The sequence below is a fragment of the Hoplias malabaricus genome, chromosome 15 (assembly GCF_029633855.1).
Source record: "Hoplias malabaricus isolate fHopMal1 chromosome 15, fHopMal1.hap1, whole genome shotgun sequence".
Lineage (NCBI taxonomy): Eukaryota > Metazoa > Chordata > Actinopteri > Characiformes > Erythrinidae > Hoplias > Hoplias malabaricus.
The window spans coordinates 28145928-28218016 of record NC_089814.1 but is presented as its reverse complement, the minus strand read 5'-3'; the positions used below and the strand labels follow the sequence as shown (position 1 = coordinate 28218016).

General features: G+C 37.3%; 2 protein-coding genes and 1 long non-coding RNA gene across 5 annotated transcripts in view; 1 reads left to right on the top strand and 2 right to left on the bottom strand.

Annotated features, from left to right (window-relative positions):
- LOC136668772 (uncharacterized) overlaps positions 1-2979 on the bottom strand; it is a 4495-nt gene extending 1516 nt beyond the window's left edge. The window contains exons 1-3 of one of the 2 annotated variants that reach the window (XR_010795527.1): positions 2889-2979; positions 1485-1553; positions 393-495 (exon numbers count right to left, since the gene is read on the bottom strand). This is a non-coding gene — a long non-coding RNA (uncharacterized lncRNA). The remainder of the gene's footprint in view (positions 1-392; positions 496-1484; positions 1554-2888) is intronic. The other variant, XR_010795528.1, reaches the window with a different exon arrangement.
- A 34447-nt stretch (positions 2980-37426) lies between these two features.
- LOC136667975 (uncharacterized) lies at positions 37427-45620 on the top strand. 2 transcript variants are annotated; one of them, XM_066645166.1, is made up of 4 exons: positions 37427-38550; positions 38632-38667; positions 38754-39055; positions 39146-45620. In XM_066645166.1, exon 4 carries the CDS (start codon positions 40259-40261, stop codon positions 43241-43243), a length of 2985 nt encoding a protein of 994 aa, XP_066501263.1. In that variant the 5' UTR covers positions 37427-38550; positions 38632-38667; positions 38754-39055; positions 39146-40258; the 3' UTR covers positions 43244-45620. The 2 variants fall into 2 exon arrangements, with proteins under 2 accessions (XP_066501263.1, XP_066501264.1); XM_066645167.1 differs by having other exon boundaries at positions 37427-38667.
- Positions 45621-46391: 771 nt separating this feature from the next.
- On the bottom strand, positions 46392-47549 carry LOC136668061 (uncharacterized protein F54H12.2-like). The gene has a single exon (XM_066645306.1). It carries the CDS (start codon positions 47547-47549, stop codon positions 46392-46394), a length of 1158 nt encoding a protein of 385 aa, XP_066501403.1.
- Positions 47550-72089: the final 24540 nt, after the last annotated feature.

Below are 72089 nucleotides of genomic sequence, written 5' to 3'. Positions count from 1 at the left end.
TTTGTATATTAATTCTTACAAAAGTGTTTCAGAATGTACTCTAAATATTAACTTTTAATTAGTATGCTTGGATCTATGAATATGTGTTTGTTGAATGGCCAGGGTGGCACGGTGGCGCAGCAGGTAGTGTCGCAGTCACACAGCTCCAGGGGCCTGGAGGTTGTGGGTTCGATTCCCGCTCCAGGTGACTGTCTGTGAGGAGTTGGTGTGGTATCCGCGTGGGTTTCCTCCGGGTGCTCCGGTTTCCTCCAAAAAAACACACGTTGGTAGGTGGATTGGCAACTCAAAAGTGTCCGTAGGTATGAGTGAATGTGTGTGTGTGTCAGTATTGCCCTGGCGTTGTGGTCCTGGTGAAGGACTGGCGTCCCCTCCAGGGTGTATTCCCGCCTTGCCTTGCGCCCAATGATTCCAGGTAGGCTCTGGACCCACCGCGACCCTGAACTGGATAAGTGGTTACAGATAATGAATGGCCAGGAAAATCTGATTTGTTTCATTCTACAAACACAAAAACATAGACACATACAGAGATAGAGAAAGAAACTGCAAGGAGGGAGACTGCTCTGTTTTAAAAATGAGACAATGGGGAGAGGTGCTGTAAGTACAGTAAATATATCATCCAACATCTGAAACATATACAGCATCAGGTGTATTAAAAACTGGCGGAATATTTCAAAAACCTGGACCATATCAGGATTATGTGCCCAACATATGTATGTGGGTATGAATGCATCCAAACCTGTCAAGAGAAGCCTTCATCACAAGAAAAACTATGAGGTTTTGCAATATCTCAAGACATCATTGCAAAATGCCACCAGAGGAACATGCTTTTGAAAGTAGGTCTAGCCAATATGATACATCATCAATGTGAAAGAAAGGCACTGATCAATAAGTTAAAGATGTGTCTGCTAATCACATAAAACGTTGGAAACAAACCAATACATCTAAATTCAGAAAATTATTAAGTAACAAATTACAGAAGATTTCTGACAAATAATGGTAACTAAGCTATGCTTTCTGCATTTGACTGCAATTACATCACATCCTAAATGGTACGTAGACTCACTGAAGACCAGATGTTTGTTTTGACTGGATGTTTGGAAAAAGCGGAAAAAAACAAAAAGGACTTGTTAAGAAAAACTGGAGACTCCATCTAATCCGAGCAACAACTATGAGACTGACACAGTAGTGCTACACGCCATCTACCTCACTAAGACACATGCAAGCATATTCAGCAGGCATGAAAACACTGACATGCTTGTTCTGCTTTTGTAGTGTTCAAGTTGCAGCTTATTTGATTTCTCTTTGTCTTCAAGCACAAAGCCTGAGCTTGCCAAGGGATGTTTGTGCCAATCAGGACAGTATACAAACAGCTGGAGAAAAGAAATTATTTTGCCTGTGCTTTCCTACATGCCATGCCTTGACAGGTTATGACATAAAGAGGAGGGTGTTATCACAATGTTGAGAAGTATTTTGTTAGAGCTCACCAGCTTAAGTCACCTTGGTCTGAGTGGAAAACCTGGAAGAGTCATGGTGTCAGCCAGTAGATTCTAATCCTGAGTGGCCAAAAAAAGGCAAACTGTTTACCACTTAATATGAGTTGCAATATGTACTGGCATTACATCTCAGGTTTGTCTTCGCTTCAGCTATTCCTGACACATGCACGCATTATGTACTGCCAACAATATCACCAGTGCCAATGCTTTGGAGTTGTGTAGGGATGGGCTGGAAGTTGAGAGAAGGAAGATGAAGCCAGTGATGTAAAACAGCTTAGCAAACTATAGAAACTATTAGACCTGATTCACCTGTACTGCAGTGTATTAAGAGGAAGTATACAGAACAGTGTACTCAGAGAAAGGAGTGACCCATTGAACCAGTTTTATTTGAAATGAAACCAAAGTTACATCCTACAAAAAAGATGCATCTGCTGCGATAATTGACAAAAGCAATGCATCTCAAAGAAGAACATCATAAAACTAAATAGATATGGCTTTTTGTAATAAGTCAATTAGGTTTTCTCTTGTCTCATATTTACACCCATTATATATTTATTTTGCTGGTGGTGCTAGGCATCTCTTAGGGGCAGATGGTACCAGAGGAGTAAATGAATAGTCAGACAACTTGCTTTAGGAAAAGACTGCAGTTTCTAGTACTTGTTGAGATGGTTGCCCTTTTTTTATTATTATTAAAAGGCACATGCACAGATTTTCCTGCTTTTTTATTCTTTTCAATTTCCACCTATATTTAATGTTTTTTTTGTGTGTATTTCATACATATAGTCATATATAGTAGTGAAATATTTCACTGTTTGCAACAACTGCCTATATACATTCAGTCTAAAGTTGATGTTCTGATCATTATTGCCAGAAAAACGTGAAAAAGGGAACGACGCCCCGATTGTAGATTCCAAAAATGTCCCCATTTTTAATTTTGGGGAGAATACAACCACCATTAAAAGAGAGTACATTCACAATAAAATTGTTTTATTCAACAATCCAGTGCTTTTTCATCTATGAATTCGTTAGTGTTATAAAATCCCTGCTTCCACTAATCAATCAATATTGCCATCTGCCGGCGACACATTGCCATCGCAGATTTAAAGTGGAGCCACATATTGGGGACAAAAAAAAGTCTAAAAATGGAATAAAACTGAATATATAGACAGCTAGCAAACAGCTGTAGTGTAAGAGTCAAACAAGCGCAATGAAGTGCAACGTTTAACGTTAAAGTGAGCAAATAAGAACCAAAAGTAGGATAAACGACTGAATTTAATCCGACTTCGTTAAATAACGTTAATTTACCAACACTTAAGCAGCCAGCTACCATTTATTGTATATTCCGAAACGACGAAACTCTTGCTAAAATCTGTTGAAGACAGAGAACTAACTTACCATTATGAGTTCGCTTCTTCCACAGGTTTCATCGATACTCTCTCGATACCGATACCGTTTTTATAAGATGTCCGTTAAGAGTCGTTCATTCAAAAAACGCAAGCCGGTTAACGGCTCAGAACTCAGAGACAACTAGTGATGGGAATTTCGGTTCTTTTTGGGGAGCCGGCTCTTTTGGCTCGGCTCCTAAATGGCTCTGTTTTACCACTTATTTACAATGGTACAGAACAATATTACCTACATTCTACATGACTCTATGGACAAAATATTATTGTTCAAATTAAAAATAATAGTGTTGCAATGGCCAATTGTTTTATGGCTGTCTTGTAATAACTCACTGATTGCACTCACACATTCAATTGTATAAATAACCGGATTTTTATTTAAACACCTTAATAAAAAAAATTACTTGTAAACTCTGAAGTATAGCCAATGGAACCCAAAAGGTAGGTATTACAAAATAGCTTGTTAAATTAAATAATCATCCATTTCTGGGTAATAAAATAAACAAATACTCTGCAAAGTGCAAAACAGCAGCATTCAACGTTAGTGATTAAAACAACCACAATTGTCAACAAACATTTAACTGATTTAACATTTTCTTCAACTATTGTTTTTTGGAAAACAGATTGGCATTCGGGAAAACCAAGTGTCTCGGCTTGGAGGGTTGGAGCTTGCTTGTTGTTCTCTGATTGGTTGAATGACAAGCCTTAGAAAAAAATTGCTCGGTCTTAGACGGGAACCCGCTCTCATCGTTCACTTACAAGAGCCGGCTCTTTGAACCGGTTCGTTCGCGACCGACACATCACTAGAGACACCAGTCGGGCTTCATTCAAATTCACACATATTGGACTGTTGAGACCGTTGTTGATTGTGGGGAGCGGAGGTGAAAGGGTGAGCCTGGTGAACGGCCCTGGACTGTGATATTTTCCGGTGGGCAAAGGAGCGTCGAGCGTGGAGGAGTTCATCGGGTGCTGCTCAGAGTGGGACCTACGCAGGCTTTGTCTGGGGAAGAACGGATTGGAGCGACTGGTAGTAGGCGGATCTCCCAACCTGGGGACCTTCCAAATTGAGCCGGGTCAGTCCGTTCCTGGTCAGACTATTTTTATTGAGCTCATGTGTAACCCGCCCACTTTGTGTGTGTGTTACGCCTGATGAAACCTGCGTTGTGTTCTGGCGTGTAATTATGGGACATGAGACAGAACTGGATCTCTAGTTCCTTTAATGACAGCACACTCCATACCTGTAGTACAGGAAAACAATCATGAGTCGTGTGTCACGTATCTGCTAGGCTGGCTCTCCTCCGGCCATGCAAGAAAGCTCTGAGTGTATTCAGTAACACAGAATAACATAATATTTTGACAAATAAAAATCAACAAACTGGCCCTTTAAATCAGTTTGAGATTACCAGAAAGCATAAAAAATTATATATCAATGAAAATACAACTTAACAAAAATAATACACAAATTACATGAAAATAAATCAGGAAAAACAAATCCTCATTTCTAACCAGAATCATTTTGGTATTTTGAAGTATAATACAAAAGGAATTAACAGGAATTAACAACATATTAACTCTGTTGCACTGAAAACATTAACAGGCATCTAACAGTCTTCACTATACAAATTTATTTTGTTGCACATAAACAAACAAATATTTCCATACCTGTAGTACAGGAAAACAATCATGAGTCGTGTGTCACGTATCTGCTAGGCTGGCTCTCCTGAGGGCGGCACGGTGGCGCAGCAGGTAGTGTCGCAGTCACACAGCTCCAGGGGCCTGGAGATTGTGGGTTCGATTCCCGCTCTGTGAGGAGTTGGTGTGTTCTCCCCGTGTCCGCGTGGGTTTCCTCCGGGTACTCCGGTTTCCTCCCACAGTCCAAAAAAACACACGTTGCAGGTGGATTGGTGACTCGAAAGTGGCCGTAGGTGTGAGTGTGTGAGTGAATGTGTCTGTGTTGCCCTGTGAAGGACTGGCGTCCCCTCCAGGGTGTATTCCCGCCTTGCGCCCGATAGTAGGCTCAGGTAGGCTCTGGACCCCCCGCGACCCTAAATTGGATAAGCGGTTACAGATAATGGATGGATGGATGGCTCTCCTGACGAGAGAAAACGCGTGCCATTAAAACACATGTAAGAATGATGAAGAAAAGGGGTGGGGTTAGACACTTAAGCGGGGGAGCGACCTCTGAGAGGGGACTTCGGGTCGCGATTGCGTTTTGAGAGGCTTCCAGGTTGAGACAGGAGAGAGGAGGAGGTCGGGGCCTGGTGTGTGCGCGTCGGACTGGGGACCTGTTACGGCCGTTGTTGATTGTGGGGAGCGGCGGTGAAAGGGTGAACGGCCCATCGGGCGTGGAGCAGTTCATCGGGCGCTGCTCGGAGTGGATCCTACGCAGGCTTTGTCTTTTTTTTGTCCGTTCCTGGTCAGACTATTTTTATTGAGTCCATGCTGATGATGATAACCTGTGTGTTGCCCGTTTTGTGGTGTGTTTAGGGGACTAATTCATACTGACTCAGATTTTCACAGCTTCTTACGTACTTTTAATTATTACATAAGAGTGTAGTTTTATAGTGTTCTTTAATGTTTGGCGTGGGATTTCCCTTTTTATAACCTGAATACTCGTTACTTCCTTTATATAACTAGTAGTAATATTTTGACTTAACTCTTTAAAGCTGTTGAAGGGGAGGGAGTCAAGTGAAGTGGGCGGTCTAAACTATTTATCTTTGCTGTGTGTAGTTTTCTTTCATTGAAAAGAAGGATTTACAACGATGTGTGTGGATTGATATCACTTTTGGGGTGGATTACAGTTGTGGTGATCACTAGACGGAGTGTAGCTTTGGTCTTCTTTTGGCCTCCTCTACTTCCTGGAGTAGATGTATAGGAGGAGTAGGTCAAATATAGGGAGGTATTTTATGGTGTTGTGCAAAATAAAAGATTGTTTCATATTAATCTGACCTCGTCAGTCTGTGCATTATTGTTGGGGTTATAATCAAATTTTGTGTCCAGACCTTCCTGGCTTATCAAAGGTGGTGGCAGCGGCTACTCCTAACAAAGAGAGTCCTTACACACACGATCTCCCTTGCTCGTGGCCAAGCTAAATTAGCGCACTAGCATTAGCCATATATTCTCAAGATAAAACTTGCTAAAATAACAAGCTCAAACTTCTGCAAACTCACAGTACAAGTCAAACAACTAATTGGACAAAATACAGCAATGTAATCATATGCAAATTACAATTAATAGCTTTAGCAAACTTCGATCAGTCAGAGAGCAACATAGCAGCAACCTATCTCCGGCCATGCAAGAAAGCTCTGTGACTGGGCACACACGCACCTACGTCATGGTGCAGCGCATGCACACACACACAGACTCAAGACGCACAGGTAGGTTTTAACCCAAAATGAACATTACAAAAAAAAGAGTTGTTTTGGTGAAATTCACATTTCAATTGGTACATAATCCAATTGTTACACATGCTGATGATGATAAACTATGTTGCCCGTATTGTGGTGTGAAACTAGGGGACTAATTATTAATACTGACTCACTTAAACTGTAATTTAGCTAATGGTTCGGCTATGTTACAGTGCCAAGACAAACCCAAAAGTAGTGTTTTAGTCGAACATACCTCAATAAATGATAATTTATGATAGTTACTCAAAAGCACTCACCTTAAATTTGTAATACAGCCGCTCTGTCTGTTGTCCTCCGGTGCTCACAGTCAAAATGAGAAAAAGGGCGGAAATCACGAACCGACCCAGTGCTAGGTTGTAGTGATGGGAATTTGGGCTCTTTTTGGGGAGCCGGGTCTTTTGGCTCGGCTCTTCATAAAGAGCTGTTTCTTTCGGCTCCTAAATGGCTCTTTGTTTTACCATTTATTTCCACTGGTACAGAACAATATTACCTACATTTTACATGACTCTATGGACAAAATATTATTGTTCAATATTAAAAATTAATAAATAGTGTTGCAATGGCCAATTGTTTTATGTCTGTCTTGTAATAACTGACTGATTGCACTCACACATTCAATTGTATAAATAACTGGATTTTTATTTAAACACCTTAATAAAAATCACTTGTAAACTTGAAGTATAGCCAATGGAACCCAAAAAGTGGGTATTATAAAATAGCTTATTAAATTAAATAATCATCCATTTCTGGGTAATAAAACAAACAAACACTCTGCAAAGTGCAAAACAGCAGTATTCAACGGTAGTGATTAAAACAACCACAACTGTCAACGAACATTTAACTAATTTAACATTTTCTTCAACTATTTTTTGGAAGGTAGATTGGCATTCAGGAAAACCAGGTGTCTCAGCTTGGAGGGTTGTCTAAGGTGTTTACCAAATTCCAGTGAATGATTTGGTAGGTAATACTTAATTAGTTTTGGATTATTTAAGATGGAAAAGTCTTCAAATTCAGGATGGCATTACCAAAAATGCTACTAAACAACTTGAGTTACAAATGAAATTCTGTGGTAATTAAAACAGTACAGTAACTACAAACAACAGTGAACTTTTTTCCCCCTCAATCATACTGTTTCACCTTAAAAGATGCAGAGCATATAAACAAACCAAAGAGAACAGCATTTCCTCACTATCTTGGACATCTACTTAAATTTACTTAAGGTCCACACCCAAAACTTTGCTTTCACTCAGATTTGTTGTGTCTGTTCCTGCTACTCCTACAAGTTAAATCTCAGTCAGATATTCCTCCAGGCAATTCTTCTCCTGCCTACTCTACACTGGGTCCTAACACAGAAGGGACATCCTTAAAGTCTGACTCTACCATTCATTCATTCATTATCTGTAACCGCTTATCCAATTCAGGGTCGCGGTGCGTCCAGAGCCTACCTGGAATCATTGGGCGCAAGACGGGAATACACCTTGGAGGGGGCGCCCGTCCTTCACAGGGCAACACAGACATTCACTCACACACTCACACCTACGGACACTTTTGAGTCGCCAATCCACCTACCAACGTGTGCTTTTTGGACTGTGGGAGGAAACCGGAGCACCCGGAGGAAACCCACGCGGACACGGGGAGAACACACCTACTCCTCACAGACAGTCACCCGGAGCGGGAATCGAACCCACAACCTTCAGGCCTCTGGAGCTGTGTGACTGCGACCTGCTGCGCCACCGTGCCGCCCCTGACTCTACCAATGAAAACAAAATGTTAGTTTTCCTAGGCATACTACACTATCATCCACACTCCACTTCAACATCTCCATCAAGCCTAAGAGTGAAGAGTAAGATTACTGTCAAAAATAAACGTGTGCATGCTCATATACTTTCATACATAAATATTTAATTTGTACACAAAAGTCTGTTTTTTGTGTGTTTTGTATGAATACGACTTCAAACTTACGACTTTAATTATTAGGGGTACGACTTCTAGATTACAAACACTAATTGGAAAGTAAGAAAACACTGTCAAAAATACTTCACTGGACTCACAGGCAAGATGCATAGAACAGTAGGCCAATTGATTCGATATAGCACGCATGCGTGGTCTGCTGGGTCTTGTTTTGAACTGGGGGACGAAAAAATTTCAGAAACTGTAAAAGCTTTTCTTGTTGCAGATTTTAAATGATGATTTATCTGAAATTTTTGGCCTTTATGGAGAGGGAATGTACTTTGGAGAGGTAATGTTTAAATAATTTTTTCACACTTTAAGCAGACAAAATATATTTTAGGCTACATTCACACAGCAGGTTAAAGTGGCCCAAATCTTATTTCGTGACTAAATCAGATTTTTTATTACCCCCCCACCCCTTTTGAGGTGATTGGAGAGAGGTCCAGCTTGGTTTCCACGGTTCCTTCGTTGATGCTGGGTCAGCGTAGGCTTTGTCACTTGCGAGGCAGGCCGCTTGGGGCGCACTCAGAGCGTGGTGACATCGGTGGACGGATTTCCTCTGGCTCACTGTCCTGAGTGGGATGTTCCCTCCAAAGGGGGCATCAGAATAAAAGTTTGCTCTTTTCCTCGGATCTCCAGAACTAATCTTTGAATGAATTAGCTTATACTTATTTTACTGTTTTAGCGGTGTCTTTTATTCTGGCCACAAATAAGTTTCACCTGCTTTCAGTCGTAAAATTAAACTTGGATTGGGCTACAAACACGAACACAAATAAAACAAAGAAAAGATTACTGACAATTACTCGACCTTACTTTGTAGTTTCTGTATCGCACTGCTAACTGACAAAAGTTCAAGTTCTTCAAGTTGCGTGAAGTCCTTTTCTTAAAGAGTCTTTGGAAGAGTCGTCTTGTCGGCATAGAGAGAAGACACAAGAACGGAAAGAGCATACGAGAGCTGTACGAGAATATTAGAAGTTCAGAAACGAGAGAGAGCAGAGAGTTGGGTGACCCCTTTTCAGATGTGGCGCGGTTACGCCCATTTGGGAGGTCTCCTTTCTCTGATTGGATCCTGGGTCTGAGGTTCACGTGACTTGCTTCACGTTTCAGGGAGGGGAGAGAGAAATCACATTTTTTTTGGCTAATACAAAATACTGGATAAAATATACTTCATACATACTTGGACATAGCATAATGAGTGTACTGGATTATTTTTATCATATATATATATATATATATATATATATATATATATATATATATATATATATATATTAGCAGAGTCTTTCAACACACACATTCTGTGGAATGTGGGTTCTGTCCCAAAAATCATCATCAGAGTGGAGAGTCTTAAATTTTTCATTTCTTGATCTGGTCCATACTCCACTACACATACGTTTGATTTTGAATTGAAGGAATGGGACTGGACTGGTGACACCATGCTTTTCTTTATTCCAAATGAACTATTAATTAAAGTGTGTAAAGAATATTAAAACATGAATGGGTGTTTCTTTCACTCTAAGCACACATTTCCCAGGTCTCTCATGAACATGAGGCCTCCAAAGAGAACTAGACGAGTGCAGACACGAGTTTAATATTTTCATGATCCACATTTATACAGCTTCATAACAACATGAACAATATAAAACTGATATAGCACTACTAAAAAAGAAACACTTCTATTGTTTGTTTTATAAAAAACCTTTATACAAATTTCCACAATTTTTATTTTTCTCATAAATGAGAGACAGGAACCTGGATTAAGGAGTTTATCTCTTTTTAAACATTTCCCAGTATTTTTTTACAAAACAAAAATACATTTTCTCCTGGCCATTTCCACGTCCTAAAAACCTCAAATTAAAATGAAAAATGCTTTGGACTGTACGACTGGAGAACGAGCATTAATGACAGTACGAGCCAAGACCTACTGTGAAATCTTGGTCCTTGATTTTAAAAGTGTTAAACCCATTCTGAAGACTTATCCAGTCATAAAGAGGTAATCCACATCTTATCCACAGGGAAAGTTAGATTGGAACACAGATTAAAAAAAAAAAATAAAGTAACAGGGTTGTCATTCTTGTACGTTTTGTTCTTCTAGCCAAATTGAGGAACTTCAGAACAAAAAATATTACTTCAGTTTAGTAGAAAAGGTGAAAAACATAATGACGACAAAATGTAAGACACAAGAGGAACCAAATGTTTCTTCCAAAAAGTCCAAATGTTGTAAGTATTTTACAATACATTTCTAAGGCTAATTGTATATGGCATTGATATACAGTCCCACTGTATGACTGTGTAGACTGAAGTATTACAATCAATCCCACTGTACAAACCTGGTAGATATTGAAATTTTCCAATTTATGCTGGTGCAGAAGAAGAAACTATTCAAGAAAAACTACACAAAATGAACAAGACAAACTTTCTGCCTCAAAGACCAAGGTACCATTGGTTAAGTGTTTTTGCTTATGTTTATCATTTTGTTAAATCATGATTCAATGTTTCTAATTATAACTGATCTAACCCCTTAAATGAATAGCATACATGACGTTCTTATATAATCTACCTATATAACTCAAAGTTTTTGAGATTTTTTTTTCACCAAATATCTGCTATTGTAAATCTAAAATTCTGTGGACATTTTGATTCCATAAGCATGATTTATTATAATAATAACCATACGTTGCTATATTCGTAACCTAAGAAGGCTTATAACATCTATTTATAAGAATGAAGAAAAAGGTGTGATATATTTTTTTATTCTAATTTAAATGTAAATTTTTGTTTCCAAAATGTAATTTTTACACTAAAACTATTAAATATAAAACTATAAGTCATTTTCATATATAAAATGAAAGTTATTATACTGTCTTTATTGTATCAAGTAATTGCGCATTTTAAATGACAATGTAAACTCAAATATTTTTAGCATTTAGTACTTAACTTTAGTAATCTGTGCTGTAACATTTATGTGCATGCATATGTATTGTTCTCTTTTATAGAACTTTGAAAGAGCATCTTGAAAACTTTTTCTTTTCATCGTGCCTGTTGGTCATATTAATGCGGTAAGATACATTTGGTTGGTGTATAGAATGCATTATTCAAATAAAATTTTCTTCTTGATTTAAGCAAAGAGAAGTATGATATGTATAAAACGTTCCAGGAGTTATTTATTGAAGCCTTCTGTAAATAGATTGTATGTCTATGTCACATTTGGTGACAGCATTTATGCTTGATCAGTTAAATATGCTTTCATTCTAAAATATCTTCTTTTGTTCTCTTTCAGAAATGTCATTCTGCCCAGCAGTCGACTTTACCTGAAGTGGGAAATTTTTCGTGTAATTTTAGCTGTAACTGTCAGCATAATTTCTTCCCTACTTTTTGCGTTTTTACATTCCAAATTTGAGATTTGGATTGTTTCTTACATTCTCCTTGTTGCTTGCTGGGTAGACATATACATCCGCTTTCGTGTAGCATTTTATAAAGACAACTGTCTCACATTTGAGACACTAGAAACTTCAAGACATTATGTCACAACTGCATTTCTTTTGGATTTAATAAGTTGCTTTCCTTGGGAATTTTTTTATGATGTTCTCAGACATTGAAAATGGATTTTATGGCAACAATCAAATCAAATCAAATTTATTTGTATAGCGCCTTTTACAACTGACGTTGTCACAAAGCAGCTTCACAGTTTCAGAACAGAACATTTAAATCAAAGCCCAATTCGAGCAAGCCGAAGGTGAAAGTGGCAAGGAAAAACTCCCTCAAGGCTGGAGGAAGAAACCTTGGGAGGAACCAAGACTCACAAAGGGGACCCACTCTGATCAAACTATAGATTGAATTTCAAATGATCACCAAAGAAGTGTCATTATGCTACATAATAATAATAAGGTGAGCAGCTGGTCTGGTCTGGGCCACAGGAGAACCCAGCAAATAATCTTCCATCAGTGGCCAGGGGGAAGGGAAGCAGTTAGTTTAGTTGAGTGCAGCAGAGAATAAGAGCATGTGAATATTTTCATTAGTGTAGTGACAGATCTGACTGTAACAGACTGGGAGGAGGGAAACCAGAAGGAGCTCAGGCAAAGATATCCTTCCGCTCCAAACAAGAGAAATTGAGAGCACATCATCTGGGTTTACCCTGATTCCCCATGTCCATGAGTTCCTGAAACCACAACCTTAAACTAGACAGAGGTTAGTTGCCAAAGGGTAAACTGAACAAGTGTGTTTTGAGCCTAGACTTAAACATAGTGACTGTGTCTGCGTCCCGAACACTAGCTGGAAGATTGTTGCAGAGCTGAGGGGCTTTGTAGGAGAAAGCTTTCCCCCCCGCTGAAGTCTTATGAATTATGGGTACTAGTAAGAGGCCAGGGCCCTGAGATCTGAGTAATCTTGGTGGTTCATAGTGCGTGATGAGGTCTCGCAAGTATTCAGGGGCGAGACCGTGTAGGGATTTATACCTGAGTAAAATAATTTTGTAGTATTACAAAACAATGTAGAACAATGAAGTATTACATTTGTATGCCTACATGAGAGCTCCCCATATTTTGCAGGTGTGTTCCCATTGCATTTTCATTTTGGCAGTCAGGAAATGCAGCAGAAAAAAACATACTTACTTTTCTGCAGTTTTTTTTTGTATAGTATGCTTTGTCTGCACTTCAGTACCTGCATCATTTGTGAATCAGTGTGCCCTGCAGCAGACATTTATGGTGACACCATTAAGTACCTGTTTCCTGTTATTAAACACAACTGTACGCAGTTATCATAGGTGTCACACATGGACAACGTATTTGAAATTAATTATGGTATGTATAACAAAATTTAGACATTATGGTTAGATGTTAAGAGTGGCTTGAACCCTGACTGATGGCCACAAAATTATATTAAACATGTAATGTAGTAAAAACAATATAATCATGTTTATTGCATTTGTAAATATTGCAAATGTTTGTATTCAGGTTTTATATTGGAAATAGAAAAAAAAAACTCTTAATATTTAGTCATGTAATGTTGTTAGTGATGGATAATTATGAATTTCTGAAAATGGTCAGTACTGTTTTGTGTGTGTTTCTTATTATTAGAAAAAAAATCTCTTCAAAAGGTCTTGCAGAAATGTGGTCAGTGGCAACAGGCAATGGACAGTGTGTTTATGCCTTGAATGTGTTAAATGTGTTAATATACTAATAGGTATTTATTGTATTCTTTCAGCCACTAACACATTTTTTGAGCTGTATTATATAAGCTTATACTTTGCTAGAGCAACTGTGTGTGGTTTTGGATGTGGAGACCTTCATCCATACTTGTTTTATATGGTAAGGTCATGTTGTCAAATATGAAAAAAATATTATCTCAAATATAAAACAACATAATATTCAAACTTTTTTTTGTAGAATAAGTCATATTTTATGGAATATTGTTTTAATGCCATCATAATGAAATCACGGGCGGCACGGTGGCGCAGCAGGTAGTGTCGCAGTCACACAGCTCCAGGGGCCTGGAGGTTGTGGGTTCGATTCCCGCTCCGGGTGACTGTCTGTGAGGAGTTGGTGTGTTGTCCGCGTGGGTTTCCTCCGGGTGCTCCGGTTTCCTCCCACAGTCCAAAAACACACGTTGCAGGTGGATTGGCGACTCCAAAGTGTCCGTAGGTGTGAGTGAATGTGTCTGTGTTGCCCTGTGAAGGACTGGCGTCCCCTCCAGGGTGTATTCCCGCCTTGCGCCCAATGATTCCAGGTAGGCTCTGGACCCCCCGCGACCCTAAATTGGATAAGCGGTTACAGATAAAGGATGGATGGATGGATAATGAAATCACACCAGCATAGGCCACTTCATTCCTTCCTTGTGCCTGATTTCCCTTTCTCTAGACCTAGCGGGTGGTGGGTCCACATGGTCCTTTACATTGCCTTTTCGGGCTATGCCCAATTGGCTAACATGGGCTTTCTAGCCATCATGCACTCAATGTCGTACACTACCCCTAAGTCTGGTTCCAGGGATTGGTCAAGGTCAAGGCTGTAGGAATGAGCTTTGAAATTTGGGTGGGGGGCATATGCTGAGTCAAAGTACACAAAATATTAGCTAGCTATAAGCCGATTGATTCCAGATAAGGCAGTAATGGTGTGGAACAGCATATGATTAACATTAATATTAGACAGTGAGGTTGTGTCCCAAACAACATACTATGGAACTATACATACCACACTACAGAAAGCACTGCTATGGGTGTTTTATTTGTTTATTTTTAATATATACTATTTATTGCACCAGTATGCAGTTGGGGACACAACCCGAGACTAACGTTAACTTGCTACGTGTTTAGAGTGCTTTCTCACAACCTTTCATTACTGTAATTAGCTGTCATTGTTATTTGTTGTGCTCTCGTTTCTGGCCTCAAGCCCAGAGCTGGTAAAAAAATACTTTATAAACCAGACTCTCTGACAAGGTGAATTGGAAGCCAGTGAAGCTGATAATTGTAGCAGCTTTATATTTGAACAGGCACCTTAATGAAGGCTGAAAGAAGACCACCTTGTTTGACTTGTTGCCAAAATGCATTAACCTCGAAGATTAACCTCAAAATAAACACTTGCGGAAAAAAACATATTGTCTCTCAGTGCAGCTGTTTCCAATTTTTTTGCGGGGGACACATTCCCTATCCCCCGCACTTCCTACACCAGTGGTCAAGGTGACCCTCTTCTGGGCAGGTTAAATATTTTTCTTGTCAGAGTAGTCTTGTGTCTTGTTGGATCATGTTTGTCTGGGTCTTAACTGCAGACTTTGCGGTAGAGGACAGATGATGTGGTTTGGACATATTATAATGATGTTCCCCAGATACGGTAGAAGTGGAGGGTGACAAAGATTCTTGGTCTTCTTTTATTGTTCTTTTCCCATGGAGAATATTAGCAGAAAATTAGATGACATGAGATAATGAAATTTTTAATGCAATTTGTCTCAATCTTGTAAGCTGTTTATTAACACAAACACTTCTTGCATGTCAAGTACTTCTCTGATATTTATCTCACACTGTCTGATCAGTCATTGTATTTTCAGTAACTTTTCCGTTCATATAGGCATTTCCTCTTATCACTGTTTTTATAGAAAATTGTCATGATCTTCATCATGATAGTGGGAACACTGTATTGTGGCTTGTTATCGGGTGCTCTGGCAGCCATGTTGGCCAATGCTGATGCAACAAGAACTGCCTTTACAGAAAAAATGGAGAGCATTAAATTGTTCTTGAAGGTATAAATCTCGTAATATTTCACTAAGAGCTTTGCTTTACCATATATATAATATAAACTTTTTTCCATGTGTGAGACAGAGCAATAACATAACAGGGGACTTGTACAATAATACCTTGCAATTTTATGCATTCATATGGATACGTACTAAAGGAATTGATCAAGACACACTTTTTAAGTACTTACCATCATCTCTTCTTGGTGATATATCAACTATTATTTATGCTGAAATAATAGCAAAGGTAGGAAGGATTATCAATTTTTAAGCACAGCCAGAATCAATTGCAAGCACTGTCCATTTTTTCTAATGCTTTATCTTTCTTTTTCTTTTTTTTTTTTTTTTTTAACCCCAGGCATTTTGACTAAACATGAAAAGATTACAAACAGAAGAGTCAGTGGACCAAGAGTTGACATGCCTGGAGAGGAAATTATCAGGAAAGCTTGATGTAATACCAAAATTAACTATTAATTACCTGTAATTTTTGTGTGTGTGTGTGGGGAACTATATTCCAGATTTTATATATATTAGTGCTGGGTGATATGAGCGAAATTCAACATCACAATTAATTGTACATTTTACCATGATTATGATTAATGTATGATTTTGAGGAATGAGACTTGGTGGGTAGGTTTAATGTGGAGACATACTTGTGATTTAAAGCATGTAACATAAGCAAGCATGGACCTTATAACTGTACCTGACTAACTATATAAAGTTCTGTGGTGTGTGATTTCCATTTTGACACATTCTGTTGTGTTGTTAGCATCTTTGCAAGTGAAGTATACCTTGTAGAAGAGTTAGAAAGCAATTTGAACAGTTGGAAGAGTTAGACATAGGTCATATTGTAGGGCTATGTGAAGCTGTATGGTGTTAACAGTGTATTTTAAGGACCATACCACTTGTGCTGATATTATCATAGCACGCTGTTGGCAGCCGTGGATAGAAAAGGCTGGCATTAATGACATGAAGTACCAGCAACATGCACATAGTGTATGAATTTAACGTTTTATTTAATAAGACTGCAGTTTACCACAAGGTTTGAAAGAAACACATGGAGTGTTAAAATTAAATAATGTAAAAATGTATAACTGCTCTAACAATAATCTCACAAAAATCTTTTTTTAGGAGGAAAGTCATTTCCTCCTAAAAAAAAAAAAAAAAAAAAAAACCTAAAATGTGATTGAAAATTCAGATTTATATTTTCCTCACCAGCTTGAAAATACAGCAAAGAACAGTTTTCAACTCTTTTTTTTTCTTTACACTTTTCATTGTATGCCATTCTCAATATACTAAAGGGTTTCTGCAGCAGCCATTTTTTCAGAAAACCCTGAATAAAGAGAGTATGGATCATTTGGAAACTGATGGTGGCTTCATACGAATGTTAGCACAATATTTTCGAACACGTTTTTATAAAGCCAATGATCTGATTTGGGATAAGGATGAATTTGGCTCAGAGGTAATTATATATTTTCAAATTGTTTGTCAGAATTTCTCAGAAAACATAAAACTTTTTTTTCTTTTTTTTCCCCTGTTAGATGTATTTTATCCACAAGGGAGAAGCTGAAGTGTTATCATAGATGGAAAAAACTGTTATCATCAAACTGAGAGCTGGACAGTATTTTGGGGAAGATAGTTTATTATTGCCGAACTAAGATCTACTACAATAAAGTAGTTACAGTTGGTGTTTCCATATAATATTTACAACATAATTGTCTGTATAATATAGAAAATGTTATAAATGTATAATAGTATAGTATAATGTAGTATAGTATAATGTTCAAGGGGCCTGTTCAATATATTAATGAAAATATATATATATATATATATATTGAAGTAATGCTCATTTATTAAATTAACTAGTTACAGAAAAAAATGCAAGTTTCCAGAAAAGATCAGAATCTACAATAAATGCTAAAGAACACATTCACACAATTGCTTATATTATGAAAATATTTATTTAGCCAATTTCTCTTTAGTAAAAAAATATTTTGCTGAGAACGTCTGAGAGCTTACATGTAGTTAGACTCTTTTCTACTAATGGACTTGCATCACAATGTCAGCATTGTATTGAGAAGCAAATGAAAACAATGATGAAAATATATTTGCTTGTTGTAGTGTATTTATAAAATTTATTAATGATTTAATGCTTTGTTTTATAGGGCTGCAACAAATTGTGACTTGTATGTGCTATCAAAGAAAAGTCTTGATGAAAGTTATTTTCCTGACATTTGTAACCAAATTAAGGAGGCAGCAGCATTAATGAAAGATCAATCATCCATCCATCCATCCATTATCCACCGCTTATCCGGGTCCGGGTCGCGAGGGAAGCAGTCGGAGCAAAGAAACCCAGACCTCCCTCTCCCCAGCCACCGACTCCAGCTCCTCCGGGGGTATACCGAGGCGTTCCCAGGCCAGTCGAGACATGTAGTCTCTCCAGCGTATTCTTGGTCTGCCCCGGGGCCTCCTCCCCGTTGGACATGCCCGGAACACCTCTCCAGGAAGGCGTCCAGGAGGCATCCGAACCAGATGCCCGAACCACCTCAACTGGCTCCTCTCGACGTGGAGGAGCAGCTGCTCCACTCCTAGTCTCTCCCGGATGTCCGAGCTCCTAACCCTGTCTCTAAGGGAGAGTCCAGACATCCTGCGGAGAAAACTCATTTCAGCCGCTTGTACCCGCGATCTTGTTCTTTCGGTCACTACCCAAAGCTCATGACCATAGGTGAGGGTTGGGATGTAAATTGAAGGGTAAATCGAGAGCTTTGCTTTTCTGCTCAGCTCTCTCTTCACCACAACGGACCGGTACAGAGCCCGCATTACTGCTGATGCTGCACCGATCCGCCTGTCAATCTACGCTCCATCTTTCCCTCACTCGTGAACAAGACCCCAAGGTATTTAAAATCCTCCACTTGAGGCAGGATCTCACTTCCAACCTGGAGAGAGCACTCCACCCTTTTCCGACTGAGTACCATGGACTCGGACTTGGAGGTGCTGATCCTCATCCCTACCGCTTCACACTCGGCTGCAAACTGGTCCAGCAAGAGCTGGAGGTCCCAGCTCGATGAAGCCAACAAGACCACATCATCTGCAAAAAGCAGACATGGAATCCTGAGACCACCAAACCGGACACTCTCCGCCACTTGGCTACGGCGAGAAATTCTGTCCATAAAAATTGTGAACAGAACCGGTGACAACGGGCAGCCCTGACACATGCAGACTGGTTGAGCAAACTCCCATGCACCCTCCAGGATCCTAGCGAGGGTAAAGAGCTGGTCCTGTGTTCCACGACCGGGGCGGAATCCGCATTGTTCCTCCTGGATCCGAGGTTCAACTATCAGTCGATAGAACTCTCTTCTCCAGTACCCCCCGCATAGACCTTACCGGGGAGGCTGAGGAGTGTGATCCCCCTATAGTTGGAACAAACCCTCCGATTCCCCTTTTTAAAAAGGGGAACCACCACCCCAGTCTGCCAGTCCAGAGGCACTGCCCCCGATGTCCACGCGATGTTGCAAATACGTCTCAACCAGGACAGCCCCACAACATCCAGAGCCTTGAGGAACCCGGGGTGAACCTCATCCACCCCCGGGGCCCTACCGCCAAGGAGTTTCCCTACCACCTTGGCCACTTCAGCCCCAGTGATAGACGAGCCCCCCAGAAACCTCTCGGAGCCGACCGAAAGTCGTTTTCCATGTTCTCACCGAACTCCTCCCACACCCGAGTTTTTGCCTCAGCGACCGCAGAGGCTGCGAGCCGCTTGGCTCCTCGGTACCTGTTGGCTGCCTCCGGAGTCCCCCTGAGCCAACCAGGCTCGATAGGACTCTTTCTTCAGCTTGACAGCCCCCCTCACCCGGGGTGTCCACCACCGAGTGCGGGGATTGCTACCCCGACAGGCACCGACAACCTTGCAGCCACAGCTCCGTTCAGCCGCCTCAACAATGGAGGTCCGGAACATGGCCCACTCGGACTCAATGTCACCAGCCTCCCCCGGGATGCAGTCGAAGCTCTGCTGGATGTGGGAGTTGAAGATCTTTCTGACAGGTTCCTCTGCCAAACGTTCCCAGCAGACCCTCAGCACACGTTTGGGCCTGCCAGGTCTGTCCGGCATCCTCCCCCGCCATCTGATCCAACTCACCACAAGGTGGTGATCAGTTGACAGCTCAGTGCCTCCATTCACCCGAGTGTCCAGAACATATGGCCACAGGTCAGATTATACAACTATAAAGTCGATCATCGAAATGCGGCCTAGGGTATCCTGATGCCAGGTGTACTTGTGGACACCCTTATGCTAGAACATGGTGTTCGTAATGGAAAAACTTTGACGGGCACAGAAATCCAATAACTGAACACCACTCGGGTTCAGTTCAGCGGGGCCGTTCCTCCCAATCACGCCCCTCCAGGTCTCACTGTCATTACCCACGTGAGCGTTGAAGTCCCCCAGCAGAACAATGGAGTCCCCAGAATGAGTACTCTCCAGCACCACCCCCTAGGGTCTCCAAGAAGGCCTGGTACTCTGAACTGCTGTTCGGTGCATAAGCACAAACAACCGTCAGAGCCCTTTCCCCAACCCGAAGGCACAGGGAAATTACCCTCTCGTCCACTGGGGTAAACCACAACTTACAGGCGCTAAGCCGAGGGTCTATGAGTAAGCCCACTCCTGCCTTACGCATCTCACCCTGGGCAACTCCAGAGTGAAAGATCATCCAGCCCCTCTCAAGGAGATTGGTTCCAGAGCCCATACTGTGTGTGGAGGTGAAGCCAACTATATCTAGCCGGTACCTCTCAACCTCGCACACCAGCTCAGGCTCTTTTCCCACCAGAGAGGTTTACGTTCCATCTTCCAAATGTCAATTTCAATAACCGAGGATCAGAACGCCAGGGCCCGCGACCTTGGCTGCCACCCAATCCACAATGAACCAGAGTCAGATTACTACCTCTAGATGCCCAGGTTCGATCCACTTCCCACCTCAACGAGGCAACCCCCCGGTATAGGGGCACCTCGGGGACGGTCCGAGGACCTCAGCAGGCCATCCTATCGGTAGTAGCAACGGGCGGTGTGTACAAAGGGCAGGGGCTTAATCGACGCGGGCTGGTGACCCACGACTACTTGGAATTCCTCGTTCAAGGGGAAAAGTTACAATCCCCTATCCCCAGCGGGGAAGGCGTTCATAGGATTGCCCAGGCCTTTCGGCATAGGATGTATGCACACGCTGAACCAGCCAGTGTAACTCATGTGCGGCCCCAGGTGTCTAAGGGCATCACAGACCTGTTATTGCCCAGAATCTCATATGGCTTTGCCTCGCCCCGGATCGCTCTAAGAAGTTCGGCCACCGACCACTGACCCCTCGGGCCGCCTGCCCGCACACCTAGCAGGGACCCAGGGAGGGCCGTGTAACTTTTTAAGGCACAGGGTTTCGTCCGTTATCGGATTTAACCAGACAAATCGCTCCACAAACTACCAACGGCCATGCACCACCACCCACAGAATCAAGAAAGAGCCATCAATCTGTCAATCCTTACCGTGTCCGGGCGGGGTGAGTTTCCCCGTGTTGAGTCAAATTAAGCCGCAAGTTCCACTCCTTGTGGTTCCCTTCCGTCAATTCCTTTAAGTTTCAGGTTTGCAACCATACTCCCCCCAGAGCCCAAAGACTCGTGGTTTCCCTCACGCTGCCCGGCGGGTCATGGTCGCTAACCTAACGCCGCCGGATCGCGGGTCGGCATAGTTTACGGTCGGAACTACGACGGTACCTGATCGTCTTTCGTTCTTGATTAATGAAAACATTCTTGGCAAATGCCTTCGCTTTCGTCCGTCCCACACTGGTCAACGAATTTCACCTCTGTCGATGTGGTACGAATGCCCCTGGCCGTCGATCTTAATCATTGCCTTCGGTCCTTAAAACCCACGAAATAGGACCGTGAAAGCCCCAGAGCCCCACTCCGGAACAACCAGCCGTACCGAAAGAAAGACCCTGACGCTCCGCGGAGGGCCCTATTCCATTATTCCTAGCTCAGTCAGTCATGGCACATGTCGGCCTGCTTTGAGCACTCTGCTTTGTTCAAAGTAAATGCGGACCCTCCAACCCACTGTGCACCGCAGTGAAGTACCCAGCTAAGGGCTTCTCCGCGGCCGGCGAGCAGAGGACACCGGTGGTAGGGACCAGGTCTCAACATCCACCCAGAGACAGGGGGTCACTCCCCAAAGGAGCTTCCCACCCATCCGGACAGTCCAGGAGATCCGAGACCCGTCCCCATATCCAACTACGAGCTTTTAACTGCAGCAATCTTAGCATACGCTATTGGAGCTGGAATTACCGCAGCTGCTGGCACCAGACTTGCCCTCCAATGGGTCCTCACCCACGGTTGTAGATTGGGTTCATTTCGGTTGCGCTCCAACAGGATCATAGGACACGCACCGATATTTTTTGTCACTACCTCCCCGTGTCGGGAATGGGTAATTTGCGCGCCTGCTGCCTTCCTTGGATGTGGTAGCCGTTTCTCAGGCTCCCTCTCCGGAATCGAACCCAGATTCCCTGTTACCCGTGGTCACCATGGTAGGCCCGTAGCCTGCCGTCGAAAATTGATAGGGCAGACACTCGAATGATACGTCACCGCCCCGGAGGGCTTAACGATCGGCCAAAGGTTATCTAGAGTCACCAAAGCGACCCGACTGGAGCTGGGAGGGTTATTCGGTTCTGATAAATGCACGTATCCGGGGGACAGGGGCCGGGAGAATCTTTCACGCCGACCCCCAGAACCCTTCCAACACTTCGTTTGCATGTATTAGCTCTGGAATTACCACAGTTATACCAAGTAAAGTGTGGAGCAATCAAAGGAACCATAACTGATTTAATGAGCCATTCGCAGTTTCACTGTACCAACCCCATGTGTACTTAGACTTGCATGGCTTAATCTTTGAGACAAGAATATGATACTGGCAGGATCAACCAGACCGATCCCCCTGGATCTCAAACCCTGGCTAAGGAAAGAGAGGGGGCGCATGGTGGCAGTGAGAGTAATCTCAAAGTACACCAGCGAAGAGGATCGAATGCGACCCCGCTGTGGGGGTCTGCAATCGGCTCTGCAACTTGGAAAACGTATGATTCTCGCCCGGACGGTGCTGGCTAGGGGCCGGGTCCTTCCCTCAAACGGATCCCGACCCTAAGGCACCACCGACGCGGACGTTGAACGGACCTGCTGTTGGATCGACCGACCAAGTTCCCCTCAGAACAATTCTGGACAAGCGGACGCCTATTACGGGCATCCACGAGCCATGGAGGCTGGGAGCACAAGGCGGGGAGGATCGTTCTAAGCACGGTATTTCGGCTTAGAAGCCTGCCCCTGGTGCTCCGCGTATACCGAGCTCAAACGGTCGTAAAGGATGGCCGTTAAGGGAAGAGAATGGAAGAGAATCCTGGCCCCCTCAAAGCGCGAGGAGGTCGGCATAGGTTTACGGTTTGCCCCCGGAGCCTACGGAAGTCTGCGTTTAAGAAGACGAACTTCCATCCGCGGTCTGTGGAAGACCGATCCGTGTCACCTCTAATGCGCTCTTTGCCTCCGGCCGTTTCCAGCCGGGGCCCGGTGGTGCGCTCCCACGTCCCGCTCAAAGGAGGGGAAAGGTCGGGAGATCCCACGGACCGCCGGCCAACGCCTCGGGGGTTACGCGGCCCCGTCGGCTCGCGCACGGGCAAATTTATGGGTTTAAAAAGGCACGGGCAAATTTATGGGTTTAAAAAGGGGGAAAATCCTCAAACGTTCGACCCCCCGGTGCCCAGGGAAGTTGACCCTCCCCGGGCAGGCATATCGAACGAATCATCGGTTGGAAAACGACTCTTTCAGGACGGGGGAAACCCCTCATACGCTCGATCCCCCCATGCCCAGGAATGTTTTACCTTACCAGGCATACATCGAACGAATCATCGGGGTGGAAACGGGCTTAACCGGGTTAACACAATCGACGGGGCAGCCCGTTCCACCCGCCCCACAAGTGGGCAGATGGTCAGTGGCCTATAGACCCACAGGCCGTCCCAATACCACCGTGATACGAGATCCGGGGTTGGGACTCGACCTTAAAGTTACACAGTCGAGGCGGACCGAGTGGAAACCACTCAGATTTATGACAGGCCCCACGGACATTTGGGACCACTCCCCATCGCTCTGCCCGGCACCTGAGTTGGAAACCGGGACTAATTTCGTCAGTAATACGCTATTCGTCTCAATGATCTTACTGGTCCATACGCCCGGACGGGTGACATCGAACGCGACCGAGAAAGAGCAACGCCCCATAATTTTCATAATGGCCCTGTGAATATAGCATTTAACATGATAAAATATGGAGAAAATTGATCTAAATTCACTGGATGCTATCACTTTATTTTCAAAGTGTCTCAATAATTAGAAAAGCTCACTGAAGACACAATATAACAGAATATTAATACCCTGAATATGAAGATATTTTGATGTGGATTTTTTTTAATTGCCCTATAACAGCAGTGGACATGATAGAATATGTGGAGACATCATGCATGTGCCTAATTTAATTGGACATTTTCTCTATTTTATCAAAGAGTCTCAAGCATCTAAATGGCTCACTGAAGACACAGTATAACAGACGATTAATATCCTGAAGATGAAGAAATTTTGCTGTGGATTTTTATTATAATGACCTTGTAAACACAGCATTAGAGATAATAAGATTATTTGGAGAAATTGCGCATTTGTCTAAATTCACTGGATATTATCTCTTTATTTTCAAAGTGTCCCAAAAATGTAAAAGGCTCATCGAAGACACAATATTACAGACTATAAACGTCCTCAAGATGAAGAAATTCTACTGTGGAATTTTCTTCATAATGGCCCTGTGAATACAGCATTTGACATGATAGAATATGGAGAAATTGCACATTTGTCTAAATTCACTGGATATTATCTCTTTAAATTCAAAGTGTCTCAAAAATCTAAAAGGCTCATTGAAGACACAATATTACAGACTATAAATATCCTGAAGATGAAGATATTTAGATGTGGAATTTTTTTTATAATGACCGTATAAACACAGCATTAGAAGTGATAGAATTATGTGGAGAAATTGCGCATTTGTCTAAATTCACTGGATATTATCTCTTTAAATTCAAAGTGTCTCAAAAATCTAAAAGGCTCATTGAAGACACAATATTACAGACTATAAACATCCTCAAGATTAAGAAATTTTACTGTGGAATTTCTTTTGTAGTGGCCCTGTGAATATAGCATTTGACATGATCGAATATGGAGAAATGGCGCATTTTTCTAAATTCAATGTATATTTTCTCTTTATTTTCAATGAGTCTCAAAAATCTAACAGGCTCACTAAAGACACAATATAACATACTATAAATATCTTGAAGATTAAGATATTTAGATGTGGAATTTTTTTTATAATGACCGTACAAACACAGCATTAGAAGTGATAGAATATGAGCAGGAATTGCGCATTTGTCTAAATTCACTGAATATTTTCCCTTTATTTTCAGTGTCTCAAACATCTAACAGGTTCACTGACGACACAATATAACATACTATAAATATCCTGAAGATGAAGATATTTTGATGTGGAAGTTTTTTCATAATGAGTGTATAAACACAGCATTAGAGGTGATAGAATATATGGAGGAATTGCGCATTTGCCTAAATTCACTGGATATTTTCCCTTTATTTCCAAAGTGTCTCAAAAATGTAAAAGGCTCATTGAAGACACAATATTACAGACTATAAACATCCTCAAGATTAAGAAATTTTACTGTGGAGTTTTTTTCATAATGGCCCTGTGAATATAGCATGTGACATGATAGAATATAGAGAAATTGCGCATTTTTCTAAATTCAATGGATATTTTCTCTTTATTTTCAATGAGTCTCAAAAATCTAACAGGCTCACTGAAGACACAATATAACATACTATAAATATCCTGAAGATGAAGATATTTAGATGTGGAATTTTTTTTATAATGACCGTATAAACACAGCATTAGAAGTGATAGAATTATGTGGAGAAATTGCGCATTTGTCTAAATTCACTGGATATTATCTCTTTATATTCAAAGTGTCTCAAAAATCTAAAAGGCTCATTGAAGACACAATATTACAGACTATAAACATCCTCAAGATTAAGAAATTTTACTGTGGAATTTCTTTTGTAGTGGCCCTGTGAATATAGCATTTGACATGATCGAATATGGAGAAATGGCGCATTTTTCTAAATTCAATGTATATTTTCTCTTTATTTTCAATGAGTCTCAAAAATCTAACAGGCTCACTAAAGACACAATATAACATACTATAAATATCTTGAAGATTAAGATATTTAGATGTGGAATTTTTTTTATAATGACCGTACAAACACAGCATTAGAAGTGATAGAATATGAGCAGGAATTGCGCATTTGTCTAAATTCACTGAATAATTTCCCTTTATTTTCAGTGTCTCAAAAATCTAAAAGGCTCACTGACGACACAATATTACAGACTATAAACATCCTCAAGATGAAGAAATTTTACTGAGGAATGTTTTTCATAATGGCCCTGTGAATATAGCATTTGACATGATAAAATATGGAGAAATTGCGCATTTGTCTAAATTCACTGGATGCTATCACTTTACTTTCAAAGTGTCTCAATAATTAGAAAAGCTCACTGAAGACACAATATAACAGAATATTAATACCCTGAATATGAAGATATTTTCATGTGGATTTTTTTTAATTGCCCTATAACAGCAGTGAACATGATAGAATATGTGGAGACATCATGCATGTGCCTAATTTAATTGGACATTTTCTCTTTTTTATCAAAGAGTCTGAAACATATAAAAGGCTTACTGAAGACACAATATAACAGACGATTAATAGTCTGAAGATGAAGAAATTTTGCAGTGGATTTTTATTATAATGACCTTGTAAACACAGCATTAGAGATAATAGGATTATTTGGAGAAATTGCGCATTTGTCTAAATTCACTGGATATTATCTGTTTATTTTCAAAGTGTCCCAAAAATGTAAAAGGCTCATCGAAGACACAATATTACAGACTATAAACATCCTGAAGATGAAGAAATTCTACTGTTCAATTTTTTTCATAATGGCCTTGTGAATACAGCATTTGACATGATAGAATATGTAGAAATTGCACATTTGTCTAAATTCACTGGATATTTTCTCTTTATTTTCAATGAGTCTCAAAAATCTAAAAGGCTCACTGAAGACACAATATAACAGACGATTAATATCTTGAAGATGAAGAAATGTTGCTGTGGAATTTTTTTCATAATGACCTTGTAAACACAGCATTAGACAGAATAGAATTATGTGGAGAAATTGCACAATTGTCTAAATTCACTGGATATTTTCTCTTTATTTTCAATGAGTCTCAAACATCTAACAGGTTCACTGAAGACACAATATAACATACTATAAATTTCCTGAAGATGAAGATATTTTGATGTGGAAGTTTTTTCATAATGACCGTATAAACACAGCATTAGAGGTGATAGAATATATGGAGGAATTGCGCATTTGTCTAAATTCACTGGATATTATCTCTTTATTTTCAAAGTGTCTCAAAAACGTAAAAGGCTCATCGAAGACACAATATTACAGACTATAAACGTCCTCAAGATGAAGAAATTCTACTGTGGAATTTTCTTCATAATGGCCCTGTGAATACAGCATTTGGCATGATAGAATATTGAGAAATTGCACATTTGTGTAAATTCATTTGATATTTTCTCTTTATTTTCAATGAGTCTCTAAAATCTAAAAGGCTCACTGAAGACACAGTATAACAGACGATTAATATCCTGAAGATGAAGAAATTTTGCTGTGGAATTTTATTATACTGACCTGGTAAACATAGCATTAGAGATAATAGAATTATGTGGAGAAATTGCACATTTGTCTAAATTCACTGGATATTATCTCTTTATTTTCAAAGTGTCTCAAAAATGTAAAAGGCTCATCGAAGACACAATATTACAGACTATAAACGTCCTCAAGATGAAGAAATTCTACTGTGGAATTTTCTTCATAATGGCCCTGTGAATACAGCATTTGGCATGATAGGATATGGAGAAATTGCACATTTGTGTAAATTCATTCTCTTTATTTTCAATGAGTCCCAAAAATCTAAAAGGCTCACTGAAGACACAATATAACAGACGATTAATATACTGAAGATGAAGAAATGTTGCTGTGGAAGTTTTTTCATAATGACCTTGTAAACACAGCATTAGACAGAATAGAATTATGTGGAGAAATTGCACAATTGTCTAAATTCACTGGATATTTTCTCTTTATTTTCAATGAGTCTCAAACATCTAACAGGTTCACTGAAGACACAATATAACATACTATAAATATCCTGAAGATGAAGATATTTTGATGTGGAAGTTTTTTCATAATGAGTGTATAAACACAGCATTAGAGGTGATAGAATATATGGAGGAATTGCGCATTTGCCTAAATTCACTGGATATTTTCCCTTTATTTCCAAAGTGTCTCAAAAATGTAAAAGGCTCATTGAAGACGCAATATTACAGACTATAAACATCCTCAAGATTAAGAAATTTTACTGAGGAGTTTTTTTCATAATGGGCCTGTGAATATAGCATGTGACATGATAGAATAATGTTCCTAAGCTCGTTACTTAAAATCTTTACTGTTAATACCTTGTTAACTTATCCTTATTAGTTGTGCTTAGTGTTAGTTGTACACTGTTAAATAGCACTACCATTTTATTATTGTTGTTTTCATATTAATAACTTCTCTCAATTAATAACTCCTTCTCTCCTGATTATGGCGACCGCGGAGGAGCGATCTCTTTCCAGGCTCAGCACGGAGCTCGAGCAGTTGGGCCGCCGAATTCAGCGTCTCCTGGAGAAGCAGACGGAGCTCCAGCGGGAGAAGACGAGGCTCGAGGCCGCCCGCGATGCCTCCTACGCGGCCGTTGGCACGCCAGCTCCTCCGTCGCGACGGCTCCCCGGGACGCCCATCTTCACTCCAGCCCCGAGCTGGGAGCGTCAGCGTGGGCGTGGGAAGCCGAGGTCGTCTCCCCCTCTACCGCAGCCAGTCTTCACCTCTACTAACCGGTTTGAGGTGCTCAGCTCCTGGCCCTCAATTGCACCGAGAACTAAACAGGGCGGTATTCTTATCATCGGCGACTCTATAGTTAGACATTTAAGAGTCTCAGGCACAAAAAGTAAAGCTACTGTGTCCTGTCTTCCAGGTGCTCGTGTCCTGGATGTTGCCAGGCGACTTCCCTCGGCGCTGCGGCAGCGTGAGGATCTCGGCACCGTCGTTCTCCACGTGGGGACGAACGACACTTCCGCCCGCCGCAGCGAGGTCCTGAAGGAGCACTACTGTTCGCTTCTGGACACCGCTCGGAAGAAGACGGACGCCAGGATCGTCGTCTCCGGCCCCCTATCCACCTACAGACGAGGATGTGAGGCGTACAGCAGGCTCTTCGCACTCCACTCCTGGCTCCGGGTTTGGTGTGGCACTGTCGGCGTGGACTACGTCGACCACTGGGAGTGTTTTCGGGAACGTCCTGCCCTCTACCGCCGGGATGGGCTTCACCCTAGTCGTCTAGGTTCTGCAGTTCTCTCTGGGAACATCGAGGATGTTCTTCGCCAGGCTTGACTAACCCCACCCACCAGCACAAACCAGGCAAGTAGATTACACAGCGAACAGGTAAGTGATTTTAAGGATACACTTACAGATAATGGCCATTTGTTTGCCCATAGTAAGGGTATATGTACAAAGCTTGCTTTAAGAAATATAAAAATTTGTTACAGTATCAAGACTGTGTCTGTCCCCCGAATCAAACTTAAACCCAGAAAATATCAAACAGCGTGCCCCAATAACCTAATCACTATTAAACCATCAGAAACAGAGGGTAGTATCATTCCCACAGACCTAAAGTTTGGCCTACTCAATATAAGAGCACTTAACTCTAAAGCAGTCATTATACATGAAATAATAATGGATCAGAAACTTGATGTTTTATGCCTTAGTGAAACTTGGGTCAGAAATGATGATTATTTAGCACTAAATCAAGCCACTCCTACAGGCTATACATATGTACACAGCCCCAGACTGACGGGTAAAGGGGGTGGATTATGTATAATTTACAAAAATAATTTAATTATTAACCAAAAACATGGTTACAACTGTACTTCCTTCGAAATCATGTACATTAACATAATTAACCCCGCCACAAATAAGAACACTATCTCCTTATTAAACATTTATAGACCACCAGGGCCCTATTCAGAATTTAGAAAAGAATTTGGTGAACTAGCTGCTAATTTGGCAGTGTCCTGTGATAAGTTAATAATTGTAGGAGACTTTAACATTCATTTTGAGAAAAGTGATGATCCCCTAAAAAAGGCGTTCACATCAATCATAGATTCTGTTGGGTTCACACAAAATGTATCAGGTCCTACTCATTATTGTAATCACACACTAGACTTGGTTTTGTCCCTGGGCACGAACATAAAAAACCTAAATATTCTCCCTCAGTCTTCCACAGTCTCAGACCACTACCTAATTTCATATGAACTGAGTTTAGATATTAAAAAATGTACATGCCCACATTATTATCTAAAGCGCTCACTAACCCCATCTACAGCCCCTAAATTTACTGAAATCATCACTGATTTATTTACCTCAGTCAGTAGTCCAGCGGACCCACTGGAGCTGGATAGACTAACGGACTACTTAGATAACACTCTTCGATCAACTTTAGATAGTGTAGCACCGCTTAAGCGTAAAAAGCTACAACAGAAAAAACTCGCTTCCTGGTATAATGAAGAAACACTCACCTTAAAACAAACCGTAAGGAAATTAGAGCGGAAATGGCGGTCGACTAAACTGGAAGTATTTCACTGTTCCTGGAAAGACAGCCTTATCCAATATAGAAAGGCACTCGTCAGTGCACGTTCAGCACATCTGTCCTCACTGATTGAAAATAATAAACACAATCCTAGAGTACTCTTTAATGTAATCTCTAAACTTACAAACAATCGGACAGCTACTGATCCACAGATCCCAGCCATTCACACCAGCAATGCTTTTATGGACTTTTTTAACAATAAGATTGAAAATATTAGACAAACAATAAATACCATATTACTAAATCCAGCCTGTCTGTCATCTGGTGTGGATGATATAGAACAAAACATAGAAGAAAGACTAGAGGACTTTGACCCACTACCACAGCTAGAACTGGAGAAAATCATCTACTCGTCAAATTGTACGACCTGCACACTTGATGCAATACCAACAAAACTATTTAAAGAAGTATTACCAGTCATAATCAATCCCATTTTAACAATCATAAATTCGTCCCTTAGACTAGGTCACATACCCAAAGCATTTAAACTAGCAGTTATTAAGCCCCTGATCAAAAAACCGAATCTTGATCCTAGTATACTATCCAATTACAGACCCATCTCTAACCTTCCCTTCATATCTAAGATCTTAGAAAAAGTTGTGGCCCAACAACTTAGGTCATACTTGCATAAGAATAACATATATGAAAAATTTCAATCTGGTTTTAGGCCACACCATAGCACCGAAACAGCTTTAGTTAAGATAACAAACGACCTTCTTCTCGCCTCTGATCGAGGCTGCGTATCCATGCTAGTTCTACTAGACCTCAGTGCAGCTTTCGATACAATTGATCATACTATTCTGCTAGAAAGATTAAAAAACATGGTTGGAATAACAGGAACAGCCCTATCATGGTTTAAGTCTTACCTCACAGATCGCTATCAGTTTGTAAACGTAAATAATGTTTCTTCTACTCATACAAAAATGAGATTTGGAGTTCCCCAAGGCTCCATTTTAGGACCTTTACTATTCATATTATACATGCTGCCACTGGGCAGAGTTATTAGCAGGCATGGCATTACCTTCCACAGTTATGCAGATGATACATATCAGCCAAACCAGATGACAAACCTACACTAAAGAAAATGGAGGACTGTGTTAAAGAAGTGAAGCATTGGATGTCATACAATTTCCTTCTGCTAAACAGCGACAAAACCGAGGTTCTCCTTCTAGGTCCAAAACCTGCTATAAATAAGGTATCAGATTTAATACATAATTTTGACCTACCTGTTCTCCCGAGCTCATCAGCTAAAAATCTGGGTGTTATAATTGATTCAGATCTATCATTTGATCAGCATACAGGTAACATTACAAGAATAGCTTTCCTACATCTTCGGAACCTCGCTAAGTTAAGAAATTCCTTATCCCGCCCAGATGCGGAAAAATTAATTCACGCTTTTATTACATCAAGATTAGATTATTGCAATGCACTTTTATCAGGATGCTCCAGCAGAAACCTGAGTAAACTCCAGTTAATTCAAAATGCTGCAGCCAGGGTCCTCACTAAGACTAGAAAATTTGATCATATCAGCCCAGTCTTATCGGCCCTTCACTGGCTTCCAGTTAAATTCCGTATTGATTACAAAATTCTTTTACTCACGTATAAATCCTTACATGGTCTCGCCCCTGAATACTTGCAAGACCTCATCACACACTATGAACCACCAAGATTACTCAGATCTCAGGGCGCCGGCCTCTTACTAGTACCCAGAATTCATAAGACTTCAGCAGGGGGGAAAGCCTTCTCCTACAAAGCCCCTCAGCTCTGGAACAATCTTCCAGCTAGTGTTCGGGACACAGACACAGTCACTATGTTTAAGTCTAGGCTCAAAACACACTTGTTCAGTTTAGCCTTTGGCAACTAACCTCTGTCTAGTTTAAGGTTGTCGTTTCAGGAACTCATGGACATGGAGAATCAGGGTAAACCTGGATGATGTGCTCACAATTTCTCTTGCTTGGAACGAAAGGATGTCTTTGCCTGAGCTCCTTCTGGTTTCCCTACTCCCAGTCTGTTACAGTCTGATCCGTCACTACACTAAAGAAAATATTCACATGCTCTTATTCTCTGCTGCACTCAACTAAACTAACTGCTTCCCTTTTACTGTTTTACTGTTTTCTGAGAGAATGGTGGCCCACTGATGGAAGACTGTTTGCTGGATTCTCCTGCAGACCAGACCAGACCAGCTGCTCACCTTATTATTATTATTATTATTATTATTATTATTATTATTATTATGTAGCATAATGACACTTCATTGGTGATCATTTAAAATTCAATCTATAGTTTGATCAGAGGAGGATGGGTCCCCTTTGTGAGTCTTGGTTCCTCCCAAGGTTTCACCCTCCAGCCTCGAGGGAGTTTTTCCTTGCCACTGTCGCCTTCGGCTTGCTTGCATTGGGCTTTTATTTAAATGTTCTGTTTTGAAACTGTGAAGCTGCTTTGTGACAACGTCAGTTGTAAAAAGCGCTATACAAATAAATTTGATTTGATTGATTTGATTTGAGAATATAGAGAAATTCACTGGATATTTTCTCTTTATTTTCAATGAGTCTCAAACATCTAACAGGTTCACTGAAGACACAATATAACATACTATAAATTTCCTGAAGATGAAGATATTTTGATGTGGAAGTTTTTTCATAATGACCGTATAAACACAGCATTAGAGGTGATAGAATATATGGAGGAATTGCGCATTTGCCTAAATTCACTGGATATTTTCCCTTTATTTCCAAAGTGTCTCAAAAATGTAAGAGGCTCACTGACAACACAATATTACAGACTATAAACATCCTCAAGATGAAGAAATTTTACTGAGGAACTTTTTTCATAATGGTCCTGTGAATACAGCATTTGACATGATAGAATATGGAGAAATTGCACATTTGTGTAAATTCATTGGATATTTTCTCTTTATTTTCAATGAGTCTCTAAAATCTAAAAGGCTCACTGAAGACACAATATAACAGACGATTAATATCTTGAAGATGAAGAAATGTTGCTGTGGAATTTTTTTCATAATGACCTTGTAAACACAGCATTAGACAGAATAGAATTATGTGGAGAAATTTCACAATTGTCTAAATTCACTGGATATTTTCTCTTTATTTTCAATGAGTCTCAAACATCTAACAGGTTCACTAAAGACACAATATAACATACTATAAATTTCCTGAAGATGAAGATATTTTGATGTGGAAGTTTTTTCATAATGACCGTATAAACACAGCATTAGAGGTGATAGAATATATGGAGGAATTGCACATTTGCCTAAATTCACTGGATATTTTCCCTTTATTTCCAAAGTGTCTCAAAAATGTAAAAGGCTCACTGACGACACAATATTACAGACTATAAACATCCTGAAGATGAAGAAATTTTACTGAGGAACTTTTTTCATAATGGCCCTGTGAATACAGCATTTGACATGATAGAATATGGAGAAATTGCACATTTGTGTAAATTCATTTGATATTTTCTCTTTATTTTCAATGAGTCTCTAAAATCTAAAAGGCTCACTGAAGACACAGTATAACAGACGATTAATATCCTGAAGATGAAGAAATTTTGCTGTGGAATTTTATTATACTGACCTGGTAAACATAGCATTAGAGATAATAGAATTATGTGGAGAAATTGCGCATTTGTCTAAATTCACTGGATATTATCTCTTTATTTTCAAAGTGTCTCAAAAATGTAAAAGGCTCATCGAAGACACAATATTACAGACTATAAACGTCCTCAAGATGAAGAAATTCTACTGTGGAATTTTCTTCATAATGGCCCTGTGAATACAGCATTTGGCATGATAGAATATGGAGAAAATGCACATTTGTGTAAATTCATTCTCTTTATTTTCAATGAGTCCCAAAAATCTAAAAGGCTCACTGAAGACACAATATAACAGACGATTAATATACTGAAGATGAAGAAATGTTGCTGTGGAATTTTTTCATAATGACCTTGTAAACACAGCATTAGACAGAATAGAATTATGTGGAGAAATTGCACATTTGTCTAAATTCACTGGATATTTTCTCTTTATTTTCAATGAGTCTCAAACATCTAACAGGTTCACTGAAGACACAATATAACATACTATAAATTTCCTGAAGATGAAGTTATTTTGATGTGGAAGTTATTTCATAATGACCGTATAAACACAGCATTAGAGGTGATAGAATATATGGAGGAATTGCGCATTTGCCTAAATTCACTGGATATTTTCCCTTTATTTCCAAAGTGTCTCAAAAATGTAAAAGGCTCACTGACGACACAATATTACAGACTATAAACATCCTCAAGATGAAGAAATTTTACTGAGGAACCTTTTTCATAATGGCCCTGTGAATACAGCATTTGACATGATAGAATATGGAGAAATTGCACATTTGTGTAAATTCATTGGATATTTTCTCTTTATTTTCAATGAGTCTCTAAAATTTAAAAGGCTCACTGACGACACAATATTACAGACTATAAACATCCTCAAGATGAAGAAATTTTACTGAGGAACCTTTTTCATAATGGCCCTGTGAATACAGCATTTGACATGATAGAATATGGAGAAATTGCACATTTGTGTAAATTCATTGGATATTTTCTCTTTATTTTCAATGAGTCTCTAAAATTTAAAAGGCTCACTGACGACACAATATTACAGACTATAAACATCCTCAAGATGAAGAAATTTTACTGAGGAACTTTTTTCATAATGGCCCTGTGAATATAGCATTTGACATGATAAAATATGGAGAAATTGCGCATTTGTCTAAATTCACTGGATGCTATCACTTTATTTTCAAAGTGTCTCAATAATTAGAAAAGCTCACTGAAGACACAATATAACAGAATATTAATACCCGGAATATGAAGATATTTTGATGTGGATTGTTTTTTAATTGCCCTATAACAGCAGTGGACATGATAGAATATGTGGAGAAATCATACATGTGCCTAATTTAATTGGACAGTTTCTCTTTTTTATCAAAGAGTCTCAAACATCTAAAAGGCTCACTGAAGACACAGTATAACAGACGATTAATATCCTGAAGGTGAAGAAATTTTGCTGTGGATTTTTATTGTAATGACCTGGTAAACATAGCATTAGAGATAATAGAATTATGTGGAGAAATTGCGCATTTGTCTAAATTCACTGGATATTATCTCTTTATTTTCAAAGTGTCTCAAAAATGTAAAAGGCTCATCGAAGACACAATATTACAGACTATGAACGTCCTCAAGATGAAGAAATTCTACTGTGGAATTTTCTTCATAATGGCCCTGTGAATACAGCATTTGACATGATAGAATATGGAGAAATGGCACATTTGTGTAAATTCATTCTCTTTATTTTCAATGAGTCTCAAAAATCTAAAAGGCTCACTGAAGACACAATATTACAGACGATTAATATACTAAAGATGAAGAAATGTTGCTGTGGAAGTTTTTTCATAATGACCTTTTAAACACAGCATTAGACAGAATAGAATTATGTGGAGAAATTGCACAATTGTCTAAATTCACTGGATATTTTCTCTTTATTTTCAATGAGTCTCAAACATCTAACAGGTTCACTGAAGACACAATATAACATACTATAAATATCCTGAAGATGAATATATTTTGATGTGGAAGTTTTTTCATAATGAGCGTATAAACACAGCATTAGAGGTGATAGAATATATGGAGGAATTGCGCATTTGCCTAAATTCACTGGATATTTTCCCTTTATTTCCAAAGTGTCTCAAAAATGTAAAAGGCTCATTGAAGACACAATATTACAGACTATAAACATCCTCAAGATTAAGAAATTTTACTGTGGAGTTTTTTCATAATGGCCCTGTGAATATAGCATGTGACATGATAGAATATAGAGAAATTGCGCATTTTTCTGAATTCAATGGATATTTTCTCTTTATTTTCAATGAGTCTCAAAAATCTAACAGGCTCACTGAAGATACAATATAACATACTATAAATATCCTGAAGATGAAGATATTTTGATGTGGAAGTTTTTTCATAATGAGCGTATAAACACAGCATTAGAGGTGATAGAATATATGGAGGAATTGCGCATTTGCCTAAATTCACTGGATATTTTCCCTTTATTTCCAAAGTGTCTCAAAAATGTAAAAGGCTCATTGAAGACACAATATTACAGACTATAAACATCCTCAAGATGAAGAAATTTTATTGTGGAGTTTTTTCATAATGGCCCTGTGAATATAGCATGTGACATGATAGAATATAGAGAAATTGCGCATTTTTCTAAATTCAATGGATATTTTCTCTTTATTTTCAATGAGTCTCAAAAATCTAACAGGCTCACTGAAGATACAATATAACATACTATAAATATCCTGAAGATGAAGATATTTAGATATGGAATTTTTTTTATAATGACCGTATAAACACAGCATTAGAAGTGATAGAATTATGTGGAGAAACTGTGCATTTGTCTAAATTCACTGTATATTATCTCTTTATATTCAAAGTGTCTCAAAAATCTAAAAGGCTCATTGAAGACACAATATTACAGACTATAAACATCCTCAAGATTAAGAAATTTTACTGTGGAATTTCTTTTGTAGTGGCCCTGTGAATATAGCATTTCACATGATCGAATATGGAGAAATTGCGCATTTTTCTAAATTCAATGTATATTTTCTCTTTATTTTCAATGAGTCTCAAAAATCTAACAGGCTCACTAAAGACACAATATAACATACTATAAATATCTTGAAGATTAAGATATTTAGATGTGGAATTTTTTTTATAATGACCGTATAAACACAGCATTAGAAGTGATAGAATATGAGGAGGAATTGCGCATTTGGCTAAATTCACTGAATATTTTCCCTTTATTTTCAAAGTGTCACAAAAATCTAAAAGGCTCACTGACGACACAATATTACAGACTATAAACATCCTCAAGATGAAGAAATTTTACTGAGGAATGTTTTTCATAATGGCCCTGTGAATATAGCATTTGACATAAAATATGGAGAAATTGCGCATTTGTCTAAATTCACTGGATGCTATCACTTTACTTTCAAAGTGTCTCAATAATTAGAAAAGCTCACTGAAGACACAATATAACAGAATATTAATACCCTGAATATGAAGATATTTTGATGTGGATTTTTTTAAATTGCCCTATAACAGCAGTGGACATGATAGAATATGTGGAGACATCATGCATGTGCCTAAAGTAATTGGACATTTTCTCTTTTTTATCAAAGAGTCTCAAACATCTAAAAGGCTCACTGAAGACACAGTATAACAGACGATTAATATCCTGAAGATGAAGAAATTTTGCTTTGGATTTTTATTATACTGACCTGGTAAACATAGAATTAGAGATAATAGAATTATGTGGAGAACATAATGTGTTGGACATTAGTAGTATATATCCTACACCTTCTGTCAAACACCTCTGTGAATGATTTATGACCCCTTGATTTATGACCCCTGATTTATGACCCAGGTGACAGGTCAGTACAGGATGTCCTTATATGGGCTTCCCCTCACACCTACACCCCACCCCCTGACACCCTCACACCCCCCAACATGTTGGGGTGGGTTGTGCTTGCATGTGGTATTTAAAATGACCCTGGTGGATTTCTATGGCTAAACGCTTTTTAAAATGTCTACAGTGTGTGTAAATCAGTCTCTTTTAAGATAATCTACAGTTACACCAACTATTAGTTCTGAAACCAACGTTGCTTTTGCGCCAAGGAAGAAACGGCGTGGTAAAGCATTTGGTAGCAGCCTTCGCAAATATTTTAAGGGTGTTAAAATTAACCTGTTTGATTCTCGGGCTTATGACTGACAGGTCAGTACAGGATGCCCTTATATGGGTTTCCCCTCACACCCATACCACACCCCTGACACACCCACAGCCCCCATGTATATATAGTTAACTTGAATCCTGTGTTTGTGACAAAGCCTATACGACACTATTTGGAAGTCGCAATGGAGTCCTACATTCTCGGTAAGTGTTAAACTACAGATTTCTACCTAATTTTTTTGTCAGAATTTCGGTGATATAATATTTTCTTACCCACTTAACAGGGTTTATCTTGTCTAGGTACATCTGAGTTAGAAACCATCCGTGCCATTAGGAGCATTGAAGGTTTATCACAACTTTGTGAAGGTATGACTCTGCTCTTTATTATTTTATGTGTCTTTTTTGATTTTAGTTGTTATTCATGAGATTATTTTTTCATTTCTTCAGAAACTGTGGATGCTACGGGGTATTTAAATCCTCTTGGTAGGTTGTCTGATACATCTTATAACTCATGGTGTTATATTTTGATTGTGTGGCGCAATAGTGTGTAATTTATATGTTCTCTGTAGTAGGGTTGACACGTTTGGTTGAAGAAACAAATCTCTTAACACCGCCAGGGTTTGAAGTTGTTCCCGGCACCTCTGCCGCTGTTGAACCATTGGATGCTACGTACGCCAGCAACGACCAAGCACCGCAAACATTTACGCCGTGTTTAACAAGCAGTCCTACCCGATCCAATCAAAGCATCCCAAGGGACATCAGGGTGCCTGTTCCACAAGGAAAACGTGGTAGTTTTGGATCTGGTGGTGCTCAAACATCGCGCTCAAGTAGTGGTAAACGTCTTAGATTGGACGATATCCACAAAACAAAGGTAATAAAAACACAATTAAATATTATTTGTATTATTTATAACATGAGGTTTGTGTGTTAACGAGTGTTTCATTATTTGATCTGTTCATAGATTTGGACATTTTCGATCTGTCGGTGTATGAGGACTGTGTTGATCCTGGTCTGCGCGCCGCTGGATGGTCTGATGAGTTAATTAAAACATGGAATGATAACAGCTTTACAGTAAAGGAGGACAACGGTGCTGCTGTTGTGCCGAATGATGTGTTAAATGATGCTCTGATCGAACCTGGGGACTCTGTTACGGATGAAATAAAATCCAATCAAGATCACGAACAACAACAACAACAACAACAAAACCAGGTGGGGGTTGTAATTGCACTAACAACCCTATTGAGCTTATAACGTTGATGAGACAGATGTCACAGGAGATCGCTAAAATCTCTATTGAACAGCGTAGGCAGGCTGCTTTAAACCGCAGGCTTGACAATATTATTCAGAAACAGGTTGAACGTATTGAAGCCTTGTGTAAAGAACAAACAGCTAATACCAATTTAGTTAAGGATATTCATGGTTTGTGTAAGAAACAGGTTGAGCACAGTAAAACAGCGTTAGAATTATTGTATAAATTAAACAGACTTTTGCAGTTAAAAAAATCAACACGGATCCCTGTTGCAGGGCCATCTTTTCTTGTAGATAATAATAGTTAATATTATAATTGTTATTATTATTATTATTGTGTTGATAATTTACTGTGGTTTATTTTTCAAGTATGTGTTAAATAAATCAAATCATTAACGTACATTCAAAAGTAATAGCAATATTTTAAACCATTGACATTTAAAAACCAACAATTTGTGTATCGAAAACCAAATAGGTCTAAACAGTCATGGCATCTACAGATTTTGCATGTGATGACCCAATATATGAAGCGTGGAAACAGTTGTCTCCGAGTGAAAAAATGCTTTGTCTTATGGACGAATATGATATAGGTATTGAATCGCTTAGTAATAACCAGCAAGACGTAGACATACAAGACAGCAATAACAGTAACACATATGGCTAATTACAAACTACACTGGACGAATGGTTGACAAACACTAGTCAAACATCACAAACACATCCGAAAAATCTTTGTAATAATAACAATAGCTACAGCCAATCGACAGATTTTGCATGTGATGACCCAATATATGAAGCGTGGAAACAGTTGTCTCCGCGTGAAAAAATGCTTTGTCTTATGGACGAATGTGATATGGCTATTGAATCGTTTAGTAAAAATCAACAAGACGTAGACATACAAGACAGCGATAACAGTAGTAACGCACATGGATTATTACAAACTACACCGGATGAATGGTTAACAAACACAAGACAAGCATCACATACACAACCGGTTAAGCGTTGTAGATATGATAGTAGTGGCGAACAATCAACAGATTTTGCATGTGATGACGCAACATATGATGCTTGGGGGCGGTTGTCTCAAAGTGAAAAACTACACTGTCTTATCGAAGAATGTGACATGGCTATAGCAGACCTAGAAAATGATATTCAAAATAATACACAACACATAAACAATGAACAAACAGGTAGCGGTGTGACAACACCTGGACATTCAGCATTTGACCCAACAGCTCCTAACTTTGGTTTATCTGACCGTCATATAGCAGAATTGGTGAGAAATGGTGGTGTTGTAGACGATTATACCATAGTGTCTAGGAATCGGTTTAACAGCGTTGTGCTTCACCGGATGCTGAATTTACATGACGCGCCATCCACAGACATAGCTTCATACACGTCCTATATACACGATGTGTTGTCAGAAATTGTGTCATTCTCCAGGGTCTTGGCTGGTGATGGCGGTGTTATCGACATCACCCTAAGAGGTAGTAGTTTAACATCTGATGTAAACACGGTGTTGTCTTCAAGGGACGGTTACAGTGTAGACAGATTTTCAGACGCTATTGAAAGGGTTATGCAGAGCAACAACAGTATTAAAACGGATGAGAGTTTGGCTCTGACTGTCTCGATAGTCGTGGGTAAAAATGGTGGTGTTCGTCGTAAGGTGCGTGACCTAGCACACCATCAGGTGATCAAAAGGAACAGACTGAATCTTTTCTGCCCAACAAACATCTCAAACAATCTGTGTTTTGCAATCTGCATTGCTCTTTTTCTGAATCCGCATGTACCACATAACACATTAGAACCTATAGCCGAACAGATACAGATAAACATTGGCTACACACGTGACCATAGAGTAGGTTTTAATGATATTGGTCGTTTTGAATATAAGTATGGTATTAAAATAGTTGTGTTTCACAAGAGTCGTTCGGGTAAATTAGAAAAGTACCAAACCAAAGACAAACCACATACCAAGACTGCGTTTCTGTACCTCCATGACGGTCATTATTATTTGGTAAAAAATTTGAAAGCGTTCATGGGGGTGCCGCATGTTTGCACGTTTTGTTATACGGGCTACACTAATGCCAGAGATCATAGCTGTAAATATAGTTGCGATGTGTGTCAAGATGCGATGTGTCACAAACACCCCAGGCGTGTGAAATATTGTGATGACTGTTCGCGTTACTGCAAGTCTGTCTATTGCTATGAGCAGCATAAGAAACAAAAACAACAGTCTATTACAGGGGTGATAGCATCCTCATGCAATCTAACGAAGTATTGCAAAAAATGTGGCCATCGTTATCACGTAAGTTTAATAAAACCAAAACCCCACAAGTGTGTGTCGGGTCGTTGTGTTCATTGTGGTGAAGATTTAATATCGGACACCACACATGAATGTTACATACAGCCGATCAAAATAAAAGAACCCAGTAATTCCTACATCTTTTTCGACTTTGAGACACGCTTTGAAAATGGAAAGCATGAAGCTAATTTTGTCTGCGCTATTACATATGATGGTACAGAATTCACTGCAGAAGGGTCTGACTGCATAGAAAGACTTATGAGAAAGTTTAGACAGCTCAAATATCAAGGGTACACATGGTTAGCACACAATGCGGCCGGTTTTGACAATTTTCTATTATTGAAATATTTTTCTAGTGTGGGTGTCGCTGTCAAAATCACCATGATGGGGTGTAGACTGATCTCCATGTATGATGAAACATACAAACAACGTTACATAGACTCATATTCATTCATTCCAATGCGTTTGGCTAAAACAACATCAGCCTTAAATCTAACATGCTCCGAGAAAGGACATTTCCCACACAAATTCAATTTAAAACAAAATGAGAACTATGTGGGGCCATACCCTGAAAAGGGTTTTTATGGTTATGACACTATGAACGACAAAGACAAAAAAGAGTTTGACGAATGGTACGACACAGTCTCAAACGGTGTTTTTGACTTCCAAAAGGAGTTGTATGTTTACGGCAGGAACGACGTTGTTTTACTGCGCGAAGCATGTATCAAGTATCGCGAAGAATTCATTCAGTGCACAAAGCTAGACCCGTTTAATTATACGACATTAGCATCATGTTGTATGGCAGTATACAAAACACATTTTCTACCAAAAGACACGCTGGCGCTGACACACAACAACGCATACATTAACCAGCACAAGACATTCTCTAACGTCTCTATTGAATGGCTTGAGTATGTTAAGCATGTAAGAGATGTTGATGTGCACCACGCTTTAACGCACGGGGAAATGAAGTTTGGCGCATATTATGTGGATGGTTATTATGAAAAAGATGGTGTGCGAAAAGCTTTAGAATTTAATGGTTGCATGCATCATGGTCATGAATGTCGTTACAACCCGAACCAGTGCCATCCTATGTCAAAGGTCTTGTATGGAGATTTGCGAATGCGGTTTGATACCAAGGTGGAGACGCTTGTTCGTGCATATGGTCTAGAAGTTGAAGTGATGTGGGAATGTCAGTGGGCATCTGCTAAGAGGGATGATTTGGATGTTGCCACGTTCATTTCTAATTACACAGCTCCTGAAAGGCTCAAACCAAGAGACGCACTTTTTGGTGGTCGAACAAATGCGTATAATTTGTATTACAAAGCAAAGGAGGGTGAGAAGATTAGATATTTGGACTTCACAAGCTTGTACCCATTCTGCCAGGCCCGGAAGAAATACCCGGTAGGGCACCCCCAAATATTTTTCAAAGACTTTCAACCTCTTGAGGATTACTATGGTCTAGTCAAGGCAACAGTATATCAGTATAACATAACAGTATATTAATGTATTCCTTGGCGCATTTACAACAGCTCACGCTCGTTTAGAATTGTATAATCTAATGGATAAATTGGGAGACAGGTTGTTGTATAGCGACACTGACAGTGTTATTTTTGTTTCTCGTGAAGGTGATTGGGAACCCCCTCTGGGGCCTTATTTAGGCGATTTGACAGACGAGATTGGTGGTGGTGATTACATTACAGAGTTCTGCTCGGGAGGTCCTAAGACGTACAGTTATCTTACAGCTGGCGGTAAAACATACATGAAAGCAAAGGGCATTACGCTAAATTCTGAAAACTCAAAAGTTATTAGACTCGACACACTTATTGACCTTGTTGATAATTATGTGACGAATCGCGATACTAGCCGACACATACTTGTTCGCGCTGACGGCATTGTGAGAAATAAAAGGAACCTCACGCTGAAAAACAAATCAGTAGTGAAGCGGTTTAAAGTTGTGTACAACAAACGTGTCCTGTTGCCTGATTTTTCAACACTTCCTTATGGGTACTAAAGACGGTCGAGGTGTGATAGATGTTGACGGGTTTGATTTTAGATTACAACACCCATTTTCGTGTGTAATAAGCGGACCATCAAATTCCGGAAAAACTTTTTTTGTAAAACAGTTGATTGAGCGTTCTGATGAGTTGATTTCAAATAAAATAGAAAATATAGTATACATTTATGACTGCTGGCAACCCCTTTATGATGAAATGTTAAAGATAAGAAATATTATTTTTGTTCAAGGGATACCAATGTCGCTATGTGACGACACACTTTTACCGCTTAACAGAAATAATTTGTTAATAATTGATGATGTTATGAAAGATGCCAGCAATAATGCCAAAGTGGAAAAGGTGTTTACACAGTATGTACATCACAGAAATTTAAGCGCCATTTACTTAATGCAAAATTTGTTTTTTCAAGGAAAGTCTAGTAGGACAATTAGTTTGAACACAAACTATCTCATATTATTTAAAAATCCAAGAGACAACAATCAGGTTTGTGTATTAGGTAGACAGATGTACCCCGGCAACACCAAATTTTTCATGGAATGTTTTCAAAACGCAGTTAGCAAGCCGTTCGGTCACCTTTTAATTGATTATAAAGCTAAGACTCCTGAAAACTTTCGTCTCCGAACAGATCTGCTTTCAAACACGCCTGTTGTTTACATTCCAAAAATACGCAGATAGATCAGAATGTCGGACAGACTATATAGAAACCTGCCACTTCTTAAACTTTTATTTAAAGCCACACCAGCACAGAGACGTGTTATTTTACAAACGGCGTCTAATGAACTTATCTTAACTCTGTGTGAGGTTGCCCTTAATGTTCTTAATGGCACTGTACCTCTCACATCAACACAATATTGTGAGTTAAAGAAGAAGAAGTCTGAAATTAAATTTATCGCTGATAAAAAGGTCGGTGTTTCACGGAAAAAGAAAATAATTAATCAGAAAGGCGGCTTTCTTTTACCATTGTTAAGCGTTGCTTTACCATTTATAGCAAGCTTGATAGCGGGGAGATAAACTGAAGACATGGAGTATGCTGAAAAATTATTTTTGGTACCTCAGCACCAGTTGGATAAGTTAAAGAGTGATAACAGTCGGGGCGCTGTCCGACAAATTGTAGAAAATGATTTGGACGTGTCGATCAGAGATATTTTGGCCAGGAGGGATCTCGACCCCCACGAGAAGGCCAAACTTTATACATCCGTGTTACAGAGATATTTAACCATCGCTAAACATGGTGATATGGAGACCAATACTTTAACATTTTCATTGCTGCATGCAGATACTGTTAATAAGGAAATAAATGTTGTCGATCAGACTGGTAACAAACATTCCATAACCGATGATGTTCTTAGAAATGTATCTTCGCGAAGCAGACAGAATGTTCAGTATGTTTTAGATACAATGTCTAAATCAAAAGATGTGTCTTCCTGGAATGAATTAGGAGAATTTGTCTTAAATGGACGTACGATCCCAGGGTCACATATTCTGGACTTGGTGAAAAGCATCACCGCCGCACACCGTGTTAGCGATGATCGTAGACCTCAGGAGTGGAGCGAGTTTCTAGAGGCTTTTGCTGTTTTAAACATCCCTCTTTCTACCATACCAAATAAGTTTGTCAGACAAAAAATTAATTTGTTAAAAAATAAAAAGTCTGCTAATTATGCTACACCAGTGAAAGACACTTTGCAATCGCCTGTTAAGAGTGTTGAACACCCCAGATTTCACTCCCCCGTTTTAGACAGAAGTGTTTGGTTAAACTTCTAATTGTTATATATTTTATCTGATGTGTGTGTGATTGTGTTGTTTACTTGATTGTTTTGAATATTTTTTTACATTGTTTGAAAAACTGTCATTTGTTGTTTTATTATTGTTACATGTATATTTGTAAATAAACGAACCAGAGTTGAAAATCTTTTTGAAAATCAGTGTTTTTATTCGTCAGCTTTACACTACACAGGGTTATACAATAAACATCTCTCCTTTTTGAACATGTTGTATACAAATAAACGACCTGTTCTTACAAACACACGGATACAAATGTTTCACAAAGGCTGAAACCATATTGTCATTTTTAGTTAAATTAAAACCATATTTTGACATCACTTCTTCATAATTACACAGTCTAACCATGTGGTATAGAAAAAACACACAATGTTGACCGCATGTAGTTGATGTAAAATCTTGAACTTGTCTGGTAGAATACCTCAAAGTCGTGCATGTTGTTTTAAGGAAATCACTAATAATTTTAGGGAACTTGTCATAGGTAGGTGCATTTCCAAAACTGTCAAAAAAACACCCGACACGGTCTTCACTTATGTAGATAGCAAGCCAATGTTCGCCAGGAAGATCAGATGAGTGTGTATTGACAATAGCCGTCACAGGTAATTTCCATATACCATTTGTTGGTAATTGGTCACATGCTAACACACCGAGAAAATGTGTGTTAACAGCCACTTTGTCCATTACAGCAGACAGCTCCAACGTATTCATTAGTAATAATCCACTAAAACTTGTCTTCGGTTAGAGATTTCAATGATGCTGTCAAAAACAGCATACACAACCAAATTTACAGTATGCGGGAGCGGCTGTCTGAAACGGACCTCCAGTCTAATATTACCTGATTTGACCAAAGACACGTGTTAACCGCATTCTTCATCAGGTGTGAGGTTAAAAGCATACAGAGTGAAGCCCTGTAGGAAATCCTGCCTATCAATTGGCAATGCCTGGTTTTTCAGATGTCTTCCAGATGCAAGCGCTAACTGGAAGAATTCGCGCACGGCGGAACCAGTGTGGAAATCGGGTTGGTGTGGTTTGGCTGGAAATTGTTGGCCATCTAAATAGACCGCAAGAAACTCCAAGTTGTAATGTTTAAACGCGAAGGGGATTTTATTATAGGCGCCTGTGAATGCATCATTATCAACCATGGCTATTATCATAGACTTAGGTAGAGTCCCCAAGAACAAATTTTCTTGGTTAGAAACACGTGTTCCAGCAGGTATGGAAAAATTTTTTAGACACACTCTGTCAATGGGGTATTTAGCCATTGTTGACAACAATGTCTGGGCATGACCCAACCTTACAGCTGGTGACACAGATACTTTTTTGACAAATAACAATGCAGAGAGAATATTCACTTTGTATGCTAACACGTCATGCCGCATTAGACAGAAATCATCCTTATTACGTGTCATGCGAATTTTTATATCAACACCGTTAAGCATCAATTTCTCCTGAAAAAATATGTCGCTATGAATCGGGGTCAGCAGTTCTACCACATTACTAGCGTTTGTAAATGCGGCCCTCTTTGCCAAACCGCGATTGTTCCTTGCGGGGTTTGTTTCATCCATATGCCCTGCAGTGTCCAGATAAAAGAGGCCTGCAGAGAAGACAGTTTCCAGGGTGTCCCGACCATAGTTGGCGAGACATTCTATCATGCTACGGTATGGGTAGGTACTTGAACTCTGTGATACCAGCCTGTCTCCTAGGGACACGTCGACCTGTGAAAATATTGTAGCTCCAGGATAGTTTATCAACCCCACAGCGGCTCCGTCCTCAATGTCGCTTCCGTCAGGTTTTGTGATTTTAAGACGAAGGTATAATAGTGTGTTATTTAGATCCATAAAATCTTCACCATGGCCGGCTATGAAAAACTCCAGTGGGGCAGTGTCGGATATTGCTGACAGCGGCGGAATTTCGACATAAGTGTTTTTCTCAATAGCGGTTTGTGTTAAAGGTACTGTAAACAAGTCCAGTTCTGATTTAATACACTCCTCAGACATGCGATGAAGTAGAGCCATGATCAGAAAATGGTTTTAACAGGTTTCCTACAGGTCGAGGTTGTTGTCTGCTTCCCCTTACTCTTTCTTTTTGACACTATGTGCTTTTTCATCTCAAGCTTGGTTTTCTTAGCAGGACGGCCACGCCTCTTACCAGGGGGTCGTTTCACAGATTTCACAGCCATCACCAACATACCCGACCCATCTTGATTGTGTGCCATCATACGCGTCAGACCGTTACTGACAACATCGCTTACAATGTTTTTAGCAGCTGTTTTTAGATGTGGTTTGGCTATATTAAAACCCTTCTTGAATAACGGTATAGCCATTCTGAATAAATTTCTAAAAATCCCACCAAATCCCGCACCATACATTGTTGGGCTACCTGTATAGCCGGGTATGTGGCCTCCGGCCTGACTTTGATAGTAAGAAACGTAACGTTCAGGATCCATGGCCAGTCTGTTGAAAGATTCCATTTTCAAAACCTAATTCCTTGTTTTACAGGTCTAAAGTGTAGCTTTACAACCACTTTCCCATAAGAAAAATGTACGTGCTGGTTCTGATCGGTTTTCACTTCTATAGCGATATCGTTTATCTGTGATTTTGTTGTCGACACGTAGTGTGGCTTACTGTATCTAACTGTGACAATATCATGGTTGTTCCCTGATATATGTACACATCTTAACAGAGGTACAAAACTGTCACCAATTAATTGGTAATCAACAATGTCTGTGTAAACAAACATTGAGTAGAAACCACCATAGATGTCGACAGGGTGTGGCGCGTACTCTTTCTGTACGACATCCGGGTCATTTGTTTTAACTACTCACTCTAGTATCACACCCGGTTTAAAACCCAAGATGATGGCTAGTTTACCATTAAATATCAAACCGATATCAGATAACGTCTTAATAAATAACCTGTGACTTATTTGGTCATAAACAAGACCTATTGAATGGTCTGCTAGATGGATATTAATCTCAGCAACTAATGCCGGTATATGGTTATAATACCCTGTAGGTAGAGTTATTTATGTTGTTTTGCCCGATTTTTTTATCAATTACGCTAAATGTGGCATCTAGCTCACAAAAGGTTGTCCACGTTCGTGGGTATTGAAACTCTATCACCCCTACTTCCCAGTCACCTTTTAGATCGATTGGTTTCGCTAGTTTTGTTCTATAATTAGAAATTTGATTATCGGGGTATACCGACATAGACGAATTGCTCGGCAGTGTGACGCAAAAACCATTGTCCCCCATATTTGTCCTTTGATGTAAATGAACTAGTTCACAAAGTACAACACCTTTTAAGGCCTTTGTATGTCCACAACATCATTTTCAGGAACCCAGCTGTTAAATTTTGACGGCCAACCTAACCATTTCACTAAAACCATTGTTTTTTTACCCTGTTTTTTTTTATCCAAAATTTTTTCAACTTTGAATGCTTTTTCTGTAGACATGCGTATTTTTTGCAACTCTTCTTCATAGAAACGGCCGTGTATAATGTCACCGTCATAATCTTTCAATTTATAAATGGGTGGTTGTCGTCGGATACAGTCTGATATAGTGAAAAACTCCTGTGTATAGTTCTCCTCATACCCCTTTGTAAACGGACCCCTGACTTTAGAAATACGCACAACGTCACCAGTCTTGTACTTAAATATGGTTTTCTTGTCTAATTTGTTTCTCACACCATACAGCGTTTTAAACACGCTAGATTCGTTTTCTTTCGTCACATCAGCTGGCTTGGTTTTGATACTACGGTCATCATCATCATCATTCTCTTCTCCGCTTCTCCATTTCAGGGTCGCGGTGTGATACTACGGTGGTAACTATTATTGTAACCGCTCATAATATCTTGTAAAACATCAATGTACCTTTTGGAGTTTACAGCTGTTAGATAACGCCACATACGACTTTTTAGCGTTCTATTAAACCGCTCTATGACGCTGGCTTTTAGCTCACTACCTGTAGCAAAATGTGTGATTTTGTTTTTTGATACTAAATTTTGAAAATGTTTGTTGAAAAACTCTTTACCCCTGTCAGTCTGTAACTTTTGAGGAACTCTGCCTTCTTCTAATATGTTCGCAAATGCCTTTGAGACTTCTATACCAGACTTATTTTTTAACAGTCGAGCCCACGCATATTTGCTGAACACGTCAATACATGTCAACATATATTTATATCCGTCATTTTCCCTAGAATACGCACTCATATCAACAAGATCAGCTTGGAATTGAGCGTCAATGCCATATACTATAACCCGGTTTCTTTTGTAATTATGTCGTATGGGTTTGTGGAGTGTGTATGCATCCTCTCCAGATAACCAGTCTGAAAACTGTTGATCAGACAGACACAATCCTGTATTCTCTAAAACACCCCGTTTCAAACGATTTTTACCGCCTAATGAACCAGAATTAGACGGCGTGTAATATACCGTTCTCATAAGATTTGATGTGTCGATAGATGACATTGTTGAAAATAATGACCCACAGCTTTGTTTGTTTGACTGTTTTATTCACAATGCATCGGTGAAATCTAAAAAGTTTGCACACACATCTACATTTTTCTCAACTAGATATTCAACAAATGTTTCAATCACTTTACAAACATCAGTTGGTTGCTTTGTTGAAAGTTTTATCACACAAATGTCTATTATATATGTACATAGACAAAGCACATAACCAATTTTTACCACATTTTCACTCTTAGGCATGAGAGACAGTAATTTACTAATAGTCACAAGGGTTGATTCGTCAGAATCCCTGAAGATGAAGATATTTTGATGTGGAAGTTTTTTCATAATGAGTGTATAAACACAGCATTAGAGGTGATAGAATATATGGAGGAATTGCGCATTTGCCTAAATTCACTGGATATTTTCTCTTTATTTCCAAAGTGTCTCAAAAATGTAAAAGGCTCATTGAAGACACAATATTACAGACTATAAACATCCTCAAGATTAAGAAATTTTACTGTGGAGTTTTTTTCATAATGGCCCTGTGAATATAGCATGTGACATGATAGAATATAGAGAAATTGCACATTTTTCTAAATTCAATGGATATTTTCTCTTTATTTTCAATGAGTCTCAAAAATCTAACAGGCTCACTAAAGACACAATATAACATAATTATAAATATCTTGAAGATTAAGATATTTAGATGTGGAATTTTTTTTATAATGACCGTATAAACACAGCATTAGAAGTAATAGAATATGAGGAGTAATTGCGCATTTGGCTAAATTCACTGAATATTTTCCCTTTATTTTCAAAGTGTCTCAAAAATCTAAAAGGCTCACTGACGACACAATATTACAGACTATAAACATCCTGAAGATGAAGAAATTTTACTGAGGAACTTTTTTCATAATGGCCCTGTGAATACAGCATTTGACATGATAGAATATGGAGAGATTGCACATTTGTGTAAATTCATTGGATATTTTCTCTTTATTTTCAATGAGTCTCAAAAATCTAAAAGGCTCACTGGCGACACAATATTACAGACTATAAACATCCTCAAGATGAAGAAATTTTACTGAGGAATGTTTTTCATAATGGCCCTGTGAATATAGCATTTGACATGATAAAATATGGAGAAATTGCGCATTTGTCTAAATTCACTGGATGCTATCACTTTACTTTCAAAGTGTCTCAATAATTAGAAAAGCTCACTGAAGACACAATATAACAGAATATTAATACCCTGAATATGAAGATATTTTGATGTGGATTTTTTTAATTGCCCTATAACAGCAGTGGACATGATAGAATATGTGGAGACATCATGCATGTGCCTAATTTAATTGGACATTTTCTCTTTTTTATCAAAGAGTCTGAAACATGTCAACATATATTTATATCCGTCATTTTCCCTAGAATACGCACTCATATCAACAAGATCAGCTTGGAATTGAGCGTCAATGCCATATACTATAACCCGGTTTCTTTTGTAATTATGTCGTATGGGTTTGTGGAGTGTGTATGCATCCTCTCCAGATAACCAGTCTGAAAACTGTTGATCAGACAGACACAATCCTGTATTCTCTAAAACACCCCGTTTCAAACGATTTTTACCGCCTAATGAACCAGAATTAGACGCGTGTAATATACCGTTCTCATAAGATTTGATGTGTCGATAGATGACATTGTTGAAAATAATGACCCACAGCTTTGTTTGTTTGACTGTTTTATTCACAATGCATCGATGAAATCTAAAAAGTTTGCACACACATCTACATTTTTCTCAAGTAGATATTCAACAAATGTTTCAATCACTTTACAAACATCAATTGGTTGCTTTGTTGAAAGTTTTATCACACAAATGTCTATTATATATGTACATAGACAAAGCACATAACCAATTTTTACCACATTTTCACTCTTAGGCATGAGAGACAGTAATTTACTAATAGTCACAAGGGTTGATTCGTCAGAATCTATACATAACTGTGTCAAATGACACCAATCATGCGATGTTGATTTAACAATATTCATTTGGTTCTTGAAATTTTGTAAACGTTTAACATTGACATCATACACACTATTAATGAGTGTAAAATCATCCACACTATCGTCAATACATTTATACAACAAACGTGTCAATTCGCAGTTCACACGGTGTTTCAGCACACGCTTTGACAGACTTTGGTGTCCGCAAACTATCCCCATTTTCACTTAAACAGCTCTGCAAGTCTTTGAATCACCTTCCCAACAGTCAACGGCATCGCTGACAAACTGTTCAGAGGTTTGATCAATCAGGCTTTCTCTTAGTTCCTGCAGCTTTTCCACAATGTACGGCTCACATTGTAATTCACAGACGACTGTTTCAACACATCCTTGAATTTTTAGAAGGGGTAGTTCTATTCCAAAACACTTTAGAAGCCCAGCTATGGCATGTTTTAAGGCAGGCGTGAACAATGTCCTTGTTATATCTTTATAGTATTTTTCAAAAAAGAAGATATCAGGTTCAAACAGACACGAATGTCGAAGTTGACTAGGGTGATCCACTTCACAACCAAGACATGTTTCCTTCAGCTTATTGTTTATGATGTGTTGTAGGATTACAACGACAGTGGACTTTATCAGTTTTAGCGCCGTAGAGCTTACTTGCCCATCCACCACATCAATCGGAGCAGATATAGCGTTGTCTTCAGGAGCTTCAGCGATTGTCAGTTGTCTAGCCATCAACGTTGCCACATCATCCATCGGGTCTTGTCGAAAAACATGCGGGTTCACAATGTCCACACAACTGAGATCATCACCATATTGACCCAACAAACTGTTGTCTGATACCGCTTTGGCAACCGCCGTCAATTCACCATAGCTGTAGTTTACAAGCCCATGACCCGTGTCAGTCGGCGTATATTCAATGTCCGACAGTTGATAATTTCCACACCACATAGGTCCACGGGTGTCGGGATGGTCTGCTGGAAGAATGTCCTCAAACATGATGGCTTGCGTGTTGTTAGTGTCTTGACTTCGTGTGGTTTCAGTGCCGGCTTATGTTTCTTTTAACAGACATCACTGGAAGGCGTTGATCCACTTTTGACCATCCCACAAACGTCATAAGCCAGAGAATCAAACAGGTTAATTTTAACACCCCTAAAATATTCGCGAGGGCTGCTACCAAATGCTTTACCATGCCGTTTCTTCCTTGGCGCAAAAGCAACGTTGGTTTCAGAACTAATAGTTGTTGTAACTGTAGATTCTCTTAAAAGCGACTGATTTACACACACTGTAGACATTTTAAAAAGCGTTTAGCCATAGAAATCCACCAGGGTCATTTTAAATACCACATGCAAGCACAACCCACCCCAACATGTTGGGGGTTGTGAGGGTGTCAGGGGGTGGGGTGTAGGTGTGAGGGGAAGCCTATATAAAGACATCCTGTACTGACCTGTCACCTGAGTCATAAATCAGGGGTCATAAATCAAGGGGTCATAAATCATTCACAGAGGTGTTTGACAGAAGGTGTAGGATATATACTACTGATTTTTCTCTTTTTTATCAAAGAGTCTGAAACATCTAAAAGGCTTACTGAAGACACAATATAACAGACGATTAATAGCCTGAAGATGAAGAAATTTTGCAGTGGATTTTTATTATAATGACCTTGTAAACACAGCATTAGAGATAATAGGATTATTTGGAGAAATTGCGCATTTGTCTAAATTCACTGGATATTATCTCTTTATTTTCAAAGTGTCCCAAAAATGTAAAAGGCTCATTGAAGACACAATATTACAGACTATAAACATCCTGAAGATGAAGAAATTCTACTGTGGAATTTTTTTCATAATGGCACTGTGAATACAGCATTTGACATGATAGAATATGGAGAAATTGCACATTTGTTTAAATTCACTGGATATTTTCTCTTTATTTTCAATGAGTCTCAAAAATCTAAAAGGCTCACTGAAGACACAACATAACAGACGATTAATATACTGAAGATGAAGAAATGTTGCTGTGGAATTTTTGTGATAGTGACCTTGTAAGCACAGCATTAGACAGAATAGAATTATGTGGAGAAATTGCACATTTGTCTAAATTCACTGGATATTTTCTCTTTATTTTCAATGAGTCTCAAACATCTAACAGTTTCACTGAAGACACAATATAACATACTAGAAACTTCCTGAAGATGAAGATATTTTGATGTGGAAGTTTTTTCATAATGAGTGTATAAACACAGCATTAGAGGTGATAGAATATATGGAGGAATTGCGCATTTGCCTAAATTCACTGGATATTTTCTCTTTATTTCCAAAGTGTTTCAAAAATGTAAAAGGCTCATTGAAGACACAATATTACAGACTATAAACATCCTCAAGATTAAGAAATTTTACTGTGGAGTTTTTTTCATAATGGCCCTGTGAATATAGCATGTGACATGATAGAATATAGAGAAATTGCACATTTTTCTAAATTCAATGGATATTTTCTCTTTATTTTCAATGAGTCTCAAAAATCTAAAAGGCTCACTGACGACACAATATTACAGACTATAAACATCCTCAAGATGAAGAAATTTTACTGAGGAATGTTTTTCATAATGGCCCTGTGAATATAGCATTTGACATGATAAAATATGGAGAAATTGCGCATTTGTCTAAATTCACTGGATGCTATCACTTTACTTTCAAAGTGTCTCAATAATTAGAAAAGCTCACTGAAGACACAATATAACAGAATATTAATACCCGGAATATGAAGATATTTTGATGTGGATTGTTTTTTAATTGCCCTATAACAGCAGTGGACATGATAGAATATGTGGAGAAATCATACATGTGCCTAAATTAATTGGACATTTTCTCTTTTTTATCAAAGAGTCTCAAACATCTAAAAGGCTCACTGAAGACACAGTATAACAGACGATTAATATCCTGAAGATGAAGAAATTTTGCTGTGGATTTTTATTATAATGACCTGGTAAACATAGCATTAGAGATAATAGAATTATGTGGAGAAATTGCGCATTTGTCTAAATTCACTGGATATTATCTCTTTATTTTCAAAGTGTCTCAAAAATGTAAAAGGCTCATCGAAGACACAATATTACAGACTATAAACGTCCTCAAGATGAAGAAATTCTACTGTGGAATTTTCTTCATAATGGCTCTGTGAATACAGCATTTGACATGATAGAATATGGAGAAATTGCACATTTGTGTAAATTCATTCTCTTTATTTTCAATGAGTCTCAAACATCTAACAGGTTCACTGAAGACACAATATAACATACTATAAATTTCATGAAGATGAAGAAATTTTGCTGTGGATTTTTATTATAATGACCTGGTAAACATAGCATTAGAGATAATAGAATTATGTGGAGAAATTGCACATTTGTCTAAATTCACTGGATATTTTCTCTTTATTTTCAATGAGTCTCAAAAATCTAAAAGGCTCACTGAAGACACAATATAACAGATGATTAAAATCTTGAAGATGAAGAAATGTTGCTGTGGAATTTTTTTCATAATGACCTTGTAAACACAGCATTAGACAGAATAGAATTATGTGGAGAAATTGCACATTTGTCTAAATTCACTGGATATTTTCTCTTTATTTTCAATGAGTCTCAAACATCTAATAGGTTCACTGAAGACAAAATATAACATACTATAAATTTCCTGAAGATGAAGAAATTTTGCTGTGGATTTTTATTATAATGACCTGGTAAACATAGCATTAGAGATAATAGAATTATGTTGATAAATTGCGCATTTGTCTAAATTCACTGGATATTATCTCTTTATTTTCAAAGTGTCTCAAAAATGTAAAAGGCTCATCGAAGACACAATATAACAGACTATGAACGTCCTGAAGATGAAGAAACTCTACTGTGGAATTTTCTTCATAATGGCCCTGTGAATACAGCATTTGACATGATAGAATATGGAGAAATTGCACATTTGTGTAAATTCATTTGATATTTTCTCTTTATTTTCAATAAGTCTCTAAAATCTAAAAGGCTCACTGACGACACAATATTACAGACTATAAACATCCTCAAGATGAAGAAATTTTACTGAGGAACTTTTTTCATAATGGCCCTGTGAATATAGCATTTGACATGATAAAATATGGAGAAATTGAGCATTTGTCTAAATTCACTGGATGCTATCACTTTATTTTCAAAGTGTCTCAATAATTAGAAAATCTCACTGAAGACACAATATAACAGAATATTAATACCCGGAATATGAAGATATTTTGATGTGGATTGTTTTTTAATTGCCCTATAACAGCAGTGGACATGATAGAATATGTGGAGAAATCATACATGTGCCTAAATTAATTGGACATTTTCTCTTTTTTATCAAAGAGTCTCAAACATCTAAAAGGCTCACTGAAGACACAGTATAACAGACGATTAATATCCTGAAGATGAAGAATTTTTGCTGTGGATTTTTATTATAATGACCTGGTAAACATAGCATTAGAGATAATAGAATTATGTGGAGAAATTGCACATTTGTCTAAATTCACTGGATATTTTCTCTTTATTTTCAATGAGTCTCAAAAATCTAAAAGGCTCACTGAAGACACAATATAACAGACAATTAATATCTTGAAGATGAAGAAATTTTGCTGTGAATTTTTATTATAATGTCCTGGTAAACATAGCATTAGAGATAATAGAATTATGTGGAGAAATTGCGCATTTGTCTAAATTCACTGGATATTATCTCTTTATTTTCAAAGTGTCTCAAAAATGTAAAAGGCTCATCGAAGACACAATATTACAGACTATAAACGTCCTCAAGATGAAGAAATTCTACTGTGGAATTTTCTTCATATTGGCCCTGTGAATACAGCATTTGACATGATGTAATATGGAGAAATTGCACATTTGTGTAAATTCATTCTCTTTATTTTCAATGAGTCTCAAAAATCTAAAAGGCTCACTGAAGACACAATATAACAGACGATTAATATACTGAAGATGAAGAAATGTTGCTGTGGAAGTTTTTTCATAATGACCTTGTAAACACAGCATTAGACAGAATAGAATTATGTGGAGAAATTGCACAATTGTCTAAATTCACTGCATTAGAGCTGATAGAATATATGGAGGAATTGCGCATTTGTCAAAATTCACTGAATATTTTCTCTTTATTTTCAATGAATCTCAAAAATCTAAAAGGCTCACTGAAGACACAATATAACAAACGATTAATATCTTGAAGATGAAGAAATGTTGCTGTGGAATTTTTTTCATAATGACCCTGTGAATACAGCATTTGACATGATAGAATATGGAGAAATTGCACATTTGTCTAAATTCACTGGATATTTTCTCTTTATTTTCAATGAGTCTCAAATTTCTAGAAGGCTCACTGAAGACACAATATAACAGACGATTAATATACTGAAGATGAAGAAATGTTGCTGTGGAAGTTTTTTCATAATGACCTTGTAAACACAGCATTAGACAGAATAGAATTATGTGGAGAAATTGCACAATTGTCTAAATTCACTGCATTAGAGCTGATAGAATATATGGAGGAATTGCGCATTTGTCAAAATTCACTGGATATTATCTCTTTATTTTCAAAGTGTCTCAAAAATGTAAAAGGCTCATCGAAGACACAATATAACAGACTATGAACGTCCTGAAGATGAAGAAACTCTACTGTGGAATTTTCTTCATAATGGCCCTGTGAATACAGCATTTGACATGATAGAATATGGAGAAATTGCACATTTGTGTAAATTCATTTGATATTTTCTCTTTATTTTCAATAAGTCTCTAAAATCTAAAAGGCTCACTGACGACACAATATTACAGACTATAAACATCCTCAAGATGAAGAAATTTTACTGAGGAACTTTTTTCATAATGGCCCTGTGAATATAGCATTTGACATGATAAAATATGGAGAAATTGAGCATTTGTCTAAATTCACTGGATGCTATCACTTATTTTCAAAGTTTCTCAATAATTAGAAAAGCTCACTGAAGACACAATATAACAGAATATTAATACCCGGAATATGAAGATATTTTGATGTGGATTGTTTTTTAATTGCCCTATAACAGCAGTGGACATGATAGAATATGTGGAGAAATCATACATGTGCCTAAATTAATTGGACATTTTCTCTTTTTTATCAAAGAGTCTCAAACATCTAAAAGGCTCACTGAAGACACAGTATAACAGATGATTAATATCCTGAAGATGAAGAATTTTTGCTGTGGATTTTTATTATAATGACCTGGTAAACATAGCATTAGAGATAATAGAATTATGTGGAGAAATTGCACATTTGTCTAAATTCACTGGATATTTTCTCTTTATTTTCAATGAGTCTCAAAAATCTAAAAGGCTCACTGAAGACACAATATAACAGACAATTAATATCTTGAAGATGAAGAAATTTTGCTGTGAATTTTTATTATAATGTCCTGGTAAACATAGCATTAGAGATAATAGAATTATGTGGAGAAATTGCGCATTTGTCTAAATTCACTGGATATTATCTCTTTATTTTCAAAGTGTCTCAAAAATGTAAAAGGCTCATCGAAGACACAATATTACAGACTATAAACGTCCTCAAGATGAAGAAATTCTACTGTGGAATTTTCTTCATATTGGCCCTGTGAATACAGCATTTGACATGATATAATATGGAGAAATTGCACATTTGTGTAAATTCATTCTCTTTATTTTCAATGAGTCTCAAAAATCTAAAAGGCTCACTGAAGACACAATATAACAGACGATTAATATACTGAAGATGAAGAAATGTTGCTGTGGAAGTTTTTTCATAATGACCTTGTAAACACAGCATTAGACAGAATAGAATTATGTGGAGAAATTGCACAATTGTCTAAATTCACTGCATTAGAGCTGATAGAATATATGGAGGAATTGCGCATTTGTCAAAATTCACTGAATATTTTCTCTTTATTTTCAATGAATCTCAAAAATCTAAAAGGCTCACTGAAGACACAATATAACAAACGATTAATATCTTGAAGATGAAGAAATGTTGCTGTGGAATTTTTTTCATAATGACCCTGTGAATACAGCATTTGACATGATAGAATATGGAGAAATTGCACATTTGTCTAAATTCACTGGATATTTTCTCTTTATTTTCAATGAGTCTCAAATTTCTAGAAGGCTCACTGAAGACACAATATAACAGACAATTAATATCTTGAAGATGAAGAAATGTTGCTGTGGAATTTTTGTCATAGTGACCTAGTAAGCACAGCATAAGACAAAATAGAATTATGTGGAGAAATTGCACATTTGTCTAAATTCACTGGATATTTTCTCTTTATTTTCAATGAGTCTCAAACATCTATCAGGTTCACTGAAGACACAATATAACATACTATAAATTTCCTGAAGATGAAGATATTTTGATGTGGAAGTTTTTTCATAATGACCGTATAAACACAGCATTAGAGGTGATAGAATATGAGGAGGAAATGCGCATTTGACTAACTTCACTGAATATTTTCCCTTTATTTTCAAAGTGTCTCAAAAATCTAAAAGGCTCACTGACGACACAATATTATAGACTATAAACATCCTCAAGATGAAGAAATTTTACTGAGGAATGTTTTTCATAATGGCCCTGTGAATATAGCATTTGACACGATCGAATATGGAGAAATTGCGCATTTTTCTAAATTCAATGTATATTTTCTCTTTATTTTCAATGAGTCTCAAACATCTAACAGGTTCACTGAAGACACAATATAACATACTATAAATTTCCTGAAGATGAAGATATTTTGATGTGGAAGTTTTTTCATAATGACCGTATAAACACAGCATTAGAGGTGATAGAATATATGGAGGAATTGCGCATTTGCCTAAATTCACTGGATATTTTCCCTTTATTTCCAAAGTGTCTCAAAAATGTAAAAGGCTCACTGACGACACAATATTACAAACTATAAACATCCTCAAGATGAAGAAATTTTACTGAGGAACTTTTTTCATAATGGCCCTGTGAATACAGCATTTGACATGATAGAATATGGAGAAATTGCACATTTGTCTAAATTCACTGGATGCTATCACTTTACTTTCAAAGTGTCTCAATAATTAGAAAAGCTCACTGAAGACACAATATAACAGAATATTAATACCCTGAATATGAAGATATTTTGATGTGGATTTTTTTTAATTGCCCTATAACAGCAGTGGACATGATAGAATATGTGGAGACATCATGCATGTGCCTAATTTAATTGGACATTTTCTCTTTTTTATCAAAGAGTCTGAAACTTCTAAAAGGCTTACTGAAGACACAATATAACAGACGATTAATAGCCTGAAGATGAAGAAATTTTGCAGTGGATTTTTATTATAATGACCTTGTAAACACAGCATTAGAGATAATAGGATTATTTGGAGAAATTGCGCATTTGTCTAAATTCACTGGATATTATCTCTTTATTTTCAAAGTGTCCCAAAAATGTAAAAGGCTCATCAAAGACACAATATTACAGACTATAAACATCCTGAAGATGAAGAAATTCTACTGTGGAATTTTTTTCATAATGGCCCTGTGAATACAGCATTTGACATGATAGAATATGGAGAAATTGCACATTTGTCTAAATTCACTGGATATTTTCTCTTTATTTTCAATGAGTCTCAAACATCTAACAGGTTCACTGAAGACACAATATAACATACTATAAATTTCCTGAAGATGAAGATATTTTGATGTGGAAGTTTTTTCATAAAAACCGTATAAACACAGCATTAGAGGTGATAGAATATATGGAGGAATTGCGCATTTGCCTAAATTCACTGGATATTTTCCCTTTATTTCCAAAGTGTCTCAAAAATGTAAAAGGCTCACTGACGACACAATATTACAAACTATAAACATCCTCAAGATGAAGAAATTTTACTGAGGAACTTTTTTCATAATGTTCCCTGTGAATACAGCATTTGACATGATAGAATATGGAGAAATTGCACATTTGTGTAAATTCATTGGATATTTTCTCTTTATTTTCAATGAGTCTCAAAAATCTAAAAGGCTCACTGAAGACACAATATAACAAACGATTAATATCTTGAAGATGAAGAAATATTGCTGTGGAATGTTTTTCATAATGGCCCTGTGAATATAGCATTTGACATGATAAAATATGGAGAAATTGCGCATTTGTCTAAATTCACTGAATGCTATCACTTTACTTTCAAAGTGTCTCAATAATTAGAAAAGCTCACTGAAGACACAATATAACAGAATATTAATACCCTGAATATGAAGATATTCTGATGTGGATTGTTTTTTAATTGCCCTATAACAGCAGTGGACATGATAGAATATGTGGAGACATCATGCATGTGCCTAATTTAATTGGACATTTTCTCTTTTTTATCAAAGAGTCTCAAACATCTAAAAGGCTTACTGAAGACACAATATAACAGACAACTAATAGCCTGAAGATGAAGAAATTTTGCAGTGGATTTTTATTATAATGACCTTGTAAACACAGCATTAGAGATAATAGGATTATTTGGAGAAATTGCGCATTTGTCTAAATTCACTGGATATTATCTCTTTATTTTCAAAGTGTCCCAAAAATGTAAAAGGCTCATCGAAGACACAATATTACAGACTATAAACATCCTGAAGATGAAGAAATTCTACTGTGGAATTTTTTTCATAATGGCCCTTTGAATACAGCATTTGACATAGAATATGGAGAAATTGCACATTTGTCTAAATTCACTGGATATTTTCTCTTTATTTTCAATGAGTCTCAAACATCTAACACGTTCACTGAAGACACAATATAACATACTATACATTTCCTGAAGATGAAGATATTTTGATGTGGAAGTTTTTTCATAATGACCGTATAAACACAGCATTAGAGGTGATAGAATATATGGAGGAATTGCGCATTTGCCTAAATTCACTGGATATTTTCCCTTTATTTCCAAAGTGTCTCAAAAATGTAAAAGGCTCACTGACGACACAATATTACAGACTATAAACATCCTCAAGATGAAGAAATTTTACTGAGGAACTTTTTTCATAATGTTCCCTGTGAATAAAGCATTTGACATGATAGAATATGGAGAAATTGCACATTTGTGTAAATTCAATGGATATTTTCTCTTTATTTTCAATGAGTCTCAAAAATCTAAAAGGCTCACTGACGACACAATATTACAGACTATAAACACAGCATTAGAGGTGATAGAATATATGGAGGAATTGCGCATTTGCCTAAATTCACTGGATATTTTCCCTTTATCTCCAAAGTGTCTCAAAAATGTAAAAGGCTCACTGATGACACAATATTACAGACTATAAACATCCTCAAGAAGAAGAAATTTTACTGAGGAACTTTTTTCATAATGTTCCCTGTGAATACAGCATTTGACATGATAGAATATGGAGAAATTGCACATTTGTGTAAATTCATTGGATATTTTCTCTTTATTTTCAATGAGTCTCAAAAATCTAAAAGGCTCACTGACGACACAATATTACAGACTATAAACATCCTCAAAATGAAGAAATTTTACTGAGGAATGTTTTTCATAATGGCCCTGTGAATATAGCATTTGACATGATAAAATATGGAGAAATTGCGCATTTGTCTAAATTCACTGGATGCTATCACTTTACTTTCAAAGTGTCTCAATAATTAGAAAAGCTCACTGAAGACACAATATAACAGAATATTAATACCCTGAATATGAAGATATTCTGATGTGGATTGTTTTTTAATTGCCCTATAACAGCAGTGGACATGATAGAATATGTGGAGACATCATGCATGTGCCTAATTTAATTGGACATTTTCTCTTTTTTATCAAAGAGTCTCAAACATCTAAAAGGCTTACTGAAGACACAATATAACAGACAACTAATAGCCTGAAGATGAAGAAATTTTGCAGTGGATTTTTATTATAATGACCTTGTAAACACAGCATTAGAGATAATAGGATTATTTGGAGAAATTGCGCATTTGTCTAAATTCACTGGATATTATCTCTTTATTTTCAAAGTGTCCCAAAAATGTAAAAGGCTCATCGAAGACACAATATTACAGACTATAAACATCCTGAAGATGAAGAAATTCTACTGTGGAATTTTTTTCATAATGGCCCTGTGAATACAGCATTTGACATGATAGAATATGGAGAAATTGCACATTTGTCTAAATTCACTGGATGCTATCACTTTACTTTCAAAGTGTCTCAATAATTAGAAAAGCTCACTGAAGACACAATATAACAGAATATTAATACCCTGAATATGAAGATATTTTGATGTGGATTTTTTTTAATTGCCCTATAACAGCAGTGGACATGATAGAATATGTGGAGACATCATGCATGTGCCTAATTTAATTGGACATTTTCTCTTTTTTATCAAAGAGTCTGAAACTTCTAAAAGGCTTACTGAAGACACAATATAACAGACGATTAATAGCCTGAAGATGAAGAAATTTTGCAGTGGATTTTTATTATAATGACCTTGTAAACACAGCATTAGAGATAATAGGATTATTTGGAGAAATTGCGCATTTGTCTAAATTCACTGGATATTATCTCTTTATTTTCAAAGTGTCCCAAAAATGTAAAAGGCTCATCAAAGACACAATATTACAGACTATAAACATCCTGAAGATGAAGAAATTCTACTGTGGAATTTTTTTCATAATGGCCCTGTGAATACAGCATTTGACATGATAGAATATGGAGAAATTGCACATTTGTCTAAATTCACTGGATATTTTCTCTTTATTTTCAATGAGTCTCAAACATCTAACAGGTTCACTGAAGACACAATATAACATACTATAAATTTCCTGAAGATGAAGATTTTTTGATGTGGAAGTTTTTTCATAAAAACCGTATAAACACAGCATTAGAGGTGATAGAATATATGGAGGAATTGCGCATTTGCCTAAATTCACTGGATATTTTCCCTTTATTTCCAAAGTGTCTCAAAAATGTAAAAGGCTCACTGACGACACAATATTACAAACTATAAACATCCTCAAGATGAAGAAATTTTACTGAGGAACTTTTTTCATAATGTTCCCTGTGAATACAGCATTTGACATGATAGAATATGGAGAAATTGCACATTTGTGTAAATTCATTGGATATTTTCTCTTTATTTTCAATGAGTCTCAAAAATCTAAAAGGCTCACTGACGACACAATATTACAGACTATAAACATCCTCAAGATGAAGAAATTTTACTGAGGAACTTTTTTCATAATGTTCCCTGTGAATACAGCATTTGACATGATAGAATATGGAGAAATTGCACATTTGTGTAAATTCATTGGATATTTTCTCTTTATTTTCAATGAGTCTCAAAAATCTAAAAGGCTCACTGAAGACACAATATAACAAACGATTAATATCTTGAAGATGAAGAAATGTTGCTGTGGAATGTTTTTCATAATGGCCCTGTGAATATAGCATTTGACATGATAAAATATGGAGAAATTGCGCATTTGTCTAAATTCACTGAATGCTATCACTTTACTTTCAAAGTGTCTCAATAATTAGAAAAGCTCACTGAAGACACAATATAACAGAATATTAATACCCTGAATATGAAGATATTCTGATGTGGATTGTTTTTTAATTGCCCTATAACAGCAGTGGACATGATAGAATATGTGGAGACATCATGCATGTGCCTAATTTAATTGGACATTTTCTCTTTTTTATCAAAGAGTCTCAAACATCTAAAAGGCTTACTGAAGACACAATATAACAGACAACTAATAGCCTGAAGATGAAGAAATTTTGCAGTGGATTTTTATTATAATGACCTTGTAAACACAGCATTAGAGATAATAGGATTATTTGGAGAAATTGCGCATTTGTCTAAATTCACTGGATATTATCTCTTTATTTTCAAAGTGTCCCAAAAATGTAAAAGGCTCATCGAAGACACAATATTACAGACTATAAACATCCTGAAGATGAAGAAATTCTACTGTGGAATTTTTTTCATAATGGCCCTTTGAATACAGCATTTGACATAGAATATGGAGAAATTGCACATTTGTCTAAATTCACTGGATATTTTCTCTTTATTTTCAATGAGTCTCAAACATCTAACACGTTCACTGAAGACACAATATAACATACTATACATTTCCTGAAGATGAAGATATTTTGATGTGGAAGTTTTTTCATAATGACCGTATAAACACAGCATTAGAGGTGATAGAATATATGGAGGAATTGCGCATTTGCCTAAATTCACTGGATATTTTCCCTTTATTTCCAAAGTGTCTCAAAAATGTAAAAGGCTCACTGACGACACAATATTACAGACTATAAACATCCTCAAGATGAAGAAATTTTACTGAGGAACTTTTTTCATAATGTTCCCTGTGAATAAAGCATTTGACATGATAGAATATGGAGAAATTGCACATTTGTGTAAATTCAATGGATATTTTCTCTTTATTTTCAATGAGTCTCAAAAATCTAAAAGGCTCACTGACGACACAATATTACAGACTATAAACACAGCATTAGAGGTGATAGAATATATGGAGGAATTGCGCATTTGCCTAAATTCACTGGATATTTTCCCTTTATCTCCAAAGTGTCTCAAAAATGTAAAAGGCTCACTGATGACACAATATTACAGACTATAAACATCCTCAAGAAGAAGAAATTTTACTGAGGAACTTTTTTCATAATGTTCCCTGTGAATACAGCATTTGACATGATAGAATATGGAGAAATTGCACATTTGTGTAAATTCATTGGATATTTTCTCTTTATTTTCAATGAGTCTCAAAAATCTAAAAGGCTCACTGACGACACAATATTACAGACTATAAACATCCTCAAAATGAAGAAATTTTACTGAGGAATGTTTTTCATAATGGCCCTGTGAATATAGCATTTGACATGATAAAATATGGAGAAATTGCGCATTTGTCTAAATTCACTGGATGCTATCACTTTACTTTCAAAGTGTCTCAATAATTAGAAAAGCTCACTGAAGACACAATATAACAGAATATTAATACCCTGAATATGAAGATATTCTGATGTGGATTGTTTTTTAATTGCCCTATAACAGCAGTGGACATGATAGAATATGTGGAGACATCATGCATGTGCCTAATTTAATTGGACATTTTCTCTTTTTTATCAAAGAGTCTCAAACATCTAAAAGGCTTACTGAAGACACAATATAACAGACAACTAATAGCCTGAAGATGAAGAAATTTTGCAGTGGATTTTTATTATAATGACCTTGTAAACACAGCATTAGAGATAATAGGATTATTTGGAGAAATTGCGCATTTGTCTAAATTCACTGGATATTATCTCTTTATTTTCAAAGTGTCCCAAAAATGTAAAAGGCTCATCGAAGACACAATATTACAGACTATAAACATCCTGAAGATGAAGAAATTCTACTGTGGAATTTTTTTCATAATGGCCCTGTGAATACAGCATTTGACATGATAGAATATGGAGAAATTGCACATTTGTCTAAATTCACTGGATATTTTCTCTTTATTTTCAAAGAGTCTCAAACATCTAACAGGTTCACTGAAGACACAATATAACAGATGATTAATATCTTGAAGATGAAGAAATGTTGCTGTGGAATTTTTTTCATAATGACCTTGTAAACACAGCATTAGACAGAATAGAATTATGTGGAGAAATTGCACATTTGTCTAAATTCACTGGATATTTTCTCTTTATTTTCAATGAGTCTCAAACATCTAACAGGTTCACTGAAGACACAATATAACATACTATAAATTTCCTGAAGATGAAGATATTTTGATGTGGAAGTTTTTTCATAAAAACTGTATAAACACAGCATTAGAGGTGATAGAATATATGGAGGAATTGCGCATTTGCCTAAATTCACTGGATATTTTCTCTTTATTTCCAAAGTGTCTCAAAAATGTAAAAGGCTCACTGACGACACAATATTACAAACTATAAACATCCTCAAGATGAAGAAATTTTACTGAGGAACTTTTTTCATAATGTTCCCTGTGAATACAGCATTTGACATGATAGAATATGGAGAAATTGCACATTTGTGTAAATTCATTGGATATTTTCTCTTTATTTTCAATGAGTCTCAAAAATCTAAAAGGCTCACTGACGACACAATATTACAGACTATAAACACAGCATTAGAGGTGATAGAATATATGGAGGAATTGCGCATTTGCCTAAATTCACTGGATATTTTCCCTTTATTTCCAAAGTGTCTCAAAAATGTAAAAGGCTCACTGACGACACAATATTACAGACTATAAACATCCTCAAGATGAAGAAATTTTACTGAGGAACTTTTTTCATAATGTTCCCTGTGAATACAGCATTTGACATGATAGAATATGGAGAAATTGCACATTTGTGTAAATTCATTGGATATTTTCTCTTTATTTTCAATGAGTCTCAAAAATCTAAAAGGCTCACTGACGACACAATATTACAGACTATAAACATCCTCAAGATGAAGAAATTTTACTGAGGAATGTTTTTCATAATGGCCCTGTGAATATAGCATTTGACATGATAAAATATGGAGAAATTGCGCATTTGTCTAAATTCACTGGATGCTATCACTTTACTTTCAAAGTGTCTCAATAATTAGAAAAGCTCACTGAAGACACAATATAACAGAAAATTAATACCCTGAATATGAAGATATTCTGATGTGGATTGTTTTTTAATTGCCCTATAACAGAAGTGGACATGATAGAATATGTGGAGACATCATGCACGTGCCTAATTTAATTGGACATTTTCTCTTTTTTATCAAAGAGTCTCAAACATCTAAAAGGCTTACTGAAGACACAATATAACAGACGATTAATAGCCTGAAGATGAAGAAATTTTGCAGTGGATTTTTATTATAATGACCTTGTAAGCACAGCATTAGAGATAATAGGATTATTTGGAGAAATTGCGCATTTGTCTAAATTCACTGGATATTTTCTCTTTATTTTCAATGAGTCTCAAAAATCTAAAAGGCTCACTGACGACACAATATTACAGACTATAAACATCCTCAAGATGAAGAAATTTTACTGAGGAATGTTTTTCATAATGGCCCTGTGAATATAGCATTTGACATGATAAAATATGGAGAAATTGCGCATTTGTCTAAATTCACTGGATGCTATCACTTTACTTTCAAAGTGTCTCAATAATTAGAAAAGCTCACTGAAGACACAATATAACAGAATATTAATACCCTGAATATGAAGATATTTTGATGTGGATTTTTTTTAATTGCCCTATAACAGCAGTGGACATGATAGAATATGTGGAGACATCATGCATGTGCCTAATTTAATTCGACATTTTCTCTTTTTTATCAAAGAGTCTCAAACATCTAAAAGGCTTACTGAAGACACAATATAACAGACGATTAATAGCCTGAAGATGAAGAAATTTTGCAGTGGATTTTTATTATAATGACCTTGTAAACACAGCATTAGAGATAATAGGATTATTTGGAGAAATTGCGCATTTGTCTAAATTCACTGGATATTTTCTCTTTATTTTCAATGAGTGTCAAAAATCTAAAAGGCTCACTGACGACACAATATTACAGACTATAAACATCCTCAAGATGAAGAAATTTTACTGAGGAATGTTTTTCATAATGGTCCTGTGAATATAGCATTTGACATGATAAAATATGGAGAAATTGCGCATTTGTCTAAATTCACTGGATGCTATCACTTTACTTTCAAAGTGTCTCAATAATTAGAAAAGCTCACTGAAGACACAATATAACAGAATATTAATACCCTGAATATGAAGATATTTTGATGTGGATTTTTTTTAATTGCCCTATAACAGCAGTGGACATGATAGAATATGTGGAGACATCATGCATGTGCCTAATTTAATTGGACATTTTCTCTTTTTTATCAAAGAGTCTGAAACATCTAAAAGGCTTACTGAAGACACAATAAAAAAGACGATTAATAGCCTGAAGATGAAGAAATTTTGCAGTGGATTTTTATTATAATGACCTTGTAAACACAGCATTAGAGATAATAGGATTATTTGGAGAAATTGAGCATTTGTCTAAATTCACTGGATATTATCTCTTTATTTTCAAAGTGTCCCAAAAATGTAAAAGGCTCATCGAAGACACAATATTACAGACTATAAACATCCTAAAGATGATGACATTTTACTGTGGAATTTTTTTCATAATGGCCCTGTGAATACAGCATTTGACATGATAGAATATGGAGAAATTGCACATTTGTCTAAATTCACTGGATATTTTCTCTTTATTTTCAATGAGTCTCAAACATCTAACAGGTTCACTGAAGACACAATATAACATACTATAAATTTCCTGAAGATGAAGATATTTTGATGTGGAAGTTTTTTCATAAAAACCGTATAAACACAGCATTAGAGGTGATAGAATATATGGAGGAATTGCGCATTTGCCTAAATTCACTGGATATTTTCCCTTTATTTCCAAAGTGTCTCAAAAATGTAAAAGGCTCACTGACGACACAATATTACAAACTATAAACATCCTCAAGATGAAGAAATTTTACTGAGGAACTTTTTTCATAATGTTCCCTGTGAATACAGCATTTGACATGATAGAATATGGAGAAATTGCACATTTGTGTAAATTCATTGGATATTTTCTCTTTATTTTCAATGAGTCTCAAAAATCTAAAAGGCTCACTGACGACACAATATTACAGACTATAAACACAGCATTAGAGGTGATAGAATATATGGAGGAATTGCGCATTTGCCTAAATTCACTGGATATTTTCCCTTTATTTCCAAAGTGTCTCAAAAATGTAAAAGGCTCACTGACGACACAATATTACAGACTATAAACATCCTCAAGATGAAGAAATTTTACTGAGGAACTTTTTTCATAATGTTCCCTGTGAATACAGCATTTGACATGATAGAATATGGAGAAATTGCACATTTGTGTAAATTCATTGGATATTTTCTCTTTATTTTCAATGAGTCTCAAAAATCTAAAAGGCTCACTGACGACACAATATTACAGACTATAAACATCCTCAAGATGAAGAAATTTTACTGAGGAATGTTTTTCATAATGGCCCTGTGAATATAGCATTTGACATGATAAAATATGGAGAAATTGAGCATTTGTCTAAATTCACTGGATGCTATCACTTTACTTTCAAAGTGTCTCAATAATTAGAAAAGCTCACTGAAGACACAATATAACAGAATATTAATACCCGGAATATGAAGATATTCTGATGTGGATTGTTTTTTAATTGCCCTATAACAGCAGTGGACATGATAGAATATGTGGAGACATCATGCATGTGCCTAATTTAATTGGACATTTTCTCTTTTTTATCAAAGAGTCTGAAACATCTATAAGGCTTACTGAAGACACAATATAACAGACGATTAATAGCCTGAAGATGAAGAAATTTTGCAGTGTATTTTTATTATAATGACCTTGTAAACACAGCATTAGAGATAATAGGATTATTTGGAGAAATTGCGCTTTTGTCTAAATTCACTGGATATTTTCTCTTTATTTTCAAAGTGTCTCAATAATTAGAAAAGCTCACTGAAGACACAATATTACAAACTATAAACATCCTCAAGATGAAGAAATTTTACTGAGGAACTTTTTTCATAATCTTCCTTGTGAATACAGCATTTGACATGATAGAATATGGAGAAATTGCACATTTGTGTAAATTCAATGGATATTTTCTCTTTATTTTCAATGAGTCTCAAAAATGTAAAAGGCTCACTGACGACACAATATTACAAACTATAAACATCCTCAAGATGAAGAAATTTTACTGAGGAACTTTTTTCATAATCTTCCCTGTGAATACAGCATTTGACATGATAGAATATGGAGAAATTGCACATTTGTGTAAATTCATTGGATATTTTCTCTTTATTTTCAATGAGTCTCAAAAATCCAAAAGGCTCACTGACGACACAATATTACAGACTATAAACATCCTCAAGATGAAGAAATTTTACTGAGGAATGTTTTTCATAATGGTCCTGTGAATATAGCATTTGACATGATAAAATATGGAGAAATTGCGCATTTGTCTAAATTCACTGGATGCTATCACTTTACTTTCAAAGTGTCTCAATAATTAGAAAAGCTCACTGAAGACACAATATAACAGAATATTAATACCCTGAATATGAAGATATTTTGATGTGGATTTTTTTTAATTGCCCTATAACAGCAGTGGACATGATAGAATATGTGGAGACATCATGCATGTGCCTAATTTAATTGGACATTTTCTCTTTTTTATCAAAGAGTCTGAAACATCTAAAAGGCTTACTGAAGACACAATATAACAGACGATTAATAGCCTGAAGATGAAGAAATTTTGCAGTGTATTTTTATTATAATGACCTTGTAAACACAGCATTAGAGATAATAGGATTATTTGGAGAAATTGCGCATTTGTCTAAATTCACTGGATATTTTCTCTTTATTTTCAATGAGTCTCAAAAATCTAAAAGGCTCACTGACGACACAATATTACAGACTATAAACATCCTCAAGATGAAGAAATTTTACTGAGGAATGTTTTTCATAATGGTCCTGTGAATATAGCATTTGACATGATAAAATATGGAGAAATTGCGCATTTGTCTAAATTCACTGGATGCTATCACTTTACTTTCAAAGTGTCTCAATAATTAGAAAAGCTCACTGAAGACACAATATAACAGAATATTAATACCCTGAATATGAAGATATTTTGATGTGGATTTTTTTTAATTGCCCTATAACAGCAGTGGACATGATAGAATATGTGGAGACATCATGCATGTGCCTAATTTAATTGGACATTTTCTCTTTTTTATCAAAGAGTCTGAAACATCTAAAAGGCTTACTGAAGACACAATATAACAGACGATTAATAGCCTGAAGATGAAGAAATTTTGCAGTGTATTTTTATTATAATGACCTTGTAAACACAGCATTAGAGATAATAGGATTATTTGGAGAAATTGCGCATTTGTCTAAATTCACTGGATAT

Bases quoted from the DNA above. Each gene is read 5' to 3' on its own strand.
- LOC136667975 (XM_066645166.1), top strand. From the start codon at position 40,259: ATGCTTTGTCTTATGGACGAATGTGATATGGCTATTGAATCGTTTAGT.
- LOC136668061 (XM_066645306.1), bottom strand. From the start codon at position 47,549: ATGGCTCTACTTCATCGCATGTCTGAGGAGTGTATTAAATCAGAACTG.